At 27.2% G+C, this 72,089-nt stretch overlaps 1 long non-coding RNA gene across 1 annotated transcript; it reads right to left on the reverse strand.

Annotated features, from left to right (window-relative positions):
* Positions 1-1,081: 1,081 nt before the first annotated feature.
* Positions 1,082-34,279, reverse strand: LOC129962066 (uncharacterized). The gene is made up of 4 exons (XR_008783876.1): positions 34,093-34,279; positions 15,345-15,629; positions 5,422-5,487; positions 1,082-1,181 (listed from the first exon to the last, which is right to left on the reverse strand). It is a non-coding gene; the product is annotated as an uncharacterized LOC129962066 (long non-coding RNA).
* Positions 34,280-72,089: the final 37,810 nt, after the last annotated feature.

The following is a 72,089-nucleotide window of genomic DNA, read 5'->3' on the forward strand; positions in this document are numbered from 1 at the left end:
TATCTGCTATGCACTTACAATTCTTCTTATATGTGCTTCACTGAAATGCTTAATTCTTTCTACTGTGATACCCTTATTATCTAACTAATAACCTTTCCTATCGAAAGTTTTTCAATTTTCTTCACTCATATCTTCATGTATAACATATTTAATTTCCTTCATGAAGTTACAATGAATCTTTATTAATAAAATTCATGATTCGGAATTTATATGAAAGAGATTCTAGTTCATAACTAAAATCTTATTTATTTAGAGATGAATATATTCCTGCAATAAAACTGAGTTAAAATCAGAAAATAAATGCTGTTTTTTTTTTTTTTTTTTTTTTTTTTTTTTTTTTTACTGAAATTGTACAAAGTACGCAAGTAGTGCAAATGTATCTATTGATGGAATCATTGGACAACATGTGATATGAAACTTGGATTATCCATTTTTTTTTAATACTTCTAGAAGGATTATAGGAAAAATCAGTTATTTCTTATCGTTGAAATGAGTAAAAACTTTACTTAGTAAGGAATCTTCTCAGTATTTTGAAATATGACATTATTCAAATTATTAAAAACTCAAAATAACTGAAAACTGCATTTAAGATGATTGTACTACTCTGACGAAATGTATACGAAAGATGATGGATGGAATTTTAAATATTGAATATATTATAATACCTTCATTTAATCAGCGAATCAGGAAAGCGAATGGGATTTTTGTTAATTAAAAAAAGATAAAAAGGAATAATTTTAGTCTCTTTTATACATATGGAGAGTATCAATCGCATACGTATCGCATACATAAACAGACACATACATACAAAAGTTATCTACATTATTTTCATTCTTTCTTGATATATTTAATTGTCAACGCAAACCAAGTAAATCATAGGTATATATTATGCGATAAAATAGAAAATGAAGGAATTAAGCTGATAAATACTAAATTGTTTGCAATAAGTCACACAGTTTGGATACAAAAGACAATGAAGTTTGGATACAAAAGACAATGACATGAAGTCGCATGAGTCATTCATTAAATTAATTATTTAATATTTTTAATCATTCAATAGTGTTTAGAAACTCACAAATTATTGTTTTTATGATTATAAACTGTATATGTACACTCCAAAATACTCTTTTTATAGCTTAGGCTGCAGTTGAAAAGAAGACTTGCTTCCCCTTGCTTTCTTACTAAAAATAAATTATTCACATTACAAATTGAGTAATAGAAAACCTTGATTGTTTTTATGTATTTGTATAACATAAATGTTACTTTATGTTATGTATTTATATAACATAACATATGTTAGGTATCTATATACCATAACATATGTTAGGTATTTATATAGGGTGTTCATTAATTATTGTCGGGGTTTCCGTACCTCATAACTTTCGAATAAAAAATATTACTTAAAAACCGATTACGTATTCGTAAATTACAACTCAAAGAATTTCATTAATGATATTAAAGTGTAAAGATTGCACAATTTGCACTTTGTAGGCATTCAGCTGAAGGCGATTATGTATTCGTAAATTAAAACTCAAAGAATTTCATTAATGATATTAAAGTGTAAAGATTGCACAATTTGCACTTTGTAGGCATTCAGCTGAATGCGATTATGTATTCGTAAATTACAACCAAAGAATTTTATAAATTATATTAAAAAGATTAATGAATTTGCACATGGCTGCCCTTCGTGGCTCGTAACACATCGAGATGAAATTCGATTTCCCTCCAAGTGTTCTCCAGCATTTGTGGGGTAACATTTTGGATCGCAGTAACAATTCTGTGCTTCAGTTAATCAAGGTAGGGCACAGGGGTCTTGTACACAATGTTCTTGAGAAACCCCCATAGAAAGAAGTCCAGCAGTGTTATATCTGGTGATCTCGGAGGCCCTGGGATTGGTCCACCTCTTCGCATTGTTGCCACGTAAAATTCTTTGCGTTGTAATTTACGAATACATAATCACCTTCAGCTGAATCCCTACAAAGTGCAAATTGTGCAAGCTTTACACTTCAAAATGATTAATGAAATTCTTTGAGTTGTAATTTACGAATACATAATTGGGTTTTGCGTAATATATTTTATTCGAAAGTTATGAAGTACGGAAACCCCGACAATAATTAATGAACACCCTGTATACCATAACATATGTCATGTATTTATATAACATAAATGTTACTTTAGAAACAAAATGAACTTAGCATCTGATAAAACCATCTTAATAGTCTTCTTTAATATTGATTTATTTTAGATATTCCAATGGTTTTTTTTTTAAATATATTTAATAAAAAATCACTTTCATGCTGAAAAAAATACTATTTATTGCTAAATTTTGAATCAAAAAAAAAAGGTACTATTCAGTAAGAATAAAAGTTTTATGTAAAATAAAATAAAATAAAGATATAAATATAATTATAATAAGTAGTAAATTTTTTAACAAAAATTACTTTCATCATAAATGGATAAGTAGGCGGGAAATGATATTATAAGAGAAAGACGAATTAGTATTCATATATTTTGAGATATTAATTAATCAAACTTGATGTGACAATGGCCTTAATTAGCGGTATTTCAAATAAAATATGATGCTGGAATAACCTCAAAAACTTCAATCCTATAATAACCTCAATCATGCCATTCCTAGGAAAATTTTTTAATAATAAGAAATTTAAAGTAATTCAGTATCCTTTTACATAATTTTTAAAATATGACAAAATAAAACTAAAAGGATAATTCAGTTTAACAAGCAAATTCAATAAAAAAATTTTTTTTCAAAGACACTGAAACTGTTAAATAAATCTTACACATTCTTCTTCCATAAAAATTATGCATTCTGGTCACCTATTTTTACTTTCATATATATCAAAATTTGTACACAATGATACCTTTTTTATGTTTATCATCATTCAGAAATGATCACATTTTTTAAATGAAATTTTATGTGTTCATTCTGTCCAATCAACTGATACAAATTTGTTCAAAATAATGCAAATAACATTCCTTTCATTTGTTGTTCATGAAGTCATTTATCAGCATCCATCTATAACATTACTCCAGAGAATTCCCTTCTCATTTTTCTCCGAAAAGCGAGAATTTATTTTGCCATTCTAACAGCTCGAAGGCTGATAAAATTGATATTAGAGTAATTGTTTGGAGAATGATCAAATCTTGATCATTTCTGCAATCTGCAGACATATCGATCATACGAACTAGATTTAGGTCAAACTATTACATATACGGGGAATCTAACTATAATCCAGCATTTATCTACTTACACAATTGCTGCAATCTTCGGATTTTTTATTCAAACATACGGTTTACATGTTCTATTGTCTTACTTATTTATTGATTTAATATCCTGTTATGAAAATTTAAATATTAAAAGATTAATCTCACTTTTTTGTCTTTTGTCACATATAGATTTTGTGTTTTGCATTTCTATTCTTTTTTATTACTATTTTGTTCCTATAAGAGTGGTTATTTTATTAAAAAAAATATTTTTATATTCAGTTTGCAATCCTTTTATTCTAATAATCACATTTTGAAGCATTAAAGAAAATTTCAGCCTTACAGTAAATATTGCATGCAATAGGTTTTATTAATATTTTTTTTTTATTATTATTATTAGAGCTTCCAAAATAGACAAACAATATAATAAAAGGGTTTATTTCGATTTTTTTGATAATGACATCTGAAAAATTTTTTAGGCTTCCGAAGACTGCAATTTGCTCAAAATTTGTAGTGCCGTGTAATTAATGAATATTCTTGATTTATTTCCAGGAATTCTAAATTAGGATTTGGGATTTTAGAACTTCAATAAACAATAAACCCCTTTTGAATTAAACATCGAATATTTTGAATAATAAATTAAACCACTGACGGCTGAATTCGTTAATCAGACAATAGGATTAGCACTTCGTTGCGACAATAACTAAAATACTTGTCTTAGAATGCATGTAAGAATTTTTCATGCTATTTTAAGTATAAATATTATGCTTTCAACGGTGTTCCTTTTCTGGTCATTGATTTAATGAATGATTTGGTCCATTATATATATATATATATATATATATATATATATATATAATATATATATAATATATATATAATATATATATATATATATATATATATATATATATATATATATATATATATATATATATATATATATATATATATATATATATATATATATATATATATATATATATATATATATATATATATATATATATATATTATATATATATATATATATATATATATTATATATATATATATATATATATATATATATATATATATATATATATATATATATATATATATATATATATATATATATATATATATATATATATATATATATATATATATATATATATATATATATATATATAAATGAGCAAGATAATCTATTAGTATTATAGAAACTGAGGTCCCTTTAAGTAGATTCCTAGCAGAAAGATATTTTCCTCCAACGTATGCCTGACAAGTTGAAAGAAAAAGTTGCTAATTATTAGATTTTTAGCAGCATTTTAGTTAATTAAAAGTTAATCCAAATATTAATTGCTTAAAAGCAAAATTAATTCTATGCTTATTATATATTATCTTTATGGTTTCTAATTGCTATTTCTATTGTTTATTTAACCACTGTAATTTAAATAGTTGTAAAGATAATATACATTTTAAAATAAAATTGTATAATTAAAATTTAATACACCATTAACACATACTTTGTTATAAATTATTAATATATGTTATAGTATATAAAAATGTGTAGCTGATAAAGGTTTTATATGAAATAATTTGAATAATTTTAATTCGTCTAATAATTTGCTGAGTCATTTGATTGGAAAAATTACAGTTCTGAAAATGTAGAAATAATCAAAATGTGTTATATTAACAGAATATAACATACCATTATATTTACGTTTCAAATTAATAATATTTATTCAGAAAATAATAAATTCTTAAAGTTTAGAATTAAAATTCTATATATTTCAAGAAAAAAATGTATAATAAATTGAAAGATGCTTAAAAGCATTAATATAGAAAAAAAGTAATTGCCTGAATTCTTGGATTTTAAGAGAATGATAGAGCTTACACGATAATATCCTCCAAAATTAATGTTTATTATTAATGTTATCCTTTTTTTTTTTGTCATTTAAAGAAATCATTTCATTTGAAGTATAAAGTGAAGTACAATGTAATGTTTGTACAAGATAGTTTTAATATAAAATAAATGCAGTAGATGTTGAAGCTCACAATAACGCATGGTTGTGTTTTGAAATATCTGCTTTAAGTAAGTTCAAATGTTTTAAAATTTGAAAATGATGAAAACTAATTATTTTTCAAAATATTTACATCAATTTATTATTTTTTATCAGAGGATTCCAATTAAATGCATTCTTATAAACTTACATATTCTGAATAAAACACATCATGAAAAGCAAACAAAAGCAAATCCTATCAAATGGCAGCATTTTCCTGAAATAAAAGATAAATTATCATTAGATAGTGCAACAGTTGAAGTGAGATATTTTTAAAGTTACGAATATTTGTTAATGCATCAGCGTTAATATGACTAAAATACTAAGGAAAATATAAAATCATTTGTAAAGTGGAAGTTCAATCAATTTACATTATACAGAAAATCTCCTTATTTACGCTAAATATGGAACAAATTTTGAATTATAAAACATTATTGTATTTAAAACAATGCAAGTATTGTGAAGGAAGTATTTGGAGGTGCTATTTGGAACCTGATTTCTATGACAGCTCTAATTAGTTTAGCTGTTTTCGAACGTTGGTCTAAATGGATTCGTTCGAAGGCGGAAAAGGTACACAATCAACACACCTAATGTATTCAAACATATTTAAATTGCTGACATCTGATTTGCTGAAAGTAATATTATGCAGGTAACATACTAATTAAGTGTATAAAGATGGCTATATGTTGTAATTATTGATTCAGGAGATTCTAAGAAATACAATTCTATGGCATAATAACTGATATCGGTTTTGTTTTAATTCAACAAGTGAAATAAAGGTATTTTAAAACAGAAATAGTTTTCTTTTCAGGGTTTCGATTTAATACGCTTTACAAAACTACTGTTCAATATCATACCATTTCTGCTAATTGATCTAGTTTTGGCAGATTATTAAGAACAATGCTTAAAACGTACAATGAGATAAGTAGTTAAGTTAGTGTGCAGCATATTGTTAGAAATATTGATTAATTTATAAACTAATCAACTCAAAACATTAAGAAATTCTATTCTAAGCATAGCATGAATAAAAGCTCAATATAATTTAATAATAATACATCATTTCATTTCTTGATTACCGAAAAATAATAGTAAAAACGATTTAAACTTTATTTTTTAAATTTATTGCGTAGAATTTTTTTTTTCTCCTGTGCTAAGAACAATAAATAAAAGTGCATTACACTGAAATGTTAGATACCAAAGACCATGGAAAACAGCTGAATAGCTGAAGCAGGTTGTTAAATCAAATTTCAAGTTAAATCGTTTAGACATAAGCTCAAATTTAATCAAATTTCAAATTGTCAAATTTCGGGACAGAATGATGGATAATAATATATATCTAAGTACCGGTATGTATAAGTTGTTAAATCAATAGACAATAACACGGTTTTCAAACCGAGTTATTGAATTTACCTTAAAATGTTTTTTTCATCGCATATCTGTATGAGTTCTAATAGAAATCTTTCCCATGACTTCATAAGTCATTAAAAGTGCAATTGCATAGTTCATTTATTTTCAAAATTTCATCGTTTTGTAATTTCTCTTTTGTATTCGTCTGATAAACTACATCGATTTAGACAAAATTCCTAAATACTTCTTCATGAGCTTTCGACAATGGAAGAAAATCAAGCGGTTATGCGATGAAACAAAAAAAAAGTGATTTCAACTTCAGGGCAATAATGAAATCTATAATATTGAATTAGGCTAAACATATTCTTATAAAATTATAGAAATTCAGGAAAAATGTTCACAGCTATATAATTGTCATCATTAAAATACATTTTTGAAAGCTTTTAAGTTTTCGTTTTTGCGTAGTTATATTTTCGGACGTTATCACAAAGAAATACCATAGTTCGCTTAATTTTTCTTAAATTAAAATTAAAATTTAATTTCAAGATTTTCGTTTCAGAAAGCACATTTCCATCTCCCAAGGAGTATGTGTGCTAAACTGCATGGTTCAGTCTGGCGTGTAGAGTGCCAACTCAAACATTCATTTTTATTGTTCGTTTATATAGAAATTGAAATTTATTTGCTTCTATAATCTTGGGCAAATTTTCGCTTTTCAACTCTAGATTGCATTAAAAGAATTTCCTTGTTTATGTTTCTGTCTGAAACCCAGATATATATATTTTAGCTGCATTTTGAATCGAAGTATAACATGCAGATTATTTAGAAACTTCGTAATTTATTTTGATAAACTTAAATATACTTGTAGTATAATCAAATCTAATTTCAGTTAAGAAAACATATCTTGCATTTTTGCTGCATTATAAAAATAATTTAATTAAATTAATGCATATGTGAATTAATATGTTTATCCAGAAATGTTTCCGTATTTCAAAATGAACGAGACTAAAAACTTAACAGCCGATGCCCTAAATTATAAAAAAATAAGGCATGTAACAATCACTTAAAATGTATTGATTTACATATGCACGTCAGTGAAATTTTATTTCCTACAAATCAGTGCTCATCACATTTAATTGATTAAAAATATTACAAATAAAAATTATGGTACTTCAAGTATTAGTAATGAAAAATTAAAATGAAATAAATACTAAAATATTTTTTGGTTACTTCAAGTTTAATCCAAAGCTTAAAATTATTCAAATAAAAGAATTAGATCTGTCTGTTTTTATGCCATTTTTACATCGCTTTTTTAAAAATAATTTTCATAGTTTAATATGGAATAAATAATAGAAACATTCATGTTGCTTTTTTGCGAAATGCATTTTAACTGTGAGAATTCAAAATTGAAAAGCAATAGACAATACTTAGTTGGTTCATTTAGGCGTTAAATGTTAGTTCAAGAAACATTTAAGACTCCTAAAATTATAATATATGCCAAAAGTTACGCTTAATAACGCTATTTGTAATTTAAAGGTATTCAGATGGACTAGTGTTAAATGAAAATTCAACAATTTAGATATATTAATAAAAATGTCTCATAATAATAAGAAAGATTTATTATATAGTATTGACGAAAATTTTTTTTGAAAAATGTCTCAGTAATAACAACTAATTGTAATCTCGGATAAAAGTGAACATTATGTTTAAATTTCACAAAAATGGATTCATTTATCTTCAGATAACATTCAAATATAATAAATTTAAATACATTTGATTAAGTAATTAGTTTTTAAATACATTCGTAAACATCTAAAAATTTTTATTCGGAATAATTCTAAGATTGATAAATCAAGATTTCAATTATCAATATATATATATATATATATATATATATATATATATATATATATATATATATATATATATATATATATATATATATATATATATATATATATATATTATATGTGTGTGTGTGTGTAAAATCATAATGATTCAGAGGTGATCTTTGAACTTATAAATAAAATAATATTAATTAAAGTAATTAAACTTAAATAAATAAAGTAATTTCATTATTGTTGTTTGACTTAAGGTATTTTTTAGATAAATTAAAAAATGAAATATTATACATTTCGTAGTATATGACTGATTTTTTCCAGCATCTGGGAATGCACGTGTAGTACCTGATATCTAATAATTAAAAATAGAAATGGAAATATATCAGAACACAGCAAAATCCCAAGACTTTTCCTTAGTTTGTTTTCCTCGCTAATGATAGAAATATTTAAAATTCTCAAAATAGAATAATGACTCGTAAGTATAGGTTACAAATGAAGTAAGTACCACTATCATGATTTAAAAAAAATATATAAGTTAAAAAAAATGAGAAGAATTTTTTTGATTTGTGAAACGAAGTAAATATCTTTGACCTAGAAAATTTAGTGAAAATGAAATTATACTGAAACTGATTTTCAGCTTGCTATTAAATTGGCGATTTTGAAATTTATGCGCTTTCCATTTCCATTTTTCAATAATTCAATGTTTCTTTCAAACTTCTATTAAACAATGTAGCACTTATTAACTTCAAATCGTTCATACAAAACTTAAAAATTGTTTGGATTGAATCATATCGATCATATAACCTATAGAAGTATAAGAAGCTAAATCCATGTCTTCATTTAGTCTTTTCTTCAGATACCTACCTGTTTCTACAGTAATTAAAAAAAATACTTGTTATTAATAAAATTTAATTTTTTACTATGAAAACTTACTAGATTACTTGACGGCAATCTTTTCTTACTCTACAGATTTCTGAAATAGTAGAGTACGTTAAATGAGGCCATTTTAATTGATTTCTTATTAACATTTTAAAAAAGCAATGGAGACATAAAAGAAACTTCTCCTTACCTTTTTAGAAAAATTTTAAGAAACGGAAGAAATTCTATTTACAAAACTAGTAATTCTCAATTAATAAAGAGAAAGAACAACATTAAATAATCCTCTTTCATGATTAGAATAAGGCTAACTATGGCTAAAAACAGGTGTTCTTGACAAGCATTTACTTGAAATAATTAAAAGCTGCAAGATGTACAATTTTTCTCCAGAATCTAATTTCTCCAGACGTTAAAAGAAATTAGGAAATTTCGGAGTAATTATTTGACATCCCGCAGCAATTTAAAGTTGATGTCTTTGTGGAAATACAAATTCTAGTGTATCATTATGACTGTTAGCTGCCCTTTGCTGTCTGCATGCTTTGTGCTCAAGCTCATTTCTCTTTTACATGTTGCATTGCATAAGACGATTAAAGACTCCGATTTATTAATTACGTATTTGAATATCTAATGTATATGATAGCTTTAAAAAAATCAAAAATTTATAAATTGAAATTCTTGACATTCATGGGCAAACGAACGTGCATATATTAATTATATTTTGAAAAAAAAATTTGGAGATTGAATCAAGACATGTAAACAGAAATCCTAAAATATAAAATCTTTATGCACTTTATAACTCAATTGTTTACCCCATTCGTTACAGATGTCCCAATCAATGCATTTTTGTATTTTAATACTTTTAATATTGCATATAAAAATATTTAAGCATGTAGTGAATTCGATTAAAATATGTGATGTAAGGGAAATGGATTGAATATGTAATTATATATTAATATCATGATTGTCAATCGGTGTTTGGATACAGTACTAATTTTAGAAATTTGTTATAAAACCAGTATTTAATTATTTTTATATAAATTGTTTTGAGTAATTGTCTTTCTATGGCTGAAAATTTGAAACATTGAAGCAGTATGAAAGTATTAGTGGACTTATTTATGTATCTTTTGTTCCAATTAGCAAAAAATGCCCATTCGTATGATACCATTCAAAATATTGAGTAGCAATGCAAATATTCGTACAGTATTGTTTGCTAATATGAATGTAATCATGCAATTCATATGATTTTTAAATATTTACATTATTTTATCTGCGTTATATACAAAAAAAAAAAACTCACTTTGGATTGATAATTTAAAAACCAAATTTTGGGTTTTTTTAATCATTATTATACAAGGTGGACAATATTAAAACTCCCCTACTCTGAGCTCTCTATACACCGAACTACTCAGTGTAAAGGGTCTAAAATTGTTGAACATACTATTCAAGGCTTGGAGAAACGGATTATGCTAAAAAGTAAATAGTTCCAAAGACACCGACAGATGGTGCTGTACAATAGAAAATATGCTGAAAAGACACAAATAATCACAAAAAAACCGCATGCATTATGGAATATTTTCTTTCTAATTTCTATTGCAAATATGAAAGATAAAAAAGTGAAGAAACTGAGACTGCCATTGTAACTGCAATTTGACTCTGTAAGCACAAAACTTTGCATAAACCCTTGGTTTGCTGCTTTTGCTCTACTCATAATGCTGGGAAAATGTCACTCTTATCAGCGATAGCTTCGAGATTTGCTTGTGAAGTTGTTTTAAGAAAGCAAAGGAAATATTTCAGGTGCATTTCCAGACTTGAGATTTTACGTAGAGAACCAGGAAAATGCTATTGTACCCCAAGTTCCAATGTCTTGATTCAATTAGATTTATGCTAGACGGAGCGGCTCCACACATTGGACTCTGTATACAGAAGTTCCTTTGGCAATATTTTACTAATGATAGAGTAATCAGCTAAACATTTCTTGCAACCTAACCATCTCGTTCTACACACCTTAATCCCTGTCACTTTTCGCTTTGGGGATACTTAAAAATATCTTATTTATCGAGGACATCATGTAACCTTAGCAGATTTGAAAGACAATATCACTCTGCATGTGAGAAGCGTTTCAGTCGACCAATTACGATTCACAATTGAACAAGCTGTCCACAGAGAATGCAGATTTTACATCTGGAAGAAGGGAACCATCTTAAGCAGTTTTCCCTTGCATAGATAATGTCCTTGTGATTGAATGTTTGGTATGTTTGTATAAAATGTGATTTTGTGCATTTTGAGTCTTTTCAGCATATTTTTTTGTTGTACATCGTCATCTATCGGTGTTTCCCGAACTATTTTTTTCGTGTAATCCATCTCCCCATGTCTTTAAAAGTATGTTCACCAATTTTGGAGCTTTTATACTGAGTAATTCGCTGTATAGAGAGCTCAGAGTAGCGGTGTTTCAATTTTCATCACCTTGTATATTCCTACCAGGGCATTGTTCTGATTACAAAGTGCTCATGTTATTTTATCCTGTTGATTATATGTGCGATTTTTTTTTTATCTCAGCTTATTTTAATTTTCATGTCTATTGATATTTTAAATTTTTTTTATAATTATTTTTGTTGAAAATTTATATTTAAACTACCATCTTGCCCATAGATTAAGAATAATTCAGAACCACACGGGAATTGAACTCTAAAGTAAACATTTAACCTGTGGGATCATTACACACCTCTTCAAGAATAAATGAAAATACAAGATGCGAGTGTATCACGAGATGTCACAATGACGAGAGTGTAAGAAAGCGTCCTTTAAGAAATGATAGTAAAGAAGTGAAATTTTTCTGAAGCATTATATAAACTGCTTAGTGCCATAATATTCATTACATAGGGGGCACGTGGGAAGAATTTTTATCTGGTAGAATAATTGATTGTCTGAAATGTGGATGTACTCAGATGGAAGTATCCGAGAAAATTCGAATAATCCAAACTGTCATCTATATTTTTTGGCAACGATTGCAAGATTTTGGAAATGTCAGTAGTCGTTACAGTAATCCCCAAGTTAAAATGCAGAATAACTACCGGTATTTGTCAGTAATTGCCAAAGGAGGCCCATGAAGTACAGCGTCAGACCTGTTCGTCAGCTATCTTCAGCCACAGGTCTGGCAGTTTCAAAGCAACCGTGTACCGACTTATCAGATGGTGTTCGGTTCTCAGGCAACTCACTGTGGTCAGCAGTTAGCCTGGGGTAGAGAATATGCAATATGTAAATCGTTACAGTGCGCTTTTGAAATTTTTTCCGACGAGTCCAGATTTATCCAGATCCAGGTGGTCCATATTTAGTCTAATTTCAAATGGATAATGTGAGGGGCCCGTTAGAACCAAGAGAACATCATTGAATAACCGTTTGGAATGGAATTATTCTGGGATCCAGAACAAATCTGTATGTTCAAATCAGAACTATGTTGCTCCACATTTATCGAGACATAATTCTAAAACAACATGTACATTTGTTTAGTCATGAAATGAATGCATTCAGTCTGAGGATATCTTTTATATGGAATAGCCAGCATTCTACCCTGACTTAAATTTGATAGTAAATGTGCGGGATATATTAGGCCGACGAGTTGCAAGCCATCAACCACCTCCTGCATGTGTACCAGAACTTCAGAGAGCATTGCTTGTTAAGTGAAGTGATCTTCCCCAAACCAGCTCTATAATTTGATACCCAGCATGCACTATATGGTCCGTATTTCGTCGTCTGTCAGATATATAATGTATTAATCACATAGTAACCATGTAAAATTAAGTTTCTGTAAGAGGGATATTTTTTGTAATTATTCTGGGGAGCAAAAATTGGAGTTGTTTTAATGATATAATATAAACACCCTCTTTTTGGTTCTTTATCTTTTATTTAATAAATGTTCTTTATGCATAAGTCACTTTCGTTTGATTTCTGAACATTTATTTGTCGGGTCAGACAGTGCCACTAATTTAAGAGCATGAGATTATTTTTGGCTTGCCTTTTGGTACTCTACTTTTTCCTTCTTTTCAAAACACCAATACGGATCCATCTTTCTTTTGATAATTATAAGTATACTTCTTATACTTTTCAGTTTTTTTTAAAGTCATGAATCACTTTTTTACTTTTATCTTTTATATTTGCCCATCCATACTGATTGGCAGTACTTTTAATTCCAAATGCTATTATAGACAGTGATTACAAATCTGAAATTAAATATATTTTTTTGGAGAGGACAAGTAATCATTTCATTTCAGTAATTTAAAATATGAATCGTTCGACAGGAATATTTAATACTTTCTATGCCATGCTGTTCGGATATATTGATTTCACAGAATTACTTAAAAAGTCCTGAGCTTTGGTATTCCTTACATAACATATTTTTTCTTTATTCATACGTAAATATGGCACAGAAAAATTATTTATTCTGTCATTTTTTGTTATATTCATTTCAAATCAAAATATTATACATAAATAGTGATCTTAAATCACGGTTCTATAAAATTTTAGAGAAAAATTACCAGAATTTCCGAGACGTTTATAATATATGCAAATATTATGGTATTTTAAAATTAAATGATTGTTACTGAAACTTATTAAAGACATTGATTGCCAACGATTATTGCCTCTTCATGAAACAACAAACATTAATATAATCATCAAGCAACCATTTATTAAATGTACCAATTTATTTAAAAATGATTTTTATCATTAAATTATGGATTTATTTCTCGCTATCACTAATGACTAATCACATTGATAAAAAAAACTTTTTTAATAAATTCTCTACTTTGAAACGAATAGAGATATAAAGCCTAGATTTATTATTAAACTTTAACGGAAATATTCTTTTCAGATTTAAAGTGGAAGGAGGAAATTTGTCCCCAACAGCAACTAAACTAATCTAATGTTTGACACTTCAGTCAAAATTAGTAATGATCACGCCTCAAGAATTTATGTGATAGGGAACATTTTAGGCTGTCGATTTTAAGTGATTCTGTCTGCCAAACTCACTAATGACTTTTACCCATGCCCTTCTTCAAGGTCTGCCTTTCCTGAACCCGCTCCTTATTATTTAAGCAAATCAGTGAAAATGGCTCCATTTAAGCATCAAGGATTTTAAGCACACTTTGCTTCCCACCCTACATAAAATGACATGACAGCAAGTGGTTTCAAAAATATTGAAATTTTATATCCATCGTCCATGAATGAGCATAGAACAAATAAAGGGAATTTGAATTTTGAGTTCATGAACTGTAGAATCTAGATGAACAGAATAGCTCGAGAGAATCAAATTAGAAATTTTGAAGATATTTTATACTTTTACACATTGATCTGGAGATTTTATTAAAAGAAAATACTGATATGTATCATCCATTTATGCAAACTACCGAAACATGTTATGCAGCAGTAATCCAATTAAATGAAGAAGTGATTGAACATGGTATTACTTTATAAATGCTAAGGAACTATAATTATTGCTGAACTCCATGGGACGATTCAAGGCCGTAACTGATGTGAATGTTTATCCAAATAAGTATTAACTGTTAAAAGTGAGCATTTTTGAATGTCCTTATTTCTATGCTTCATTTTATTGTTTTATTACTGCTATTGCAATACAAATATTACAAAATAATGTTAGTAAATTTCTGATAAAATTATTTTGAAAATGTTATGTATCTTTATGGTATTTTAGCTAGCAAATTTACTTTCAGGTACCTGAAAAGTAAAAGAAAAAAATGCTTTATTTCCAAAAGACTTCTCCAATTTGGGGCAATATTATATATGTCTGTATTTAAAGTATTGTTAAACGGATAATTAATACTAATTCATATAAAACAATATTCACGTTAAATTTTGGGATTTTTTAAATAAAATTGAAATATTCATGGAAGGAATGACATAAAATAATATTTAGTAAACAGCATATGATGTTAAGCCCGATATATTTGCATTCTCATAGAGTTCATGCGAGCCGAATTCTATAAATTTTTCTGACAACCTTCAGCTCAGACTTTATTTCTATGTGCCATTATCTCCCCTTGGTAGCTTTTCGCACTGATGAGCATTCTGAAAACAATAGTTCGTTCATAGAAAAACATAGCTGTAAAGTACTGTTTGTTTTCTTTTGTGCTAATAGGATTTGGAAAACCTGTATAAAGCTAATAAATATTATTGTCACTTTTTCTTCACTTGTCACTTCTCTTCCTACTAGTTTTTGCCAAATGTAGATTTTCCATTCTTCCCATACGCAATCATAATCTTGAACACTGTGCCTCATCAGACACTAAAAAAATAATAAAAAATAAATACATATATTAAATTTAAATGCACATAAGAATGGATTGTGAAAGAAACAGTAAAATAAAATAAAACATGAGAAATTAAAAATATTAAATTTGATATCTTGTGCATAGAACGTCTTTTGAACTGTTGGAAATTCATAACACTCAATATAAAGCTGATTTGTTACTTTCAGTAATTGTTTAAAACGCAAATAATTAAATTTGGAAAAGAGTCTAATCAATGTTTTAATTTCTGTGTATTGATCTAATATTTCTTTTGTCAACATTAAGTCTCTAATTTTAAATGATGTATTTATTTGAAAATGATGTGATCTTAAAACGATCTTTATAAACATAATTCATATTTTAAAACAAAAATATTTTTAAATTCCATGTTTGATAATTTTTTTTCATGTAAACGTAAATACAATTTTTTGATGAAACTTATTTTTTGAACACCAAAATTTTAAAATTAGTTTAATAACTTTTATTTTATCCCCCGCTAGTAATTCGCATTATAGATTTATGAATATTCCAGAATATAATGGAATCATTTATAGCAATTTTAATAAAATAAAAAATTGATTGAAATAAAATGTCTATACATAAATAAAAATTCATTCCCGATGGCTTGTCTGTTGAAATAAACATTTTCTTGGCACCATCGTAATAATTAGTTCAAATTTATTTTTATTTTTCGAATTGCGGATATTAAATTTTAACATTGGGGAGTAGACATCATTTCATGATGCGTCTTATTCAGGGCGTTCTAATTCTAAATCAAATGAATTTCCTTTAAGCAAATTAAAATAATTATACATGCTTTTTAGAACATTTGGTTTGCAAAATATGCTATGTTTCTGTATTAAGTTTTTCATCAAAATATGATTGAATAAAAATGCTTCATTTTCATTTAGATTCAATCTTCAACTTTGTTAAGAAAAAAATAACTAAACAAAAACGAACTTACTAATTACTAAACAAAATACCAAACAAAATCTAATCTAAATTTTAAACTACGCGACCACTGTTTCAGGGGATCTGAAAGTTTTTAGTTATAAATTTTGTAGTACTAAAATAAACTCTTTAAAAACTTTCACATCACGCAATATTCGATTGGTTAGCTTATATATAATAATGCTTCTTTATTTATTCTTATAACCAAGAATATGCATTAAAAAAGCTAGGAAGTTGATGATATTTTTCTTTAAATAATAACATATCATTTATTATTAAATTATTAATAATTTATCCCTAACATTAGTTATTAATTTTCAACTCAGTTCTTTTAATTGTACAATCTTCCAAACCCTTTTATTTATCCCTTTTCAACGAAACATACATTAAAAAAATGTTTGGTTTATTTCTGCCTTAACAATGAATATGAATTTCCGATCTCAAAGAGAATTCATTTATTAACCGGCTGCTTTCTCTTGGAGATTTACGACTTTTCATAATAATTATGTGCGCTCAAAATGGTCCACTTACATGAATTCACTTTAAAAGGGAGTTAATTAGCCTTTGTTTAAGGGAATCTGCAGGTCTTCTAAAAAAGTAGGTGGTTCGTAATCAACCACGAAGTGTCATTATCATCATTTAAATATTCATCCTTGTATATTCTTGTTCACATAAATTCTAGAGACTTGACCATTACTGCCTGCGACAGAAATGACAATGATTATATTAGTTAGAGGCGGTTGAGGAACGAAGTAGAAGTTTCGAATTTAAGGCTGCAGGGAATATTTTCCGTCAAGTTCTCAAGAAAAATCAGCCCTTGAAGTTCAAATGATTTGAAATGCGATAGGAGTTCAGTAAAAATCTTAAACCTCGATCAATTATTTCAAACATGAAAATTAGTGAATCTGAATTTTCAGCCTGTTGAAGAAGACATCTTTTGATAAATCTTATATATATATATATATATATATATGATTTGATCTATTCAATATGTATTATGCCCAAATGCTTGTTTCTCAATAAAAATTATTTCTTTCTTCAGAAAAAAGTTGCTAATGTTTATCAGCTTAACCAAAACGTAATCCAAGAAGATTAAAACAAGACATATGATTACCCTTTACTGTTATTTTCATTATGGTGTTTAAAATTCTTTTATTGAGAAGTCTTTTACTATTAACACTTTCGCTGCCACGACTCACACCCAATATTCGGGTCCTCTATCTAGTTAGATGACCCCTTCTTTGCTATCTCTTGACTGTAGTAGAGAAGGGTTCATCTAATAACATAGATGGTTTGTACAATTACATATTATCTGTAACGCACTGGTGCGTCATGCGGCAGTCAATGTGTTAATACATAGAATATCTGATTATTAAGAAAATACCAGTACAAATATGTCTTATATTGATGTTAGTTATTTTATAAATTAGTTATTTTATATAATGCATAGCTGATTTGAAAAAAAAAGGAAAAAATCAAAATGAAAAATTACAAAAAAAAAAAAATATTTTTCATTAATTATTATTTTCTGTATTTGAAATCAAAATCATAGTGAACCAGCCCGAGTGGTATCTCCGAAATTTTCTTTAATACTCTGGAATAAATTTTTATTTCCCACCCTCATTATAATTCATGGACGTTGGGTAAGAACTCGAATATTTTGCACAGCATTTAAAAATTATAATTACGAAATTAGATATTTTGCGTGAATAGCATTTTTACTTCATCTGTCCTGGAAATGCGCAAGTTGGAAGCCTTTTTGTCTAGAAATTGACACAAAAATTTGACATAGACTTACAATTGTAGCCCGCAGGATAACATACCAATTCCCGTTGATTTAAATCACTGTATTTCTGATTATTATATTTACTTGCATGCGAAATTACCGACCAATAGGCAGTCAGCTGCTTACCAGATTTGCTTTTAAAATTCACAAAATTCTACATCTTCTATATTAAACATTGTTTATAAATTTATATTTGCTTAGCTCTTTTGTGATTTGTAGTCATTGTTTTCCCATGTACTAGATCAGCCAGACAGACAGATGTCTCGTCAATGGTTTTCGTTTAAAATTCGATAGAAGCCAAAAATTTTGATCATAAGACAATATATAAAATTTCATTTATCTTTTTCAATGTATATTTGAATTGTCATCTTCTCAGACAAGCAGACTGACAAGGAAACACGATGCTAACAATATGTTTTTCTGACTAAGGGATTTCTGAAACGTTGAGATTTGTTAAAAACTGGAGTTTTATTTAGGATTACAGTACTTCTTATAACAGAAAGCAAACATATCTTAATTGAATTTTTGTATACATTAATCCTAAATTAATTTTTGAGCCTTAAAATAGAATTCTGCATAATTATAAGGATTTGAATTTAACTTACTTAAAGTTTAAATAATGGTTTCATATTACTTATCCATGAATTGTACTTTTCTTTTAAAGAGAAGACAAAAATCTATAAATCTTTAGAAATATAACTAAATTTTCTTAGGAAGTTAGCATTTCATTAGCTGATCATCAATTTAGCTTGATTTAAAACCTCTTAATAAAACATTAAATATTATGTTACGGATTTTTTTTTATAAAGTGCAGCAATATTAAAGTTGTAAAGAAGAAGATTTTTCAGGGAAACATGAAATATATAAAATCCTATTTCCATTTAAATACTTTCTGTAATTTCAAATAAAAAGGTTTTTGTTTGTTTGTTTGCTCTTGTACATTAAGAGATCGCGAATTTCAATATATATGTGTTGAATTTTAATAAAAATATAAATCCAAATCATGAGTTGAATTTTCGCTGAAATATAAATTTTAATATCAATTTAAAGTTCGCTTATGTATCTAAGAACATTATTCCAATTGCTTATGATTTTAAAATACAAATACGTTTTGCACAAAACAGGGTTAGAGGATAACATTTATTTCAAAAGGATATGCGTAGGTGGATGATCTAGATTATCTTTGTGCAATCACAAAAATTGGTGGCGTCCCTGTCATGATTAGTGCATCAATCTCGTTATTTTTGGCTGGATTTATCATCATCCGAGCTCAGATCTATGAATAGAATTTAGCCAACAGCTGTAGCCTATGGTACAAACATTGTTTTTATCTAGAGAAATAATTTATAAGACGATAATTTTGCCATCCATGCAGCTAAGTCTGTTAATGTTTAATTTAACTTTTTCATTACTGAATGGCCTTAAATATGAATTAAAAGATACGACAGAAACCCGAGACTTTTATTTGCCATATCGATATTTCCTCTCTATTTCGTTTAATACAATTGATCCAAATCCTTGAAGCGTGCCTAATTTCTTAGAAACGCTTGTACAGATGGTTTTAAGGGACGAGGAAGGGGAGGGAGTCTCAGTCCTCTCAAAGAATTTCAAGCATACATATGCTTGATATCAGTTAAGCTTGGATATGTTTCGTATACTTTCTGCTTTCTGCTTACATAAGCTCCCATTACGATTTTTTTAGACGGTACGAGAATTTTTATCATCTTTCAAAGGAAAAATCGGGTGTTTCAGTACTCTGAGACATTTTAATAGATTGATCTGAGGAATGCAAGGATTAGAAATAGCATAAAAGCAAAATCAAACAACTTGCTTTGCCATCTTCGTTCTTTGACCTGAAAATTATAAAATTATTGAGGTCTCTTTTGAAGAAAATAATTAGCAAATGCTATCCTCTATCATCTCTAAGAAATATTTTGCCATTTTCTTAGAGAAATTGCTTAATTTTCCTCTGAACATTCATTAGGAATTGCATGATTCCATTCTTAGTCAATTCCAGCTTATTATACATGTAAAAGTTAATCTTACACTTTATTATTGATATTCTTTCTATTCGAATGCGATATTTTCATTAATTTATCCACCTATATATATATATATATATTTATCCACCTATATATATATATATATATATATATATATATATATATATATATATATATATATATATATATATATATATATATATATATATATATATATATATATATATATATATATATATATATATAGGTGGATAAATTAATGAAAATATCGCAAATGGCAAAGCAAGTTGTTAAAGGATTATAAATCCTTTTTAATGAGAAATGATTAAAATATGCAGCCTCTAGAATCAACGAATCAATATTGGGAACCAACGAAGTTTCGGAATATTTGAGAAAAATGCATATAATCTGCTTTACTTTCAAGGATCAGTGAATAGATAATGATAACATTTGATATTATTTATTAATTAGCATTTGATTTCATGACTTTATTTGCCATCTGATTTAATCTCTTGTTGCAATAAGGGTAAAGATGTCAAATTCTTAATTTTAACTCTGCTTACTGAATAAATGTATGATCATGCCAAACATTAGCATATTCAGAAATGTATTATCTAATGTATGTTAACTATGCCTTAACTAAAACAAGAGAGAATAATGCCCCAAAGAAATAAAATTATATTCATGATTTTATTTATCATTCTAAGTTCTGCTTTATAGAGTCCTAAATAGTGAAAGCATGGTCTTATAATAAAATTTTGATTATATTTTTATGGAATATATAGTTCGAATATTTATTGCTTACTTGATTCAAATATTTACTAATTTGTTATTTAAGTTTAATAATTTCAGTAGCGTTTCCTTTAATCTCATGCAATGAATCGATTGATTCTTTGATTTTTCTCATAGATTACAATTTTTAGTGACACTGTCTTAATATTAACTTTGAAATATCAAGGATATTTTGAAAGTTGTGATCCCATATATTTAAATCCATAATGTTTAACCCTTAACTGGGGAGGTGAAATTTTAGGATTTAACTGGGTAGGTGCGGTCTACGAGACCGCATTTCATTAGACTCAAATTAAATTTTCTAATAAATATATTAGTATGAAAAACTGCCAATATATTTTGCAGATATTTTTCTTGATATATATATATATGTTTTAGAAAATCTTTTCAAAATATATTGTCATTGAAAAAAGTAAATCCGTTGGAGCATACATTTTCTTCTCAAATTACATGTTATTATAAATAATATTCTTCAAAATGCATATTTCTTTTTACTTTTTAAATCATATTTATTTTTACAGTATATGAAGGTATATAGAAGAAAATATAATGTAAAATTCAACAATTAATACGAAAAATTAAAAAAATGACAATTGGTAAAATTGGCCCTTTTTTTATTGGCTTTTGTGACTTTCATAGCACGGTTTTCTAGGACATTTTAAACATACAGGTTAAGAACTAGTATAAAATTCAACCTATAAATTCTGTATATATATCTATTGGTATATTAATATATTTTATAATTTTTTTTTCAAAAAACATCATCACTAGAAAAATTGATTATGTTTGAACATACATATCAAAATCAGTTCAATGCGAACGTTTATCGAAAAACTCTTCTGTACAATTTTCCTTATCACTAAAATCACTTTCTGCTTCATTTAAAAGTGTTTGGAGCTTTGCTTCATGATATGATCAGTAAACTGGATGATATTTCGGGTCCCAAATTTTAGCGCCATCTGCTAAGCCTTGTTTATCACTGGGACAGTAACAGGGAGATGCGGTCTTATAGACCGCTCTCGAAGAAATAACTGAATTATTTAAAAAAGCATCCGCTGATATTGGTTGAAAAAGTGCACGTGTATTGAAGGTCACAAAACAGGAAGCTACAGGGTCAATCCATTCAATTGAGCAAAACATAGAATAGGGGTGATAGAAAATCCATCGCTAGCGGTCTCACAGACCGTACGTTTCCAGTTAAGGGTTAAAGTCCTTAAAAATATTCTGGCACTATAGAATGTACTTTTTATGGATTTTAGTTTCAGTATCACTATCAACTCTAATTGAAAGAATTAACGCTCCTTGTAAATTTCACAATTAATGCATTGTTTGATAACATATTAAAATAAGTTTTATATATTCATAGTTATTTTATTGACCTAATAGTTATTACAGGTTACAGCATGCATAACAGAAAAAGAAAAATTGTTCTTACTAAAAACCTTACTAAACTGAACTTATTAAAAACTTCCTAAAACATTTAATTCTTTATTAAATTTATGTTCGGTAATAAATTTGATGACTAATTGAGCACTTTATAAAATAGTTTTAGAAAAAAGAAGGATGAAAAGAAGTATAGGATATTATTCTATATTCATTAATGTAGAATGATAATATGAAGGAATAATAAATAATAATAATCAAAGAATAATAATAATATCATTGAATATTGAATTATGTGATTATGCAGAAAACATAAATATTTCTATCATTTTATAAAAAAGTCATTACATCACTGTATATATATATATATATATATATATATATATATATATATACATATATGTATGCGTGTGCATTGCGATGGAGCTCTATAGGGCAGACCATTTGAACAAATTTGATGAAAATTGATAGTTCAAGGCTATATTTCTAAAATTTTAATTGACTAATAAATGAAATTAATTTTGTTTTCCCAAGATGATTAGAAAAAAATGCAACAAATAGTTTATTCTTAGAAATATTTAAAAGTTATAAAATGTCTATTTTAATGATATAAATTTAATCAACTTGCAATTTTTTCTTGAATTTTACAATTTAAAAAAAAATATTTTGTTTACTTAATTTTTAATAATAGATTTCAGTGTTGCAGCGAAATTCAAATATTTTTCATTGTTTCATCAAATAGTTAATTGCCTAGTTCCCTTGTTGCCTATTGTTGAAAGCTAAGGAAGAATGATTCTGCTGATAGTCAAGGAATTTGACCATTACATTGTTTAATGTGCACCATGAATCGAATCTATGTTTATCAAAATGGCATGTCCCTAAAGTATATGTTACAATCTGATGCTTAAAAATGATATTTAGGAGAATTATGGACATTAACATGGTTTAACTGATGATAAGCACAATGGGCATTTTCGCTAAATATGAATAGATAACAAAAATTAAAAACATTAATTTCATGAAAATATCAAAGTTAAAGTTTGATCCATGATATTAATTGTAGTTTTGTACCTATCTTTACACATCGCACATATTGTTTCTCATTTAATAATAGGGTAACATAAAATTACCAGTATTTTGGATTATTATTTAGACATTCTAGATATTTTGAAATACTATAAATGTATTTCAGTAAAAATAGAATTTAAAATATATAATTTTGCGAATATAATTTTTTTCTATGCTAACGCAATTGCAAACAATTTTTGAAAATTATCTAAAAGATGAAATTTTTCTGATTTTTTTATGTTTAATAAAGATTTTTTTTCTAAAATGGTAAGTTATAACCTTAATGTAATTATTTTAATGATTCTAATTTCAAAAATATTAGTTAAAACTAGTAAGCTAGAAATATAATGTAAATTAAATTGTTTAAGTAATTACAGTGATGGTGAAATGGATAAGAAAGATGAGGTTAGAAATATAATATAAATCTCATGATCAAAACGGAATGAGCAGCTAGTTCAAGCTGCAGTTTTCATTTTACTCTTTCACTGCATCCCACAAAAGATTTAAATGTGCAAAGAAAAAAAAAAGTGGGTAAGTTTTTTCCTAATAATATTGAAAATTAACATTAATATAAAATCAACGCAAAATGATAAACTAGAAAAATAATATAGAAATTAAATGAAAGATTGACCATTATCCATATTAAGACACTTGCATATTAAATACATTAAAAATAAATCTGCTGTATTATTCATTGTATTTATAGATCATATATCTTAGTAATAAAAGCATTCACGAATGTGTATATTTTTTTACGTAATTAACAAAGTCTAAAAAAGTAATACAAAAACTATAATTCTACCATCTGCATAAAATTGTATTAAATGAAATAAAAATTGTTATTAATAAAGTGATCACCAAAATTTCGCATTTAAGAGAACTGCGATATTTTTAATCATACAGTATATTCATAATTAAGTATGCATATATACATTTATGAACATTAAAGTATGTGCACAATATTTTTCTGCTAGGATATAATTTTATTTTTTCATTTGATTACTGCAATTCATAGCACATATTTATCACGTTCCAATACATTATTTTCGTTCCACCACCCATGAAATTATATCTAGTTATTATTTTTGTTGATTTACCTCTTTAGCAGCATAAATATATTTCGTATTTCTAGCAGCGATATAGCAGAGGAAATTAGTATAGAGCTAATTCTTCGCAGAGTGTTGAAATCTTCATCATAGTCCTAGTCTACACACATGTCTATCACATGTAGTAGAAGTAGGGTATTCTATTATGTATACCATGAATCCAGGACTAATACAACATTTATCTTCATCGGCATTATCTGTAGTTTCTTGGCCGACAGTGGAATGCTTTTTTTCTATTGTCTTAGGTACCTATTGGACTAATTTTTATTTATGGTGAATCTGTGACGAGAAAAGGTGGTCACTTGCTAAATTGGATTGCTCCTAGACGTGAAAACCTTACTATTTCTCGTTAAAGATACATTTTGGTAGGTATTAGCAAGAAAAAAACAATAAAATATATATATTCATCCATGAATATATATATTATTTAAATATTGATTTACCTGGTATTTCCGCTAATTTTATATGGATCAATTTAAATGCTAATGCTTTAAATAGTTCCCAAACACCATGTATGTGAATTTCACAATATATTTCTATTTCTATGTATAATGTTTCTTTTTTGTAAAAATAGCAATAATATACTACAGGGTTACAATAACAGTTTTCTAAGATTTTTGACATTTTGATTCCTCTGTGTTTTGCTTTATTCAATTTTTGTTTATTGGTCTTTATTAGCTAAATTTTATTTCTTTTTTAAGAATATCCTTGCACTAATTTTTTCATATATCCATATTTAATTAAAAGCCTGATTTCCATTCATGGTCTTTTCTTTTATTATTATTATAAATTAAGTAAATTATTCAGTAAATATAAAGAATTGTGTAACTATAAAAATTGTTTGTATTTTTCCAAATGCAAGTTTTTTTTTCATGTCAAGCATCTACAGAAAAACTATTGAAACTAGAAATACTAAATTTGGCAAAACATAGTTTAATATTTAGCTTTTTGAAAAAAATTAAGTTTAAAAAAATAGTACAATTTCAACTACTCATTATTTAAAAGAAAACTATGACTTTAAATAAAAAATTCGAATAATCTATAGCTTATAATAATTAGAGATGCAACTAAGAAAAAAAAATATACTCACTTTTTTCAGCTTTTCAGTATCAATATTTCCTATCCAAGCTTCACACATTTTCTTGTGATTTATTTCCAAAAAAGTTAACATTTCTACTAAACTATAAAGCATGTGAATGTTAAAATCGTTTTAAATAAATATATAAGTATTTTTAAATTTTAATTTCCTACTTAGTGTTAGTAAATAATTTAAACAGAAATGTTGAAATGGACTTTCATTTTTACAGGAGGATATCAGATGAATCGATAATTGTTTTAGCCCTTAATGCATTAAAACTTTCGGCATAAATGAGAAAGAAAATTTTAGTATATAAAAAAAAGGAAAAAAATTCAAAAATATAAGCATTTAACTTGTTTGGATTTTGTTTGTAACGAAAAGATTTTATTTTGTATTGCAAAAGGAATTAAAATATATATATATTCCATTTATATGCCTTTTCCTGATATGATAATTTTATTATATGTCCATCCTACTAAAAATATTAATCTTAAATCAAGCAGAGCTTAAAGGCCTGAAAATATATTTTCAAAATATTTATTTTGTCCAGAATGTTATTGTTAAATGTAATACAAAGCAAAAATATATTTTCTGTGGTAAAGACTTTTGTATAATACTTTTATCTCAATAATTTCAATTATGAAATACCAAATATGCAAAGAATAATTATTCAAAAAAAATATTTAAACTCAATTTTCTTTTATTTTGTGTAAAAATATTTTTAAATAGAAGAATCAAAGTTCCAAATTAAGAATCTCCCTATGCATAAACAATCTATATTAGGTTTTTAATGTTGAAAATTATAATTACTAACAATTTTGTGTGTTTTAGAAAATAAGATTTTGGATATAAATATATGTACATTATTGAATAATGTAATGAAACATACAAATTATGTCTTAGTGCATTAAAATAGTCAATAAGCAAATGTATTTCCTTTGACTTCCTAAAACAAAAACAGGTAGAACTAACTTTAATCAGAAAATTAAAATCTATTAATTTCAAAAAATAAAATTTAATCCCTTAGTTTGCCATACATCCAAACTTATCCTGAATAGTAAGGAACTATTATATTCGAAACAATAAAGCTCCTGCGGATATTTTCAGGTGATAAAATATATCCTTGTCCTGTGACATTGCGAAGTAATTCACCCATTTTCGGTCGGAGGTCTTAATGGACTTGTACAAGCGAGAAAAAGAAACACCATCAACATTGTTAATGTGTTCAACCATACTGAAAACGATGCTTGGTAGGACACCTAATTTGTTACGGAAGTGGTAATATCACGCAGGGAGTGCAGAAAGCAAGTAGATAGAGAGACCCCATGTCGCGAGCTGTGCTGAAAGAGTACAAGAGCAATGCGATCCGTAACCGCTATCAGTAAATGGTTTCATTTATATTTTACTTCGCCGAGTCAAATAAAGATATTTTAATTTAGAATAAGTTTTATCTTCTGACTGAAAGGATTTTATAAAACTCTTTTCAGAATTACAGAATTATTATTTATGAGATATGATTTTATCTGATCATATTGACCATTTCCTAGTTTTGAGTGAAAGAAGCAGAATTTGTGTACAGGGTTTTGAGATAAACTCAGCAACAAAAGCTTTGGAAAAATGAAACTTAGAAAGTAAAATTATGAATAATTTTAGATTTTTGATAAAAAAAAATATCCAATTACTGAAATGGAAAATACAAATTTTGATGAAAACATATATTTTATTTCAGTATATAAGTTCATATTTTAAGTTCATTTTTATAATTTTTTATCGTCATTCAGCCGGAAAAGGATTATTCTTAATAATTATTAAATATTTCACTGTATCTACTATAATTTGTTTAGCTTTTATTACATCATTTTATTTTAATTATAATTATATTTTAATATTTTATTACTTTAAATTATTTATGCATTACAATATTGAAATTTTCTATTTTTATTATAATTTTATTACTTTATAAGCGGATCTGAGATTATTGAGGGGAATTTCGTTACTTACATCATTTAATGTTAAATATTAACTTATAATAAAATTTGTTTGAGTTATGGATATACGGGAATATTAAATGCTCGTTATTTCTTACAACGCTTTCATCTTTTGTCAAACATTTGAATAGAATAATATTGCACATATAGTGCTTATCACTTTAAACTTCCACAATAACTTTCAGACAATAGTCTTTTTAACACACTTTTTAAACTATCTTATCTCTATTTTCTTAATGCGGGTGGACTAGGATTATTGTTTATGCATTCATTTCACCTCAATTATATATATATATATATATTGTCTTTAAATTCTAATGCGACACATTACTGTCCAAGTTCAAGATAAAATCTTACAACTTTTGAATACTGAAGATGTTTTGTAACACACATATGAAACTGAAAAACTACAATATCTTTATATATTCTAATTAAAATTAATATAAAATATTTTGCTCAAATTACACATTTTAATATTAGTAACATTTTTGTTTTTGAATTCGAACTCTTACAAGTTTGTTACATTTTCTTCTACAGATTATAAAATATGTAATTTAATCAAAATGACAGCAGGAAACGTGCCATAGTTACAAAGACAATCTTAATACTGCGAGAAACATTTCAAACTGTTATTAATTTTAAGAAGAAAGCAAGATGACTGTTGAAACTGTGTTAAGTATCTGCATTATTAATAGCTTTCAGTTGAAGAGACAAGAATTCATAAATATATTTAATGTTATTTCTTCTTACTGATTACAATTATTTAGGATATCATCAAGAATTATCGATAGTTATAGTAACAATGAAAACAATTGAAATATAGGAATTCTAAATGCATATGATAAATTAGTGGAAATATATTAATAAGAAAACCAGAAAATTAATATATATATATATATATATATATATATATATATATATATATATATATGCTAAATTATTTCATGTTGATTATGTAAGTTAAATTATCTAAAATTTCATTAAGTCAATTAAGTCATCCAAAATCTCTTTGAAGTATGTTTTAGAAAACAATTGTCTAAATTTTCATAAAAGTTTTACTATCAAGGTCATTTCCAAAAAACATGATGTGTTACAGACTTTTAGATATATTACTAAAGAATAGGGAATATAACAATTCAATGTATATATATATATATATATATATATATATATATATATATATATATATATATATATATATATATATATATATAGTGTATCAAAGAATTTGTAGTATGACTGAGTCAGATGTGATATTTGTAGTATGCGAGTTTGAAAAAAAGATACAAAAATTTACTCGTGCAGATATCTTTATATTTGAAATGTACTGAAGATGAGCCTCTACAGCTTCAGTACATTTTATACAACAGTCTTAAGAGTGACTTGAATTACTGTACTTACAAATTTATTTAAAAGAGATCGCATGATCGAAATATCATCAAAATTATACCCTTTATTATTTCATTCTATGGTGTAGGAATTAAGTACTATCAGATAAAAATATTGCTAAATGAAAACTCTGGATTATTCAATATGCAGTCATTATTTATCTAACATTTTCAGAAAAGAAGTGGGTTGTAACTCGATGCATCTTTATGCAAAGTATATGAAAAGTTTTCATTCCAATTTTCTGGTCATCAAACGTTTCAAAACTTTCAAATAATATTCACCAACGAATATATCTCCATGTGAAATACATTATTTTTGCATAAAACTTTAACAATATATGGATGTGATAAGAATTGTTTTGATATAAAATCTTTCTTCCTTTTTGGCTTGGGGTTATTATTTGTTTCTATTTTAGTTTATTGTAACCTTTTCTTTAGATCACATTGAAAATATCATATTTATCTCATTTATTATCAATTTTAAGAAGTTTGGACCATTTTCAGTGACAGAAACACATCTCTTTAAACATTCTTCTCTTTGGGTTTTATGCATTGATTATTTTGCTCAAACCATTCTTTAAATATATAGAATAAATTACCAGAAGCTTGAGTACATAGAAGAATTACCACAGCTTGAGTACAATTATTAATCTTGTGTATAAAAAAAAAAATGTCTCGGATTCTCCGAGCTATCATTTGCATGATAAATTGATAATGTTTATAAATTCGTTTTATTAGCCAAATAATTCATGTAATTTGAAAAGTATAGAGAGTTATATAATTATATTATTAAGAATGTCATGAAAATTATTGAAAAAATAATTTTAAATACCAAAAATACTTATAGTTGAAAAAGTTTATATAAATGAAAAGTATACACAGTTGGAAAAAGTTTATGACTGGATAAAATTTAATTTCTTCTTTTAAAAATGCATTCTGTTAAATAATGTTCCATTTGAATAACCTGTATATCCATTTAAAATTAACTGTTTGAATAAATAGAATATATAAATATCTTAAGTAAATAGAACTTTATAAGTTTATCCAGGAACATAAATCGATTATTTAAAATTCGCAAGTATGCTTTTTCTTAAGTATGCTTATCATATTCTTAAGTGAATGTCGTATTTATTTTTTGTAAAATTCAACTTATTAAAATTATCTATTTGTCTTAAAGTTTTTCTATTTTCTAAATTCACTTGGAATATTTGAGTAGTAATTTAACCATTTGCCCAATCAATTCAATCTCAGTAACTTCGATATAAGAAATAAATTAATTTTTAAAATTATGTTTTGATATTGAGCATGAATTTTTAAAACAAACACCATTTCAAACTATACTTTGCATACAGTGTTCCATTTAAATTAACAAATATAACTTATTTCTGTTAAATAACAGCTCATGTTTAAATCATTTTAAAATTTGAATTTGAATTTATTATACACATGCTAAACTTTACAAATTTCATTAGTTTCTATTAAGTTGTTTCTGATTTTATATGCGGTTATTAAAATAAAATATCGATTTAATGAGCGAATTTAATGATTTATTCTTTATCCAGAAGTAGAGAAATCAAAAGATATATTTGTTAAATTTTGATATTCCGGTTTGAAATATTTTTATTTTAATCTTGCAAATACAAAATACAAGTTGCAAAATACAAAAGTTGTTGTTATCATTCACCACATTCTCAAGTAGATAATTTAAGGTAAATATATGGTATATTTCTTTTTGACTGAGGGAACTCAGAAGATACGAGGTATTCAAATATTAATAGTTTTTTTTTTTTTTTTTTTTTTTTTTTTACAATTTCCGATTATTTTTATAACAATATAATTAATTAATTTATTATAAATTTATTATAATTTTAAACCAATTGGGACTTAAAGACAATAAATTCAATCAAACTTTACGAAAAAATATTTATTGAAGTAATTATTGTAAATAAATATTTTCGCTTTACAAAACCATCTACCATATAATAAAGTTTGACACATTTGCTGAAACGCATTAATGATCATGCTCCAAGAATCATACAATGCAAACGTTATTATTTCAGGCGACGGACTTTAAAGATTTTGGTATTCTTCCCATTTTCTGAAGAGTATGTCTTACCCAATACAGAATTCAACCTCAATCCATTCCTCAATTCAAGACAGTTCGTGTAAATGGGAGCATCTGAGCTTGCAGGAGTATTAACAAAGATGGCAAAATGCATCACAAAATAATCGTTCCGAAAATGGTTTGAAAGACGTATTTTCGCATCCATTGTTAGTGAATAAATAAATTTGTAGAAGCAACAATCGAGATTAGATTCTGACTTTATTCCCAAATATGAATAAAGGCGATCAGAATTATCTTTTCAAGAAAACTGACGGATAATTTAATAAAGCAAGCTACTTCATAAACAGCACAAGCTATACTAAATATTTCAAAATAATCGTTTCCATTATCCTGTTGATAATGGTTTATATAAAAGTCTTATACGAGCAAGGACTTTCGCATTATTTTCTAGGAATTATAACAATACCACACATATTACTGAAATATCTAAGCCCTAAAAGATATCCCAATATTCATATATTTGTAATGATGTATCTCATTATCATTGATGTATCTCATTATCTTGAGTAATAAAGATTGCAATAATATTTCACGATTTTTTTTTTCGTCAGAGTAGTATTTTCATAAAGATTTTGATTTTGGAATCAAGTCAACAATACAGTTGGTCTTCAACATGAAATTTAATACTTATTTTTTTTGAGCTTCATATACATTAATTGTCAAATTTTATTTCAATTGAATTAAATCCAGAGCACATTCATGAAAATTACTTCTTACTTTTTTTTAAATGCACTTTCCTGTTAACAAAAAAAAAGCCTATAATTATTCAAGCTGCGTAATTTCTAATAATTAAAAATATATTTCAGCGAATTTACATAAAGTTCTTTTAAAAAGTTATTAACGACCTTAAGATATTTCGTTGATTTCCGATATTTCGTGAAAAACAATTTATTCAAATTCAAGCCTAAACACAAAACAAACAAAAAATAGTTTTATAGCAGAACTAAGTTTACATTAGCATCAAAAAGCACTTTTTAAATAAACATTGTGAAGAATAAAGTGTATAATCTGAAAATTTAGTATTATTCAAAATATTTTTCCAAAACATAGTTTGTTACTTTGCATGAAAGCAAAGTTTCTACCTTTATATATTTCTGTCCTGATTTACTTTATATGTTTTTGCATGTTTCCTTATTTTACATGCTTCTGTCCTTTTGAGGAAGGCATTTCAGATATGGGAATACCAAAGTTCCAGTGTGGATGCTGGTTTTCGCTTTACTCATAAGTGCATCAAAGCTGTGAAATCAAGTTATATCTATCTCCATGAAGTGACGTAATTTTGAAGTTTATTTTTCTGAAATCGATGATGTGGTGAGTTCAGTTATAGTTTTAGTTTTTGTAAATTACTCCGCATATTTAGTGTGGGAGTAACATTGACAAGTTTTGCAAGTTATTCATCTAATGTTTAATACTATTTGTAATGTAAAAAAAATAACTATTTCTTCCATGATTATGAAAACCTTGTCACTATAAAAAGTAAACTGTTAGAACAAAACGCTTAGGTTATTTATTTTATTCATTACCATAAATGAGCTACAGTCATCTTTCTTGCACTTCCAATTTGAAATGAAATGTTACTGCCTTAAGGGTTAATTGGAAACGAAGGATGGAATACTATTAACCCTCAATGCCCTGGTAAACTCCTTCCTCAGAAGGTATGACCTAATTTTTAAAGGAAATATGATTAATAATTTATGCTTATCTTCAAATTAAAATTATTTTTGGCATCTTTTACTCATCTGATGAATACAATTAATCTAAGTAATTGTATTCATCTAATGAATAATACAATTAATACAATTCTTGACAAATCTTCCATGACATTGGAAAAAATTCCCACGGACGAAGATCAATAAATTAATAACTAATAATTATTAGAATTCAAATAAAAAAGACAAGGAAACTTCAGTAGGCCGAGAAATCTAGGTAATTCTCTGTGCTGTATTCAACAATATTTTTTTCTGAAAGAATTTTACATCAAAATTGTTCATCACTTCACTTTTCACTTGATATATTATCACTGCAACAAGTACTCATCTCCATTCCTCTACTATGCTTGTAGAAGTTAGTAAATATAACTACAAACTATTACAATCAATGTCACCCCATGTCATCGTTTTTCCCGCGTAAACCTTGAGAAAATTTCATGCACCTTTGTAGGTATCGAACACTACGTTGAGGTATACCATGTTTTATTAGAATTCAGTTAATAGTTAATCATTTTTATCACCAGATTTCTTTCAAGTTTTATTCAGATTTTCAGTTTGTTCAAATTTCTTTGTTTCGTCTCTAAACATAATTTGTCGAATTCGGAAACTGATGCTGAGTAAATGGAAATACACGAAGGAGATCTGGTGCATCCAAGGGTAACAACAAAAAACGAGAATAATTGTATGTTTATAAATTCCATGTAAGCGGAACAAGAAATGCTATTTATCTTTAATTTGAGATTTTCTAGTTACAAACAAAAAGGAGTTCAAAAACGCTATAATATATCATTCCTCAATATAATTCATATAGATGTTTTATTTTCATTTCATTCGGCTAAAACTTTTAGACAGAGGTGAAAGTAGGAAAATTGTCATAACATTTGGAATATCTCAGAGGGACATCGAAAACAACTGATGCAAATCAAGATCTAGTTTGCAGTGGATAGCAGTCGTGTTTGCGTTAAATTAGGGCAGTCAACTAAATATTTAGAATTTAGAACATAGGAAAAAGAATGAGTGAAATTATAGATTTGAGTATCATTCGCATTTCAACATGGAAAAAATTTCAACAAGAAACTTACCTCTCACTGGAACCACGGGTGACATCTTCCTTTTATTGAATGAGAACGTTCGATGTCCCAGAACGTTTCTTTTAGATGTTTCAATTTTATAACAGTGTGTCGAGTGTATAAAATGTACAGCATGATCACCTGGCATGAATCCAACAGAGCTTGAATCTTCCCTAAGGAGGGATGGGTGGTTTCTGTGCCAAAGCAACCTCTGCCATTTCTAAAGAAAAAGGCTTATCCTGTGCAGATGTGGAAAAGATTGCTTCTGAATTTATTTGATTCTCTTGCCAATTCCTACCCATTCCATGCTCAGCCATTTCATCACTGATGTAAAAATATCTGACCTATTCATAAAGCATGAAATTGAAAAGTTTTTTCGTATCTTTTCCATGATTACTATAAATAATTTAAAAGGTGTCTAAAAGAATTTTAAGCTATTAATATAATTGAAATTATTTTAAATCAAATTTTTATAGCAGCTACTAGTGTCAAAGCTATATAAGAAACCGCGTCTATTTTTTTTTTTAATTTTGAACGCATGCATTTAATTTTTATGCGTATGTGCATGTTTACTCATGGAACTCATTAAAACTAATTTATTCATCATTAACTCAGAAACTCATTAAAATTCTGTATCAGATTTTACATATTTTCTACTTAAAATGTTCTTGTATAGAAAATATGCATACTTTTATGTAGGAAATCAAGACCTTAGTAATTTTATCATTCCTAAATAATATAAAATCTTTCCAATAATGATGCACGTTTAATTATACTTTTTGTATAATTGAAAGCGCATTTGTAAATTATTCTTTTAGTAGGTTGATAGAAAAATGCTTATTTATTTCTATTAATATAAAAGTTAGGGATAAACTGTCTACGAAATACCTAAATCTGCAATGCTAAGTGTGATATAAATAGAACGTTCTGCCAAGTTAAAATTTTGATAAATTGTGTTTCTACATTCTCAGAGTCCAGGTATTTCTGAACAATATAAAAATAGTTTTTTTCATTGTTTATCTTTTCATGTTTATTAGCCTTCCTGATATTTACTTAGCCTAACGCTACTATATTTTAAATTTATGAATACTACATTTAGAACTCTAAATACATTCCCTAGAATTCCTTTTTGCATTCATTTAGAATTCTAAATTACATTCTCTATATTCGAGTTGTATTCCTCAATGTTGCAAAAATTGTTTTATGTTTTTAGTGCTAATTTTATTACAATATCGATTTCTATATATGTTTATTCCATCAGACTCAGAATAAATATTTCTTTTGTGTAAAATAATTTTTTCTTTATGTGTATGTGTGTTGTAATTTGTAAGTTGGCAATTATTTTTTTTTTTTTTGTTTAAATAATTTCATTCATTTATGTAATATGTATATTGTCTAGTTGTATGAAATAAACATTTGTCAACTTTTCAAATATTTCACTTATTTTGCATTTTAAAATGTAATGATTTTTTAAAATGTATTGATTGTACGGTTACTTGATATTAGCTTATTTATGAATTCCATTTTTTTCTATTGAATTCAAAGGGTTTGAAATAAAATTTAATTTTCAGTTTTCTGGAACAAATTTTAGTTCCTGGTTCCTTGCAGAATGAAGAGAGGTCCTATGTTTACGGATAAAGTATATATTAACTCGATATTTCTTTAATCGTCATGACTCAAAATGAAGCATACAAACTCTAACAATTCTCAAATAGTTCAACTGGACTTTTCAACTTCAAATACTTTCAACAATTGATTTTGTTATACAGTTCAAAATGTGAAGTTTTCTTTTTTCTTTTTTTTTTTTCCAAATAAGTTAACCAGATGTATGAAACGACTTTGATTTCTATAGAGGGAGATTTTAAAAGGTTAGAAAATTAAATTTTTATTCACGTCACAGAAAAAAAATGTCAATGAAGAACTTATTTTTCTTACTTTCAGCAAGAAAGACACAGATTTTCATTATTATATCCATAAAATTTGCTGAGATATTAAAAGGTAAATTTCATGAATTACAAAATTTTTCCATTCCTTTTACTGATCTTTTAATGATGTTTGTAGTAACTTTCAGGGATAAAATACGCATCTCAAAAGAGTATTAAAAAGCAGAATCGTAAAATATTAATGCATTTATTGAGTTTCCTTATATTTAAAAAAGTCCAATATTGTGGAAATTGAAATGCTAATAAATGTGTTCAAAATGTTCACATTGGCAGTTATTCAAAGTTTCATTCGTTTAAGAATAGTTGCGCCTGCGTCATGGCATAGGGGTGGCGCATCTTCACTGTGATCTGGACGTCCTGGGTTCGAGTGCTTGTTCGGTCATGTTTGTTCTTCATCTGCTCTATCTGCGAGGAGTGTTAATGTGTCCTCCTATAAAAAGTTGTGCAAGCGAATGTGATCTGTGAGTAACTAAGACGTACTCTTGGCGCTACTAAAACAAGTGTCGCTCCCCTGGCTTAAAATCGCTGACTTCGTAAGCGAGCTTGTCCATGGCAATTTCCATTATAAACAGCAACAACAATAAGAATATTTGCACTTATGTGATGAGTCCAGCATTTATGATTTAACGATAGACTTTTCGAATTTGTCATTATAAATGTACAGAGCGTATTTTGCCAAAGCCAATCCATCCCTTAGTTCAGACGCAATGACACTCAGAATTAATGGAAGGTATAGGTCATTATTCAATATAATGGTGTACCAAACGGAACAACTACCAGTCAAAAAGATGATATGCAAGTAGTGTCGAGAATGGATTTTTACTGTTTCAAAAGTGATAGATTTACAGATCAGTGCTTCTATTTCGATTAAAGTAACATTCATGTGTTCGAACTGCATTTCTCTGAAAAAACAGATTTGATAATACATTGGATGGGATCTAATTGCAAATTTCTAGACGTTGATCATGTAGTTGTCAAAGAAACTGTCTTATTCTGTTCATAGACTCCACAAATACTGTATGGATACAAGTATTAAGTCGACATGTATTGTCGATTTTAGAATGATGAGTTATGGACTGATTATCCGTACAACAGCAAGGGCGTATTTGAAAAATACGAATATCAATTTAGCATCACTTTTACAATGACTCACCTTCCTTTTTATTCTCCTTCAAGATAAAAATGCAGCCGTTTGAAATCACTAAACCGCTTTATAGGATGAAATCTAAAATAGATGCCGGAAATTCGAAAACGGCATTTGTACTCTCCTGCATTTTAGCCAGCATTAGGAATCCACGCATTATAAATCGTCAGCATACCAAACATTATTTGTTACTGAAATGTGTCATTCTATTAAAAAGCACATAACTTCTAGCAGAGTTTTTTTTTAGTCAACATCCCATATTTATTTCATATACCTTAAATATCTAGTTTCTCTACTCTTTATATATAGTAGAGATTGGAGGCAATTGGAGATATGTGTGGTGAACACATTTTTTTATGTCTTAACTTAATGATGTACTACTTGGCAAATGGAAATTATTCCTTCTTATTCCTTCATACGGAAATTATTTCTTATTGATTAAATTCGCATTTCTGAAATAAATGATTTCATCTAAATTTGTGATTAGTATCTCTAAATTTAAAACGCTTAAATAACGTCTGTACAGTGTACAAATAGAAATGCGACACTTTGTGTGTAAATGGATATAAATAAAACATTTTTTTAATTGACAATTTTACACTGTGATGGTAAATAATCTTTTTAAAACTCTATTGTCATCCTTCACAGAAAGAAAATAGCTTTCATAAAAGTGATAATCTTATTTAAGAAAACTTAGTATTTGGAAGTCTAAATCTACGAACCATATTTAGCGAAATTGTCTATATTGTTTCGCTAAATATTTGTCTAAGTACAATATTTAGCGAAAAAATATATTTTCTCACTTTTTTGAACAGCCCGTAAATGATCAATAAACTTGGACTTCTATTTAAGCAAACACAATTAAATTGGAATAATGAATGCTTTTTAAATGCCACATTTATGTTCAATACTTTTAAGTTAAACATAAATCATGGAAGCAGATTCAGAAATTCCTTGTGTTCATGCTTTCATTCTATAATACAATTTCTACTCGAAGTATCTTAAATATCTGCTTATTCCAAGGGGAGAAAACTAATATAATACAAAACTAATATATTAAATTGAGGGGCAATATAAAAATGCAAAAGATAAAAATCTAAATTTTAGGATCTGCATGTTCTTAACTTATGATTAAGTACCTTGAAATAAATAACTATTAAATCTGCATAGTTATTCAAATTTCCAGGAATACTCTTTTTTTTTTCTCCCGGTGTCTCAGAATTAATCCTAATGACATTCAGAATCATAATTATCGTTTCAACCAAGGAGATAAAGCCGATTATAATATTTTTGCACTCTCTTTAAAATGATTATTAATGACCCAAAGTTGAAAAATTTATACTTATCAAGTACATGTTATGCAGCAACACAAACTAAAAATTTTTGAAGAAAGTATTCATTTATTTAGTTAAACTAATTTAGTTTATTTTGTATGTTCCATATTTATAAGAATGGCATATTCTAAATTATCTTTTCACTCACTTTTCCAAATGTATATTTGTAATATAAAATTATGTGAAAATGTTTGTTTCTAATGACAGTAAAATTTTTTAGTAATTTTGGACATTTAATGGGACTCAGTGCCAAAAAGACCTTTTGTCTACAATTTCCAAAGACTCTGATTTGTTTTATTGTTGTCAAATGTAAACTGTATACATATTTAAGAATTCAAAATGTTTTTTCTACTCAGAAAATTGAGAAAAATGTTTTTAAATTTCAGTATAGTAATATTACAACTACAGCAACTGGCATTCAATATGTTATTTTCTTAAACTACAGCTAATGATTTTTTAAACAAGAAATTAAAGATTTTATAATATTTTATTGTGTTCATAGCCAATTATTACTGTAAATTAATTTAGCTATAATCTTCAAAAATTGAAAAAATAATAATTTGTATATTTGAATGCTTTATAGACATTATATTTAAGGAATTATTCTTAATTTCTTTTCCTCAAATATTTATCAATACTTAATAATAATTGTGAACGGTTTAAATAAAATATAATTTGGAAAAGAACCTGTTTGAAACAAACAATGTTTCTGATAAAAACGAAATTAATTAAAATGGGTTAAGAAACAGCTGTATAAACTTTTATAATTGCTATTTTTGACATAAAACAAAACTATATTGTAAAAAAAAGTTCTAATTTTCGCTTTGTTAAAAATAAAATGTTTCAGTAATACAAATACAGTCATTAATTTTCGGTTCACCAATGAATTTGATAACTAAAAGACAAAAACGTTATCCTAAATTGTTTTATTAGAGAAATCTGATTTATCAACTTTACACCTCTTATAATTCTTTATTAAACAATGTGCCTTTCTGTTAATTCGTGGCATTTTCAAATCTATCAAAATTACAGAAAGAGTAAAATTATATTTCAATTTTGAAAAATCTGATCTTTTTTTCAAAAACGATCCAGAATTGATGGGTAGATTATTAACACAGAAGGAGTAGTGAATTCATCAAATATATAAATAAACATTGACAAAAATATAACGTTTTTAGAAAAGTTACTTACTTTGCTTCATTGTAAAAAGATTTGGTGATTTTCCAGTAAAATATAAAATAAAATATTAGAAGAGGGTATCGTTCTTGATATCCTGCCCTTATAATGGCTGTTTAATACTTTGTGAGAAAGCTGTAAGTATAAAATTCAAAAAGCGGAATTTTTATCGACTTGAGAGTACCAAATATATATATATATATATATATATAAAATAATTAAAAAAGCAGGGTTGTTTTAACATCGTTTCTTAAATATTGAAGCAAAAATAAAGAATTTGCATATTGTTAAGAAATGTGATGCAATGAAAAGTCAGAAATTATTAGATGGTCTGTCTCTAAGTGTTAAATTAAATAATAAATATATTTAAAATTTCAATTTACTTGTAATTTTCCAATCAAATATCAATCTTGTGCATATTTGTATCTATATTTGCAAAGAATAATTAAACCAAATTAAGAATTTAAGAACACTTTTCTTAAAATTAGAATATCATTAATGTGAAGTATGATATTTCCATTTCGAATTAATCATGCCATGAATTTGAATATTTATTTTTAGAAATCTAGATTATTAATGGATAAATTAATAATAAAAATTACAAGTCTGTGAACGGCATTGCAATGTCAGCGTCTTGGAATGAATGTTCCGGATAATGCTTAATATTTTATAGGTATTCATAAAATCGCAATATCTGAAAAAATAATAAAAATTAAAATAATAATTATAAGAATGGTTAGAATAATAAGAATTTTTTACGGCGGATAAAAGAGTTTTAGATTAAAAAATATCTTAATGTCAAAACAACAATCGTAGAATCTTCCGGAACCACTGAATGTATTAAAGAAAGACAATGAAATCACAGTGTATATATAATGAGAGACAAAAAAAATCCAAGAATTTAATATAGAAAAAAAACTAAGACACATTACAAAAATTATTTATGTTTTAATTTACTTTGAGATTTCCTAGCTACTATTCGCATTTTTTTTTTGTGTGTGTGTGTGTGTGTATTAATGTGTGTGTGTGTGTGTGTGTGTATTAATGTGTGTGTGTGTGTGTGTGTGTATTAATGTGTGTGTGTATTAATGTGTGTGTGTGTGTGTATTAATGTGTGTGTGTGTGTGTGTATTAATGTGTGTGTGTGTGTGTGTATTAATGTGTGTGTGTGTGTGTGTGTATTAATGTGTGTGTGTGTGTGTATTAATGTGTGTGTCTTGGTGTATTATAGGAAAGATCGTTTGATCTATAGATAGGAAACTTGATACATATATGCTTTGGAAAGTGGTAATTCCCAACTTGATGTTTGGGAGAAAGATCTACAAACCCTTTTAAATGTAACTGAAATTAGAATATCAATTCCTTAAAAATTAAGTGAAATTTTGACTTTTTATTGAGGTATAATTTGAAAATATTATCGAGCAAAAATAGATTTTTTAATCATCTTAAAATTTGAAAAAATATATTTGTTTTCAATCATACCAATTTTTAACATACAAATTCTGATTTATAATAAATTATTAAAAAAGTATTTTAAACATTTTTCTAACATTTTTTTTTCATACAAAAAAAAAAAAAATCAAACGAGCTCACTGAATTCCCACGAGAAAAATTAGTTTCTATCAACGAGTTGCCACCACGTTGGAAAACATTCAGATGGAATGAATAAGATAAATATTACTCCAAACGTAACCTAGAAACTGTAATTTTCAGGATGTATTAGTAAGAAATAATATAAACATGAAAAATAATATTTTTTTTTTCATAAAGTAACAGCAAGAAAAAGATTTCCATGTACTTTTAAAATATTTATATTATTCATTCAATAATTCTGCAGTATTTAAGGCACACAATTTTTTATATGCATACCGGATGTGCATCCTCATGGTGTTCCAAACCCTAATTTCTATGCCCTGATTATTAGGCAAATAGATTTATAAGTCAAAAAAGGTGTAAATTAAGCAAAAATATTTTGCATTGTATGCAGTTTTCATCTTCTTTCTGAAATATAATTTCTTTTTAATATTTCTCAGTTTATATTCAACGTCTGACATATAATAATATTCTGAATCAATTATAATCCTTGAATGTTATTTAATGTTAATAATTAATGTTATAGTATTAATATTATTTAATGTTAATAATTAATGTTATAGTATTAATATTATTTAATGTTAATAATTAATGTTATAGTATTAATATTATTTAATGTTAATAATATTAATAATTGTTGTTGTTGTTGCTAATCTCCATGGCCAGACTTAGTCAGACCAAATCCAAAAATCCGCTGACAAGAAGAAAGTCAAAAACGAGGAAGGGAGAAGAATAAATTTCTCCCCAATGAAATCCTAAACAGTCCAGAATATGTTCAGCAGAGGCCTGATGCTGGCAGCATTTCGGGCAAAGAGGGTAAAATTTTTCACCCTGAGAAAAGAAAAGACATTTAAGGTGGCCACTGGCAAGGCGCCACAGGCAAGTGATATTAATAATTAATATTATTTAATGTTAATATTAATATATGTTATTTAATGTCAATGTAAATAATTATTTTCCTCGAATGTTATGAAATGTTTTATCTTTGTTGGTAATTTGTAACAAAATTCGTATCATGAAAACTTTATAGTTTCGACACATTTCATAATTGGTTATGTAGGAAAATATAATAAAAATGTAATAAAATAATATGTAAAATATTTACACAAACTTAATTTACATTAAACACTAAGTAAACACCTGATTATCTTATGGCCTATTTCTTTAAAAAAAATGTGCAATTTACTTGTATTTGTGTTCACAAGACTTATGTTTAAATTTTTGAGTGACTTTAATTATTAATATATTTTGTGTATTTTCTGTGCAGGGAATCTATATGTGGCATAAATTATAATTATTTGTTGGGTACGTTTTTAACAACTATCGCGTGGTGTTAAATTGAGTCTCTTCGGCAATCAAAATTTAAAAATATATATATATATATATATTCCTTTTTCGAAACTTTAAGTAAAATAAATGAAAGAAACGGTAAAAGAAGCATATTTCTCGAAATAGGATTAACTTACAAACGTGATATCCAAAAACAACTTCCAAATTTACACAGGCATTTTCTGGAATTTTTGGTGCGCAATTTTCAAGAGCCAAAAATGTAATATTTGTGATGAATGGTTGAACGTTCTGCTCTCTCTTCTCAAGACAGCTATTCAGTTCAGCTTTTGGGGGTTCATCCATCACCTTTCGCATTCTTCGCTCTTTTATCCTTCCCAAAAATTAGGATCATAGATCTATAGCAGAAATCGAAAACCATCCAATACTTTTGCGTGCTACACTAAGATTGAACCAAGTGCAAAGTATCCAAGTATCCAAGAGTTGGATATTGATAAATTTGTTTACAAAGTATTTAAGCAATCTCTTTATAGATGTATTATATATCTAACAGAGAAACGATTGTATTATGTAAAGTTTATTAGTTCAGGTTGTTCAATTAGATAATTTCATACATAAACATATTAAATGCAATTAATTGTTTACTTGGTTGATATATCCATATTATTCATGTATGTGGCATTTTACATTTATTTTTTCATGCCACAGGTTTTGCCAAGGAAAACTGTTGGCTGATTCTTTTGCGAATCTAATACTTTATTTTATGTATAAGTATTATTAGTTATTATATCCTTGCAAAAATAAATACACAAATACTGCTCTTCTATATAGGTTAAATATGGAAATTTATATGAGTGTTTTCGTTTTTTTTTCTTCTCATTTATAAAGATAATGATCAATCATCTGCTTCAATTTTGATCTCGTTTATTTTGCCTCCTTTTTAAATCTAATTTTATTTTGAATTATTTTATATTCAATATTTTGCATTTGCTTTGTATTGAAAAAGTATATACTATGTGTCTAATATACATAAAATAAAAGGAAAAATCAGAATAAAAATAAATTGGAAAATTAAACAAAGTGAAAAAGCCTGAAGTAAGCCGAAATGAAGAAGAAAAATGCCAAAGGATAAGCACATACGAGAAAATGTTATAAATTATATATATATATATATATATATATATATATATATATATATATATACAAATTCCGAAAAATGCTGCGTCAGGGAATACTTCATACTTATTTTTTTAATTCTAAAAAAATAATTAATTTCACATTATATTTCACAAACTGTGATAGTCCACTTTGCTAATATATTCAATTAGTATTAAGTTTTAATAATAATAATAATAATAAAAAACCTACTTATCTCAAATTTTATTAATGCCATACATTGCTTCATGAATGCCTAAAATGGTAGGTTGTCTCTCGGGCGAATAGTCTAGTTGCTGATATCAGAATACATGTTTTGCTGATATATAAACTTATACGGGAACTGTCATGCCTTTAATACTATATGTATGCAAGGAAATAGGTATTCTGATAAGAATAATAGTAATTATTTGGATATAGCGAATACACGAAAAGTACAACTTCTAGAAATACTTAAAAATGAATCTAAATTCAAATGTGAAATTAGCAAAATATTATTCTTACTAACTTTAGTCGCTTCATTCAGAAACTGTGCAAGCAAAAGATAGAGAGCAAATAAAGCGTTTTTTTAAGTACAATAGGATTTACAGGAGTATTAAAATTAATCTATTTTAAAAATGCTTATTTCGTAATATTACCAACTTTCAAAATAAATTCTTGCTTAAATAAGTAAAATCTCCAGATTGCGGATTGGTTCCAACTAGATCCATAATTTACGAATCAAAATACCGGATTCATACCCAAAAAGCAATCCAATTTCGTCAGAGAATACATTATCTCATTTCTGATTCATCATAAATAAAAATAACTGAAATAGGTACCCAAGACAATAGAAAATAGTTGTTTCAAAGCACCGAACAAGGAAAAAAAAGGAAGCGAAAACAGATGTCTACTCAGATAAATGCCGCATTACTCCTGGATTCATCGTATACATAATGCAACACCCTTACATCTTCTTCTCGTGATAGACATGTCTACAGATTACAGCCATAATCAAGATTCCAACAGTCTCTAAACAATTAGTTCTGTAGCCATTTCCTTCACTGCAGAGCTGCTAGAAATGGAGAAATAAGCTCCTGCTATTACGGAAGAGGCCGAAAAGAGAATTGCTAGGAATAATTTCATGGATGGACAGAGATAAGTAACATCTTGAGCAGAATATGTGGCAGATGTGATATGTAATTTATCTTGATAATAAAATGAACTGCCGGGAATCTAGCGAGCAAATGAAATACTGCATTAAGTAGAAAATATTGAAATGTCAAGAAATGCAAGACATTTTATGTATTAATTGGAATAAAAAGTAGAATAGAAAAACCATCATTTTTTCAGAAATGCGTTTGGATATTTTCTTCAAACAATAATATACTATAGTAATGAGCTGGTTCACAGAGATTGATGGTCACTAAAAGTTTTGATTAAATATTTTATTTGACTCGGTCTTAAGCTTCTTTAGCAAATATTTTTTAATCTTCAGATTCTGATTTTCATATAAGTCATATTAATATAGGGAACTGTACGATATTTTGTTCACTGTACTATATGTCTTTCTAGATTTTGCATAAACTCCATAAAATTTTAATTTTAATTTGAACGGAACTAATCAAACACAAACTTTATTGGCCGAAACCCAAGGGATTTTTAAACATTTGAATACAGAATACAGAAACATACAACTTTTCAGTATTAAGTGCCGTACAGAATATTATTTCTCTTATGTATGCAATAATTCAAAGAACTATTCAATAATAATTTCTCTAATTCATATTAGAACTTCTTTTTTACTTTTACTTTCAAAAGTATTTGAATTAATGAAATAAAAATAAATTCAGCCAATAAATGTATGAATGAAAAAATTATGAATTCTAAGTTTTATACAGTCCTTGGATTCTCGGATCTTCAGTGACAGATTAAAATTTTTTAGGATGAATGAAAGTTAAGGCTTTTACAGTTGTCTCATGAATGCATCATCTATTCTGAAAGAAATACTGATAATAATTTAATGCCTAAATAGGCAGCATATTATTTATATAATTACGCGCAATAAAATGCATGATAATACAAATTTGAGTGGATATATGAATGCTAACGAAATTTTCAATTATAAAATTTGTAAAGGTATTAATTTGATAAAATAATAAAAAACGGATAGCTATTAAAATGTATTTTAAAGAATTTATTAATATGTTAAAAATATTCTTAGATCAAAATGCATTTTATAAATGTAGAACAATATCAAAACCTTACTGTCGTCAAAATATGTAAGGCAGTTTAAGATGTAGAGAGTGGCTGAAACCATACAATAGCTTTATAGAAAAATAAAATATAAAAAGAAATCAACAAAACTACTGTGGTGATTTTAAAAAATTATTTGCAAATAACAATATGGGTTACATCTTTTGATGTATGAAATTAATATATCAAAATCTGTATTGCAGAATCAAGAGCAAATATGCATAGAACAAACAACATTCGTTTATTAACACATGGGATTTTTAGAATTGGTTTTTTAAATTTATTTTGATTGATTTGCAGAAAAAATAGTTGCCCTGAATTAGATTGCGAATATAATATACATGCCACATACCGCATTTCACTCATCCATGTGATCTTTACACTTGGGAAATCATCTTCAAAAACAGACTAACTTGTCTAATTAAAACGATAAATTTTTACGGGGAAAGGAATTAAAGTCTGGTCATTTTAAAGGGAGTGTATGGCGGATTTAAACTAGTAAATAAATGAAAGCATTCGAAATAGTTTAATAAATTTACAGGACATAAATTTGTAAAAATCTGTTAACGAACGATAAATATTTTTAAGAATTTGATTTTTTTTTCTTTTTTAAGGAAATATGAAATAAAGAATTGATCGATAAAAATGTGTCTGCTCTCTGATTCCTTCATGTTTCGTATAAAAGAAAAAAAAATATTATGACAATGCCACAAGAAGGCAAATGCATGTAGGACAACTACCTTTAGCCTTACGAGAAGGTAACATCTTATTTATCTGCTCATAACTTAAGTTATTGGCAAATAACATTAATATTTATTTATTTATTGTTATTTCTAGTAACAGGAAAAAACATGTAACAATGATTTCATAAAAAAAAGCTTAAATAGTTTTAATTAAAGATATTCTTTCTAAAGAACCCTTCAGTGCATCTGAAAACAAATATTGTTTATCGCTACATCCAGCGCTTCCAACTATTTTTATGTCCTTTTTACTCAGCGGGCGGCAGGAATTGACGAGTTCATTATTGGAGACTGCTAAAAACAAATTGCATCATTTCTACTTTCTGTCGTATGCCGATATCACGCAGAAGCAACATCAAGGACGCCTAAAGGGTGCTATAAGTCATCATAGTTTCTTCTGTGATGTCACTCGCAACATACATCACACATAACAACCCAGTGGAATTCAGACATCGTTATGTCTCTGCTCTTTTGTTTGGTCTGCATCGCATTTTCTGTATATTGATAAATAAATAATTACGTATAAATATTAAAAGTGTTTAATATGTCTCCAGTTCTGCTTAAAACTAGATTCTTTATTTTAAATTTTTTTTAAAGCATTCGAGTTAAAAATCTTTTTTATTTATTTATTTATTTAGAGTTGTATCGAAATTGTCATATTCTGACATATTCTGTCATATTTTGTTAAACACTTTATGAGGATGAATATATATTTATAAATTAACACACACATTTAGAAGAAATTCAAGAAAATTTCTCCATTGCATTAATATTTTCTTGTTTGCTTTTCTTTTTCAGCATGGAGAATGATGACTTTCAATTACCAAGCTAAAGAGACATCGACAAATTATTATTACGTTTCATTGTACATTTATACAAAATTGTCGTCTAAAGAAATTGTACTCCTCACAGATATACTAGTCTATGAAATCTTTAAGGGATTATCTGCATAGATAAACATGTACTAAATCTAACAATAATAGCTACTGGTGCCAAATTTTAAATGAATGTTTTGTGGCACAAATTCAAACAAAAATAATTTTTTATAACTTTCAAAATTTAAAAAAAAAAAATCAGATTTCATCATGTATTTCATATCATTTTCTAAATTTCATCAAAAATGTCAAGTTTCTAAAATACAGTTGCAAACCTTTATTCTCATGAAGAAGAATAAAATATTTCTTCTCCTAATGTTTTTAGTGTTGATAGGTCTTTAAAGATTTCCTCTTGCATTTCATCTATCTTTATAGTTTGAAATAGATTTTTGTATAGTTAATAAAAATGTATGCCTGCATCTTAAGTAAAATAGTTGATAAATTTTAACATAATCGAATGGGCAGGTATTTCTATGACTAACACCCATGAATTAATCAAATGAAACGTAGCATTCATTCAAGTACATGAAAATGTAAAAAAGTGGTAAAAAGGTTAAACAAAAGCAAAAATCATATTTTTCTAGAAATTTTGTACAGTAATTTTTCAATTATTATTATTAAACAAGTCTTTATATTTTTCCACATAATAATTTTTAAGATTACCTCAGTTATTTGCAATGCATTGTATTGCAATACAGATGGATCTATACAGATACAGATACAAGGAAAAGATCTCTGGAGGGGCACATCATTTCTCCTTTCATTTAATTCAATGTAATACAATAAATTTCAGCATCTTTGATTTTAAATAGAGCTGCTTATATTTAGCAATCATCGACGTCGAAGCTAATAGATATTAAAGAAAGAAAGTAGAATATCGTTTATCTTTAACAAAATGTTCCGAGAAAATATTTTATATGAAATTTCACGGTGGTTGCAGCTGAATGTTTTTAAAATAAAGAGACTTTCAGGCGGAAGAAAGAATTTGTTGCAATTTATTCAACTAAAATACTGTACGCATGTGAATTAAAATTTGCAGTTATTTGTTTAAATTATTTTGTTGGATTTTAAGTAAAAGTTTTTATTTTAAAATGAGACCACTGTATAGATAGAAAAATCTAATTATAGTAGTGAATTCAGTGTATTAAACATTCGAAAGAATATCTTTAGATAATAGATCTGACATAAATAATACTTTTATATATCACTATGTGTCTTAATACTGTGTGAATCGTACAGAATATGCCTTAAACATAATATCTAATAATGTGTGCTATTTTTCGATAGCTACCATAACTATATGACTACTAATCCCTATAGTTTTTTTAATGTGTAGCCAAATTGTAATTTTTAGCCAATTTACAATATTATAAAATTAGTAGCCAAATTGTATTAAATTTTCACGAGGACATTAATGTAAGTCATGTGTTATAGCAAAGTGAATAGTGAAGTATTCTTGAACATTTCTAGAACAATGCACTTACAAAGATGCTCTTAGTAAATAAATGCATTGCTATGGTCCTGGTAAAAGCAGACACTCCATGAACGGAAAGACATAGTCATCATACAATTGGAAAATTAAAGTTTGCAGCTTTTATATGAGATTTGATTTGAATGAATAAATCGCCTTCAACTAGAGAAATAGGTTCGTAATACATCAAATGTCGTCCTCTAAGTATCACTGATGTTTGGATTAAATTTGGATAATACACCTTTCTTGGTTTCACGCACTCTCGGTAACGTAAGAAATGTACAACAGCAATACTGATAGAGATATAATTTAGTCTATCATATTGCACATCACTAACATCTATCTACATTGCAGTGTAAATATGGTTTAGCTCATTGAGATTTGTACTGGTTTTGAGTTTCCAAAACGCTATCAGTTATAAGGCTGAAAAACCCTATATGTTATTTGGAATTCGATCTACAAGGTAAAATATTGAACCAGTAATATCAATCTGTCTTTGCATTTTAAATAATTTGATATTTTTAGTTATCTAATATTTTGTCTATTCTTTTCAGATGGAAGATAGGTTCTTCAAATATATCAACATGCATCAATCACAATACATGTGGTTGCAATAGATGTAGTAAGATCCAGATACCTCAATTAATTAAGACTTCTGGTAATATCTTCGACAAAACATTCAGAAATCTTTCCTTAATCATTGATCCTAGTGTATGGCCCATTTCGAAATACAAAAATAGGTTATGTGTATTTATCTGAAGGGTTTGCGCTCCTTACAGCATTCTTCGATGGGTTTCACCAATTTTATATTAATGTGGCATGTTCATTGCAAACAAATTTTCATAGATTATAATGTAGATATCAGTTTTTGCAACTTTGACTAGCAATGTTTTGACCGCTTCGCTTGCTTATTGTTTTAAGTTGTGGCGCTGCGTTGCGTGTAGCTTCAATTTCATTCGTATTTATTAAATATCTTTTTTATTTAATTGTGTTTCTTTTTAAATGTTTCAAGACAATTTTATATTTGTGCTTATTCTTTTATTTAGATGTGCTTTTCTAGAATTCCTCCATAATGAAATGGCGCGTGGGCCTCGCACAATCTAGGAATAGATTAGTGCATAAGACTCTATTTAATAAACATCATAGTTTTAAAGCATAGAATAATTATTTGACATTTTCGCTACTTATTTTTGACAATATTTGGTTAAGATTGCATCTAAGGAATTATTGTTCAGCATTGTATATAGAAATTTAAAATAATTTATCTAAACATGTATACGGTCATTTACTTCCAGAACTGAACAGTTCACAGCAGTCAAAAGGCTAAGAATCATGTACAGATTACATTTATTTTGAGATAGAATATCTAAAATAAAAATATTTTACCTATTAAAAATAATTTGAGATTTCGGGTAAATCAAACGTCTAAATTTTATTATAGTTGTTTTTTTAGAAAACACTCTTCTTAATATTTCTGTTCTAATCGCAATTTTAAAAGTACCAATTGATCATCAAAATGAAGTTTAACATAAGCTATGTTTAACATAAGCTTTATTTTTTATGAATTCTCTATTTCTATTATTTTTGGAAAAAAATATAAAGAAGTCATTTTTTTCCATAATTTTAGGTATTAACTTATTTTATTTTCTAATGGATACTATAATATGCAGATTAAATAAAAATTATAGAAGAATTGCAATATATTATTATAAATACAATAGCATAAGAATTAACTAGTATTATAAACATAATTTCTCAGAAATAATAAGTTTAAGAGAATACTTAAGCGAACTCTCCCTCTTATAATACACAAATTATGAAACAAAAAATTAAAACTAAGTAACCAGACTTTATGATTTAAATATGGGATTCCTGTTTTCAAAAGCAGGTGTTCAAGACAGCCATTTCTCTAAAGCAATTAGAGGTTCTATGAACTACAATATTCATTCTCAGATACCTGTATGGTAACGTTAAAAGATGTAAATTTTCGAAATCATCATTACATATCTTACAGCGATTTAATATAATCCGAAAGGCGAGGATTTCTAAAGTACGTGTATTGTTAATTATTCTAGATTTTTGCAACGTTTTATTTCAGTTTACTTACTTTTTTAAGTATTGCTTGAAATTCTTGCATTTGATATTTTATAAACTTGAATTTATTTATTTTGATGATAAGTAAAATTTAAACTGACAGCTGACATAAGAAATAAGGAAATTATTTGTCCAATATATATCATAAATGTCAGAATTAAAGTATAGCTTGATGTTTAAGCGACGAAATGGTATAAATTGCATTAAATATATCGACATCAAAAAATGAAATTTTTTCGTTAGGGTCAAATGTTTCTTCAATGAGATAAAAAAAAATAAAGTAAAAGGCATAGTTTCGTCTTTAAAACATGCTATTGTAAATGTACAGTTATAGTTACACTACATCCTGTTATAAATGTACAGTTATAGTTACACTACATCTTGTTGCAAATGCACAGTTATAGGATAGTTTTCCGTTTAGGGGCTACTCTGGTTTTGGTAGTTTGCTGAATTTTACTTGTCTTTTTTATTTATGCAATATTTTGAATATAAACGTAAACAATATTTTGAAACTAAATGCAATTACAAATCTTTTCTTGTGTATAAATCTATATAATACACTAATTTGTTTCTCAAATTTTGATATATTTCTTTGATTATATATGATTAGTTAAAATATTTTTGACCTTTATTATGCATAGAGTGAATAACAATCGTATTTTATATAAAAATGTTCTGTCAGACTTACTATTTAATCGTTCCTGAGACCATATAATTCTGTGATTATTTAGATATCAATGATTATAAAATTAAATTAAAATAATACCCCTCTCTCAGGATTTTAAGAAAAACTAAATGTCTAATTTGGTGTCATACTAATAGAGAATTTAGCAAAAAACTACATTTTGAATCATAATTTTTTGCGATGATTATATAGTGTGTGTGTATATATATATATATATATATGGTGATAGTAGGCATCAAGAGGATAAAGAATCACCATGCAACATGGGGTCCCAAACGACGTTTAGGGGGTGAAAATCTCAAAAATATAGGGAGTCGGAAAATTGTTAGAAACAGTAAAAAATTAATAAAAAAAATAACAAATGGTGTTTCAAATATGAATTTTTTTAAAGAGAAAACACATTTTTAAAGGCTATTTTTTATGAAAGTAACATGCCGATTTGATAAACCAGGGGGTCGTAAATTTTTGAAAACGAAAAAGTAGTTTACAACCCTTATCTTCAAAAATATCAAAACTTTAAGAAAAAAGAGCTTGAAAATATAAGGAATTTTATATTCTTTAATTTGATATAAGTCTGTAGTGTGAAAACTGAGGAGGTTTTAAAATATTCAAGAAAAACTAAAATGTTGGCCGGTAAACATCGCTGCAACATCGGCACCAATGTTTACAGAATGTATTGCAAAATTCTACCGAAAAATTCTGAGGACTGATAGTATGCAAAATGGCGATAAGAATTTCCAAAGAAATAAATATAAAGCCGCAAACGATGGTGAAAATTTATTTGGTGGAATACAGGTACAGCATACATTTACAGACATTTTAATATAAGAAAGGAGACGATGGGAAACTTTTTTAAAAAATTACCTAATGGTATGGCCGCGAAGTTCATTACACAACCGACACTGATGTGTAAATGACCGCCAGATACACTGAAACATACCAAGTGTGCATGCGGTTTCTGTAGCAGTGACGACGATCCGTGTTACGAGATATTCCTCTTTATTCAAAGGTGTCTGATAAACAAGAGATTTCATGTGATCGAGAAGAAGAAATCCAAGGGATTGAGGTCAAGAAAATGTGGAGGCCAATCGACAGGTCTGAGATAAAATCTGAGAATAAAAGTCTTGCAGGAAAGAATGCATCTTCCTGTATGGCACCAAGCATTCAGAATGCCGAATACCCAATTCAGCTGTAACTGATCGTGTGCTTGTCGATGGTGTATCGGCAAAGCGCTGCAAAACTCTGTTTTCTGTTTCAGGTGTGCGCACACTGCGTTCTTACCCTGCATTTGGCCTCGTTATTTTGAAGGATCCTGTCTCCAGCAACCGTCGATCAATATTTGCCAAGGTGCTGTGGTATTTACAACGCCTACTTGGATATTGCTCTTCGTATATTCTTTGTGCTAGGCGTCCATTACCATTCGCTCGACCGTAAATTAAATGCATATCCGCATATTTGTCATTCGTGAAATCTGACATGTTGTTTACAAAAGAAACATATCGACTATGAATTCTGCACTGCTCTTTAATGAATTCAAGTTGCTTTTATACTCGCGAACCATCAATTCTGCAATGCTCGCTGCTTTTATATTCCTCGATCGCATGGAAAATTTAGATACGAGAAAGATTCTTCTTCTCGACTACCTTGTTCCAAATCCTTGCATCGTCCCTTCGATGTCTGTTTTTGCGATTTTCACAGAATAAACGTCTCCTGCGGCCCTATGTTTTATGATAATTTTTCATCTCCTTAATGCCTACTATCACTTCTCTAAATTCACCTTTCGAATTTGTCAACACTCTCTGTAAATGTCGGTGCTGATGTTGCAGCGATGTTTCCCAGCAACCATTTTAGTTTTTCTTGAATATATTAAAACCTCCTCAGTTTTCACACTACAGACTTGTATCAAATTAAAGAGTATAAAATTCTTTATATTTTCAAGCTTTTATTTTTCTTAAATATCTGTTTCTTTTAATATTTTTGAAGTTAAGGGTTCTAAACTACTTTTTCGTTTTCAATAATTTACAACCCCCTGGTTCCTCAAATCGGCATGTTACTTACATGAAAAAGAGCCTTTAAGAATGTGCTTTCATTTAAAAAAAATCATATTTGAAACAACATTTGTTAATTTTTTACAGTTTCCAACAGTTCTCCGACTACGTATATTTTTGGGATTTTCACCCCCTAAACGTCATTTGGGACCACATGTTGTATGGTGATTCTTTATCTTCTTGATGCCTACTATCAGCCCTCTGAGTTTGTCGGTCGAATTCGGCAACACCCTGTATATATATATATATATATATATATATATATATATATATATATATATATATATATATATATATATATATATATATATATATATATATATATATATATATATATATATATATATTTCTCCCAATTCTGTCGCAAACTCAAGGTTTTCATATTTCATTTCATTTTTAATAACAATTTTCATTAACAATACGGGTTTTTTTCACACAGTTTAAATTGTTGAGCTATTAATTTATAAAATACATTTGCAAGTTTTTTTTAAAGAAATAATATATTTTTTCGCTGTAATTATAACAATATTTCTATAGATATCACTGAAATTCCAAATCTCTCTATCTCCCTCTCTTACTTGCTCGATAAATATGAATATGATTTGAAAACATTGTGAAATTTTCTTAACTTCAAAAAATGAAGTGATAAATAATTATAAGATTATCAATATCTAAAAACTATTAAGTCCAAATTCGAATACTTTGCAGTTTTACAGTTAGTGATAAAAACAATTATCTGTCTAAATATACATGTATATAACGCTTATATGCAAGAAAAAATAGACCGAATTTGTTAATCGTCATTTACCAACATCCCCGCACATTCCATTGTTTGCATGCTCTTTTCGGCGGAAACATAATTTTTTAAATTTTATTGCCAGGAGTTGGAAAATACGAAAAAAAGAATTTAACCCGTAACTGGTGATATCAATTTCCATGACTCCATAGTTATTTTTCTGCTTTGTCTTTTGCAAACAGCATTTGAATTTATTTTGGAAACACAGTACTTTCTGGAAATTATGTAGTTACCAAAAATAGTAATATTAAAAATGTTAAATATTGTAATATTAAACGATGGAAGATGTTATATAAGAAACCTGAACATTCTTTTAATAAGTATTTACTTTCGGCTAAATATTACGAAATCACACTAATGTTGATAAATGTTAGAATTTAACAAAAAAAAAACAAAAAAAAAGAAGAATACAATATTTTAAATTATTTCTTAAGATTCTTTTAATTATTTTCTGCATTTTCAAATTAAAAGCAGTTTCAGAGACATGGAGTCAATAACTCCATAAACGACAACAAAAACTTCGAAAATATGAGACTCCGAAACTTTGAAACTCGGTTATACGCAGATGCTCATACATAAACATTTGCGAACATACTGCTGATAGAAAAACTTGTAGGTACTGAGAAGATGATTGTATTCAAGGATAAAATGAAAATAATTTATTTACAATGAAATAAAAAAAATAAAAAACTGTCAGTTGCATTTCCTGCCGCAGTTAAAATTATGATAATACTTGCTTATATTGATATTAAGTCAAAAGCAGAACTGTGGTTTAAATGTGTTATATATAATCGATGCAGATTGACGGATATGTTTGCATAAACATAGCTGATTAAGAATTGCTGTAATTTTTTTCCTTTATTTTTAGAAAATAATAATAATAAATAAATAAATAAAATTGTATTTTAAATTTTGGAGTGATTTATTAATTCTGAATACATCTGACTGAAGTTATCGATGCTTATTTATTGTCTGTCCTTCTGCTTGACATTCGTGGATAGGATATCGAATTTTAAGTGATGACGGTTTTTTTTTTTCATAGCATAGTTCTAACCTTAAAATTTGCTAATTTAATCTTAATTAGCAATTAATTTTCTAATTGCTTAATTAATTTGCTAATTTAATTGCTAAATGAGGTAATCATCATAACGTTAAGTTCTAATTTCAGATTTTTAAACTCTTTTTTAGTTAGAAAGCATTTATAATTGAAACAATTTTTTTTGTCAATCAGTGCAAAAAGATATAGTCAAGTCATTTTCATTTTTTCATAAATATTGAAAATTAATAATAATCGTCTAATAATTTTATAATTTTAATTTTTAAAATCAGTTTTTTTCAATAAAGATTTAAAAACAAATTTTATTAAGATTTGTAGACTTAACATTTCACCATAGCTGCCGCTAATATTTAACTATATAGCTAGGAAATAATATCATATTTTTTATAGTTTCTCGGTTTCTAAACACTGCTGTCTTTTCTAGCATATAATGTGAACCACAAAAAGCTGTACTATTGTTTATTCTGTTACATCCCATTTCTTTCAGAATGTAATAATATGTTATTTCTTATATATAAATGAAATCTATAATAAATGTGATAGCTAAATTAAGAAATATATCAAATGCACATCACTCTAATAAATATACTTCCTCTCATATTACACACTGGGGCATTTTTTTTTCTTTAAAGTTTGCATTTTACGAGATCATAGATAAACAATCAGAAGATGCATGCGCGCAAGTCATGTGAAATAATATAAGTTTGAATTCAAACAGCAAAATCTAAAATTTATGTTATTTTCTTTAAAAATGAAAAGAGTAAGGAAAGAAAGAGAGAAGAGTTATTGGAATTACATACAATTAACATACTTTAATAGGTTCTGGAATACAGAAAACCTTTTCCAGATCACTTAGTATTAATATAGCCGAAGTTCTGTTTTGAATACATTACAAATTAGAGCACCCATCAGGACAATACTGAGTGTCAGTACTCAAACTGGTAATTTACCATGTAAAAGTCAAATGCAAATCCGTCCTTAATATAAATTTTAAATGCCATTACCATTCAAAGAGTTCGAATTTCACAAGTAAATTCGTCTATTTCAAACTGGTTGATACTATGAAAGGAGTTCTAAACCTACTTATACAGCTGCTTAAAAAATATTAATTATATTAGCTTGAAAGTTATATAGAATGATACAGTAGAAGTTGTTTAGTTCTGTTTAAAGCTGTTTAATAGTTTTTATTGATAATATTTAATATTAGTGTCGATCAGAGTTAATCTGTCTTCATCACTCAAATGTACTCCTATGATTTTACAAGACTGATGTTTCTAATTCATTGCCTGTTAAAGCCTTTGTATGACTTATCTGAGGTTGCTTTTAAAAATCGCTGATATGCTACAGAAAATAGAATGCCTTTCTTGGTCACTATAAGGCTATCTTTTAAATCACAAATTTGACAGTTATACAGTTCACTTGACTCCAAAAATAAAATGCCTGCTTATAATGCTATTTTTTAAACATCAGATTTCACAGCTAGACCGCTGACTTGCCCCGGAAAATTAAACACCTCTTACCTTAGTCAATATAATGCTATTTTTTTATGAAGATATTTGACTGCTAGATCTTTCGTTTGCCTCTCAAAATAAAATACCAGCCTTGAACACTATACTGCTTTTTTTTACTATCAGATTTGACAGCTAGACCGTTCATTTGCCCCAGGAAATAAAATGTCTGCCTTGTTTACTGTGATGTTTTTTTTTCCCCTATCAGATTTGACAGTTATAACATTCACTTGTTTAAATTGTCTTTCACATATATAAAATTCGTGCATTTTTAATTGTTTTTATTAATTTCCTAGTTTAAAGATTTGCATTTCGTTGTTGAACCTGCCATAGAAGTGATGTAATTGCGCAATTCATTTATAAATAAATTTACCCAAACAAAAGCAATAGAGAATAAGTATCTAATCCACAATTTAAATAAAGCAATTATGTAAAATTCTGTAGAATTTCTTTATTAACAAAGGTAGAATTCGTAATAATTGGCAAAGGAATTATTCCTATATCTCTCTACGTTAATAATAATGAATGGAATCATTGGAAACACTATTATCTCTGAAATGATGTTGTATAAATATAATAATCTTTGCTTTTAGCTTTTCATAAAAAAGCAGGAATCCAACTCTGATGTAACATTTAGTAAACAACTGTTTCGGAATACATCCATGAACAATTTCAAGATACATTTTTTTTTACCCTTTTAAATTGCAGATTTTAAGATTTCGTTTCTGAATGATTTATTTGAAATTAAAATTTAATTAGAAAATCTTTAAATTTCATATCGTTACAGTCAAGCATGCAATCAAACATTATGATAAATATTTCTAATATTTGCAAATTAGAAGCAGGATTTTAAAGTTGGGTTGTTTATTAATTTAATCTATGACACCTTCGTCAAAAGCAGTAATGATCACGCCTGAAGAAGTTATGTGAACAGAATTACTTCACTCGGTGGATTTTAAATGCTTCCGGAGGCCATCGTTACCCGAAATTCCCCCCTTCCCACCTACATCAGCTTCTCAACCGAGTTCATGTAAAAGGGTCCACTTAAGCGTATAAGATTACGATAAAAGATCGGGCATCCCACCAGAAGGCGATCGGTTAGTAAGCATTGTAAACCGGATTAAGACTTAATATCCATCTTTAATGAATAATTAAATTTTGGGAAGAAACAAATAAAAGAATTCTGAATTAAATCTCTGTTGAAATTAGATGAATGGAATAGTCTCAGTGAATAAAATTAGATAGTTTGAAGCGAGTGAATGAATATAAAATAAAAAATAATAATTAAAAAATTCTGAAATTTATAAAATAAAATATTTTAAAATCAGATTCGCTTTGTTTTATATTTATTAGGTTGTGTTAATGGAATAGAAATAAAATGAAATTAACAATACCACAACAAACAAATAAATGTTGTAAAATGCGAAAACTTTTAGAGGACAGGGGTTATCTCCACACACACGAAGCACGGAGGTGGAAATTCAGATTGAGTCCTAAGGGAATTACTGGCCATGGCACAACTAGTTGGGATTGAATCAAAACAGTACTTCCAATTTATCGATAGCATCTACTGGATGCAAAGTTTTCGAATCTTTATCTAATTCGATGCAGTCGCCCAAGAGCTAATATCTAGTATGATATGCTAAAAAGATGACTCTAATTATTATATCTTTGAAGAAGATGTAGTTTTTTTCTTTATCCCAGCATATATATATGTATATATGTGTGTGTGTGTAAAACCAAAAAAGAAACAGGAAAAACTTTATAGTATTTAGAGAGCGCAAATATGCAGCTACTACTAAAACACAGATGAATTGATACAAAAGTATTAGAATCAAGTTAATAGGAAAAACAAAAAATCAAATAAAAATTAAACCAAAAAAATTATAAAAAAATATAAAAAAAGAATCCGGCCTGAAGACTTTTTCAAGGGTCACCCTCAGGCAGGGATTCAAAGAAAGGGATTTTTTCTGTGAGGACATACAGACATTGTCTAATAATGATTCCTCGTGACCCGAAAATCCCCTGAAATTATGCTCAAGAGATATAACATTTTAACAGAAAGGAAATACAAAACAACAAATTAGAAGAAAATAACCACAACAAAGTAAAAATACAATAACAAAAATAACAATAAAAACAAAAAACAGCACTGAAATTAAAATTAAAAACGATAAGGCCAGCACATACCATCAACAGTCAAGGAAACATTAAACTATCGATTGTGATTCCCTGTTTTTAAAAAACTAAAGGTAAATTATGTAAACAGATGTAGGCTCCCAGCGCCATCTATTGAGTGATCCAATATGCAAGGAAAGTTCTATTTTTATTTAAGCCAAAGGATTAATCCCAAACCATACCTGGTTTAATTAAAAAATTGACATTACAGTAATTTCTAGGAAATTCATTTTTAATTAAATTTTTAAGGAGGTGGTTTGATGCTTCAATATAAGAATTTTTATTATTGCAAACCATTTCGATCCTTTTAACTTGTGAGAAAATTATATTTTTGAAAATTTTAGAGTTTAGATTGGAATGGTAGTTACATAGTTTTGTTATTTTAAAGTTGAAATCATCTCTTTTATCGTATATACCAACTATTGTTTTATCATTAGCAATTTCGATTTTTAAATCCAGAAAGGTAGCCTCAAGTTGATTTTTATTTGTATCTTTTAGAATTAAATCTTTTGGATAGCAATTAGTAATAATATTAGTATTGTCGAAGTTAATCAAAAGTAGGTCATCAATATATCTCCACCCGTTTATTAAATTATATTTAATTATTTTTTCTCATAGTAATGCAGGAAAATATTAGCTAAAGCACTTGAGAAAGCTGTTCCCATTGGAATGCCCTTGACTTGTTAATAAAAATTAATACCATTAAACACTAATTTTCAGTAATATTAAAATTACGTAACTCAAGCCAGTTATTTTTAGGAATGATATTTTCATTTAAATATTCGTCATATATAAAAGTGCAGACTTTTATTAATTTTTCATGAGGTAGATTAGTGTATAAATTTTCGAAATCAAAAGTATTAAGTTTATTAATGTTGTTATCTTTAAGAAAATCCAATACTTCTTTGTTACTAGAAATAATAAAGTTGTTTTCATTTTTTATTTTGTCCAGGATAATTTTTAAGTATTTAAAGAAATGTTTACCCGTATAGTAATTATAACTGCCAGTGCTACAGGTTACGAGTCTGAATTTTAATGGATTTTTATGAAATTTAACTGTTGGGAATAAATAAGGATAGTTAAGAGAGCAAGTCTTAGTTTTGGTTTTTTTGCGAAAGCTAGCATTCTTTTATCTAATTTTTTTTTCCCGGTGTTCTTTAACATATAAGTTGCATTAGAGTTATATTCATTAATTAAATGTTCTTTATAATAATATTTACACATTAAACAGAAATTATTTGCTGATTTATCTGTTATTGTAATAACGAATTTTTTTAAAAAAAATTTTTATTTCGTTTTTTAATGTTTCACTAAAATAAATCCCACGTTCTTTAGATCTGTCAAAATCAGTATTCATTTTTATTTTTATTTCCTTTAAAATTCTCACTTTCCATTCCCCGAAACCTTCCGCAGGCCAATAGTATTTTCCAGATAATTTGGTAATAAAAACATCCAAATCATTACCAAAAGAAATCAAAATTTTGTTATGGTTTATTTTTTCTCTTAATCTAAATTTTGTTCCTCTTCCCATCAAATCTCTCTTCAGGCCGGATTCTTTTTTCATATTTTTTTATATTTTTTTATAATTTTTTTGGTTTAATTTTTATTTGATTTTTTGTTTTTCCTATTAACTTGATTCTAATACTTTTGTATATATATATATATATATATATATATATATATATATATATATATATATATATTTGAAGGTGGTTGTTGCAATTGTACAAGCTGATGTGCATTTTTGATAAGTATATGTTTCTTTTTCTTCTGGTTACGAGATGCTAACCCCTTTTTAATAGATATTCTTGTTATCTTTTAATCGTCATTTTGTGGATCTCTTTCATGATAGATAGATAGATTGAATTTATTAATTTAGGCAAATTTTATCTCAAGACAATTCTTTCGTTGTTGGAGTGTAGAAACACATCGTATAAATTTAATCACAAAGGAAATGGCAACTTGTTTATTTAGCTGGTAACATCTTAACTAAGTACAAGTATTGCTTCTCGGAGACGTTCTCCAGTGATCACAAAATGCCACCGAATATTATTATTATATCTTTACTACATCGTATGATATTCAAAATTTGGTAATTGAGGGAAGTGAGTTTTAAGAATAGTATGTGTTTTTATATGCCGCTTTCAGTAGTGTTAAATGGATGAATTTTATTTGTCATTTAATTTTATTAATGTATAAAATAAATTAAAAATTTGATTGACCAAAAATTTCTCGGGATAAACATATTTTTATTTCACTTATTAATAAAAAAAAGCGTTCATTAATTGTTAAGAAAACATCAGTAAAATCTTTCTTATGCGTCAGTATTTGAGAGCAAAACTTCGGACATTTGCAGCATAAAAATAGTTATAACATAAAAAAAATGTTGTTATCACATATGAAATTGACTATAAATCATTATAGGAGATATATGCTTGAAAGCAAAACTGTATTTCATATTTTATTCAATAAAACATCACTGCATATTTGAATAACTTTTTTTAAAATTATTCGTAATATTTAAATTTGAAATATATTTTCATATAAAATATTAAGAAACGCAAAACTCCCTTTGAATTCTATTTTAATTTTAAGTATTAGATTTTTTCAGCGTGGTTCGGCATTAAAATATTTTCGCATTTAATATGACTAATATGCTAAGTCATTTTTCTGAAAAATACGATACATAAAACCTTTTACAAAGCATATATGATGAAATAAAAGATAAATAAAGAAAAATGGTTTTAGAGTATTTCGAGGACTTAATTTTTCCCAGAAAAGAAACACCTATAAATCTTCTGATTTCAAAAAGATATGCGATACATTTTGTTAAAAATAAAAACGTCATAACTAAACATTGTATAGAAATGAAATTCAAACTACAAAAATGTAAACTTTTTAGATTTAAGATGATGCAATTTTTTTGGAATGATATCCTCTGGGTTTTATTTATTTATTTATTTATTGTAGAAGAAAGGGCAATAAGCTGGTTAGTTTCTCAAAACCTGAAGCCTCAACTGTTCTCGAATATTTGTTTCATTTGCTGCAGAGGGCAGTGGTATTGCTCCCGTTTGAATGATTGACAAATGTTTTGTTTTAAACATTCATTTTAATAAAAAAACAACTGATAAATGGATATATATTAAATTCTAAAAGACATTGAAAAAGAAATGGTAGAATAATTCAAAGTTAAAATTAATCTTGATATATTTAATTTTTAAAGGATTATAATAATAACAATGGTAAAAGACATAGAGCAGAAATGAAAGTGATATCACTGAAATCATTTTCATTAATGAATTAAAAAGGAATTCTTCTGGTATAAATATGTCTGACACTCTTGTGGAAGAAAATGCAAAATTTTATCTAACTTTCAATTAATTGAATATTTAATGAATTGTTGAGCTTCTAAAAGTTTACATAATTTTTCTCTTAAATAATAAGTATTCGAAATTTCTATGAATTCTGAATGTTTAGATGGAGTGGAATATACATACATACCTAGCCACAGAGACTTATATTTATAATAAGAATTTAAGGAGAAAATCAACCACATCAAAATATTCAATCCAACAGGCTTTTAAATTAAATAAGAAAAAAAAATGTGTGAAAGAATTTCTAAACTGCATCCTATGGCAATAACGAAAATGTGTAATTTATAAGTATGTATTGTAAATTATTGTGTAAACCATTTATTCTGAATTTGAGTAGTTAAATACTGATGACATATCTAGGATTTGAAACAAGAATTAGCATAATATGTACAGTGCTGTGACCGGGGAACTCTGTCTTTATATAAGGTGCTTGTTGATGCTTGATTCCTTTGGAAAATGGAGTGTTCATTGGTCAGAAATATCCGATCATTGATGACATATTTAAGGAGCACGTGTTTTTATACGAAGTAAAAATTGACGCAGCATGTACAATAATTGGATTAGAGGGCTTCTGTTTTTTTATGTGTTTTTTTTTCATGCAGAATATTCTATGAGGACTAAATTTTTCCATTTCTTTCTATAATGGAGGACAATGGAGGAACATATGAATATTGATGGTATATCTAAAGGACAAAAACTTTTGTAGTAGGCTAGAATTGGGGAATCAAACGTGTGCTTGGAGTTGTGTTGAATCCTTAATTTTCACTATTACTAATGTGTAGATTTAGATTTGTGTGACTTATAAATCAAAATAATAAGGTTTGCCTCAGAATTTCATATTGTTAACAATGACTTTTTCTCACTTTTCCATTCTACGACAAAATATACAAATATTAAAATAATTTCAATCCATTCTCTTTAGTTTTAATCATGCATTTAAAGTGATATTATTCTTTTATTGCAGCATACTAAATACTTTTCCAAAGATTTTTTCTGGAATTTCATGAAGTCAAATAAGTAGTTCAGAAGGTAACGCTTAATTCCTTATAATATAAAGTGCGTCTCAAAAGTATATGGGCATGCGATTTTTTGAAGTAACGGTTGAAAAAATAAAGCAATGATCACGAAAAAAATAATTATCATATGGAATCATAAAATACGTATATTACAATACAGAAATATTATACTTGTATCACAGATTGTGTGTAAAAAATAAAATTCAAAATATGATGTCCCAAAAATATATGGACAATGAAAAAAAAATCTTTTATTTCTTCTGTACCAAAATATTTGCATACTCGGAGGTCTATACATCTGACGTAACAACTTCGTAGTATAAAATCGCAGCTCGTTCTTCAATTCTCGAGTAGTTGAAAAATGCCTCGCAACGTTCAATTCTCTACTGCTGATATAGTTAAAATTTGGCGTTTAAAAGCTCAAAATGTTAAAATTTCTGTTATAGCTAAACAAATGAAGCTTAGCAAATCTGCAATTTAAAAAAAATTGTCTAGAGAGAAACTTAGCAAATCTGCAATTTAAAAAAAATTGTCTAGAGATGCAAATTTTACTGTAAAAAAGCGTCCAGGAAGACCAAGAAAAACATCCTAGCAACAACATAGATAGATTTTGCACGCAGTTTCAACCCAGAAGTCTATTCGTGAAATTACGAGGACTTTAGCGTTTCCAATTTCAAGATCTACTGTTCATCGTCGCATACAGTCAAGCAAATTTCATAGATACCGCAGAATACATCGGACACCTATGCTGAAATTGCACCACAGAAAAGCACGCGTCCTTTGGGCTAAAAAGTACATGCATTTGGAAGGATGAATGGTTAAATGTTTTCTTCAGTGTTGAAACAAAATTTAATTTAGATGGCCCTGATGGCTGGGCCTACTACTGGCATGATTTACGACGAGAGCCTCGTAAGTTCTTAGTCGATAACAAGGAGGGGGTTCCTAGGAGGGAAAAACTGGAAATTCAAATAGGAAAATGCATCGATTCACACCTCGTACTCAACAACAGCTTGGTTTACTCAGAATCAAGTGACTGTTACAGACTGGCCAGCTATTAGCACATACCTGAATCCCACGGAAAACCTTTGGGGAGTACTTGCATGGGATGTGTATACTCATGGTCGTCAGTTCTCGACTATTCCTGAAATTAAAGCAACAAGTAGAGCATTGTTGGTTTTCTTTAGAGCCACACTTTCTTCAAAATTTAGTTCGAAGTATGCCTGATAGGATTTTCAATATATTTAAAAGAAATGGCTCCAGAATTTGAATTTAAATACAAAATATTTGACAAGTCCATATACTTTTGGGACAGCCAATTTTTATTATTAATTTTTTACATATATTCTATAAAAACTATACTGTATTTCTTTGTTGTTATAAACTTATATTATGATTACAGATGCTTATTATTTTTTTCATGATAATTGCTTCATTTTTTGAACTGTTACTTCAAAAAAGCGCCTGTCCATATACTTTTGAGACGCACTTTAGCAGTTGATATGTAAATTTCTAAAATACAAATAGATTATTGAATTCTTCTAATGTGAAGTTTTAATAAAGAATCATAATACATAAGCTTATTCCATATGTTTAATCAAATATTAAACACAATGAATTATTTAATATTCATCGATAAAATGATACAGCGTAACATGCTGAAGACTATTAGCTTTTACTTGAAACTTCTCCAAACAGGATTCTGAAAGTAATAAAGCATACAGTTTTATGAAAAATGAAATATGTAAATCGTTTTAATAGGCAATAGTTAAAATTAAAACCACTGTTCTTATGTAGAAATCTTGAACATAACATTTTCTAGGTATACATCTTTTTAAACATTAATTTTCTGAAGCTCAGTAACCTGTAAATTATAAAAATTTCGTAGCTTCCCCTTAAAATCTCCTAATTGTGCATAATTATTAATAATCAATAACAAAATTAGCCATCATTCTATTACAAATAGTATTATATCAAAGGAATTTTTCTCCATCCATAGTATCTCCATTAAGCGTTTTAAATGCTTGAAAAATTTATTTTCTTTCATTTTTTCCATAATATATATATATATATATATATATATATATATACATATATATTCCTTATTACACCTACACACGCAAATGATAGGAACGAAGTTCCGTTGCTGCTTAGATTTGCTGACACAATGCATCAAATTCGGCATGTTTCAAATTAACAAATAATTTAAAACAGAAATTCATATATAAATTTATTTCCATTATTGGAAATAGTCGTCAAGCATAAACAAATGTTTGCAATTATGAAACCAAATAAGTCTTTTTTAAAATTCTAGATTATTAAATTTAATATTTGATCAATTTTGATAATAACATATCTATCGAATTTCGAAAAATGTACAAAGTGCCTGAAAAATATTAAATTTACCATTGACGTTTTCTTTTTTACATTATATTATCAAATAAATCTAAATATTTATTAAAATTGAAGCTTTTTTTTTAACAAAAACTTAAAACTGGTTTTGGCATTTGTTTTTCGTGACCAAAGATATATTTAGTATCATTCTCCACGAAAAAAAAAAAAAGTTAAGTTTGACGTGGGCGTTTTTATAGCCTTGTTATATAACAATTTAATCAATATTACTTAAGATCATATTAATTTGCACCCATAAAATTAAAATAAGATTTTATTAAATAATTCAGTATCCATAGTAAGCATTTTATGAAAACAAATCAAGAAAAATCAAATTTTATAATCTTGAAATAAAGTTATTTAAAGCACATTGAGTAACGTATATAATAAAGAGAAAATAAATTATATGTTTTAAAATGCTTTAATTTGACTTGTCAAAGTAGGGTATAATTGAAACCAATTGCTGATACTTATTACAATCAAATTTCTCCCAATTTGATGTGATTTTATCGACGAAATTTCAGCACCTTTATCCACATATTAGATAATAGAATATCTTTTGAGTATGGAAATACATTAGAAACACTGATAATATTTCTTTCCGCGCTCGTACAAGTTCATTAAGGTCGCTCTCCTAAAATGGTGAAACTAATTCAAAATGTCACAAAACGGAACGTCCATCTTATTAGTTCCCAATATTCTCAATATATTCATTATTAATAATTCAACATTTGTTTAACTGGCGAAACTGCATTTATGGAATCTGGCAGATTTTTTTTTCGATGAAAATTAGATCTATTTGCGCTATAACTTTGAGATGCCTAACTAGATTTTGGCAATAGAAAAGACGATAAAATTATATTTATCGTGTCAACTTAATCATGGGGTTCGTTTAATTTATGTTATATTGTTCATAGATAAACACCTAAAATAGCTGTAATTGCTTAGATTGTAAAGATAATTATACAGGCTGATTATTATGAATAACTTATTAGAGAAATCATGTTATTTGTGTAGCTTATTTTGAGAAGCAAGCGCTATTGATTTCCATGAACAAGTAAGTAAGAAATTGTATTTTCTGGTACGTGAATGGATTTGGATTTATCTTTTGCTTTTTGATGGTAATTACTCAATATTTTATTATAATTTCCAACAAAAGTGGGTGTAGATTTATTCTATTTTATCAATTGCTAGCATAATGAAATCTCTGAAATGCTTAATGATTTGCGTACTGAATTTGTAATTATAGACAAGTATCACATTATAAAATTCTCATGACTGCAACAGTTATCTGTAATTCTAATTGTTGGAAATATTTAAACAAAATTACAATCAGATTTAAAAACTGTTATTTTTTTTTAACGTTTTTCATGTTTTTTTTTATTTTATATTGCTTAAAGTTGAAACTTACTCTCGTATTTATCTTTACTCGGCATTTTATTAACTTTTTTATCTCATTATTCTTGTGTATAAGGGGGGCTTCATAAAATATCAAGCCCAATTCATTTCAAATCTTGAATTTAGGCAAAGAGCTAACTGAAAGTCAACTGATTAAAAAAACAATAATTTTAAGCATCCATCGTAATTAAGAGAGCCTAAATTTTATTTATCCAGGAATAAGTTTCTATAATGTGAATAGAAACATAATCGCATTCATCGTCCTATTCAGCCTATAAATGAACTCTGAAATTTTATAATGAAAAAGGATTGATTCTGCCGAATATATAAGTACTAAGGAACTACTATTAGAAACTTACAATTAAAAATTTGCCAGTTTATAGGACCGTGTGAAATGAATCTAAATAATTTTTTAAGAAATTATTCTTTAATTTGAAATGTTTCTGATTTTGAAGGTTAATTATAGCAATAGGATTTTAGAAAAATAAGAACACATTTCGTATGTATATGAGGAGACTCTACTCTAATCTCTGACCAATAACTAATTTCTAAATTGTTAGAGACATGTATATCAGCTTTAAAGTAACTGTGCTTTGAGTGAATCACTGAATGTAATACTGCTCAGAATTATGATATATATATTTATACATTTTCTGGTACAAATTAATCATATAAATTAAAATATTGTTGAAACATCAATGGTTTAAACAATAACACTTTGACTATTCTGTATCAATATTGACAGAATTATAAAAGATAGAGTAAATAATCTAAATTTCGTGAATTATTAATGTTAAATTTATTGACTGCATAAAAATATAATATAAATATAACATTTTATGTTAACTTAAAATTTTTTCGGTTAGAACTAAATGTTTTACTTCACAATTTAGAGAATTATAATAATAAATGCACTGTACGTACACAAAATTTCCTGGAAATTTCAGAATTCAAGTGCATTTCAAAATGCTTTATTAAAAAAAAAATTCAAATGACATAATGAGTTGCAAAGAATAGTGTTCCCATTTTCACAATCATCTAAAATCTACGTAATTTAAATAATATGTATAAAACCATCGCTTTCAGAAGAATTCCAGTTAAGCAAATGCTTACGTCATCTGGTCCGAGATTCAGTGTAAATAAAAATTATATCAATAAGTACGCAAGACAATAGTAAGAGTAATCTGAATCGTTATACAAGAAATATGAGTGCATGATATGTATATATAAATAAATGCTGTAATAATGCTGGATTAATGATATACATAATACAATACCAGGCATTTCCTTCGCATGATAGAACGCCTAAAGATTAAGGCCATAATCAAGGTCCCAGGAATCTCTAAACAATTAGGTCCGTGTCCATTTCCTTTGTCGTGGAACAGTCAGTAATAGAGAAATAATCCCTTTCTGTTACAACGGAAAAAAGAATTAAAAGGAATAATTTTATGAATGGATAAAGACAAGTATCAATGGCATGGCGTTACTAATGCTTTATATTTACATATTGTTTATTTAAAGAGTAGAGGGGGTCAGCTCCTATCAAGGTTCACTCGATAATTTCTAAACCGTTCTTTTTATTTATATCGATATATACATATAGTTACAAATCTAAATATTTTTTTATATATTGGGAAGAATTCTATTTTATGCTGCTTCAATCACTAAATGTATTTCTGAAAATGTTATGAATTTTAACAGTATATTGTTTGTAAAATATTTATTGGGAAACCCTAAGAGTGGGCACCCTATATATTCTGTATAGGAACCATTAAATGCAATTTCAATTTTTTTATAGAGAAATGTTGGTCATATACAAAAATAACTGGACAACTTATGGATGTAATCCATATAAACATATTTCGAATAGCGTTCTTCAACATCTCGTAGATAATTAATTAAATATTTTTCAAATATGTTTGGAAGATAAATTTGAAAAGTGGTTGAAATATTTTTGTTTAGCAAATAATGTACCCTTTCGAGTTCTGAGTTTAATTGTTTTTTGACATAAAACAGCTGAAATACCCAGCTACCAGTTTTAGTGTCTTTATTTGAAACAACGTAATCAAAAGAGTAGTGTGAAGGGAATTTGAAAAACTAACTCACTCGATTAATAAAAATCAACTAGGCATGTTCAATACATTTTTTTAACTGTACGAGATACAAATATTTGTGTCTTCAAGTATTTCTAAAAAAGACTTTTCTTGACATTTGCTATTAAGGTTGACTGCCAATTGAGGCTAATTAAGGAATGGAGAAAGAAAACATATCACTTCTTATTTTGGCCATTGAAAATTTTGTTGCTTATTTCAATATGAGAGGGGTTTTCGAAAATGAGAATTCTAAATTAAAAATTCAAATTAGAACTCTAATAGCCATAATTTCTTCTCCAGGTAGGCTGAAATTAACATTTGAATCTTTTTGACTTACTCAACATAGAAGATTTTAAAAAAAACTCTGGCATCCCAATTTTGTAATCCCAAACAGTGACAGAATAACGTGTCGTCATTTTTCCATTTTGTCGAAAATGATACTTAAAAATATTTTGGGAACTATGAAATTTTAGTAGCTGTCTGTTTAACACAGAAAGGATGTATTCAAACTTACTTAACGTGATATTTTACCAACTTTTCATAAATGAGTTTTTCCAAAATTTCCCCGACTCTATAAAAGAGTTTTCTTTGATTCGAAATCTGAAGGAAAACGTATCTTCTTAACTTTAAATACAGCAATAACAAACAACAAACTCTGTGCTTGAAATATTCTTAAAAATAATTATGGTGTAATATGCAGCTACTTGTTACAATTTATCATGTTTTTAAATATAATTATTTCTATTCAAATAGATAAATTTTTTTTCTGCCCTTTGGATGGAGCAAATAGAATTTAACTGAAATTTTGGTTTGACACTGAATAAACTTAACGCCATTGTATCTTGAAGAATATCGTATTCCAAATATTGCCATTTTGTGAAAAAACTGCTTTTGGATTTATTTTACGGTTATGTACATTTATAATCTTGTAAACTTATTGAAAAATTAGAAAATAGCAAATGTGTCTAGTATGTATTTCCAAGTGTATTTTAAGTGTAAATATAATTTTTCATTCAATTTCGATCTTAAAAATAATGTCAGTGTTGTACAAATAATCTGAGGAAGTTCAATGAAAAATAAATGCTTTGGAAAGTTGTAATGAAAGTGTATTTTACAGAAATTTGAATATTCATCAGAGTTCCATAATAGATTAAGGTGTAAAATTTTAAGTGTTCAAGCTCTATATTTTATGATTGAAAATTTTAATCCATTGATGGGCATTTTATAATCATTAATGTCCTATCTCCATTGTTACTCACACATCATTTGCTAAGATCAATATATTTTAATAGTATTAGATGAAAGATCAATTTTTCATAACATAAGGATTTGCCTGAACGCATCTATTATCGCTCATATCATAATTGTTTTGTTCTCCAAGGACAGCAAATGTTTATCTTATAGTTAAGATAAACATTTGCTGTCCTTGAGAATAAAGAATGTAAAGAATGATATTTTATCATTCTTTATTGTCTTTCCACGTTATTAAGTCTTTCTTTCAACTAAGACAACTTAATTTAAACATTATTTACATTTTCTTAAAATTCTATTTTGTTTTGTTACGTGGTGTTTAACAAAGCTTTAAATTTGAAATTTTCATAGAGTGCAGACTTGCTAATCGCGTTGCGACAAAACGATGAAATCATGGTTTATTGAAGAAATTTGTTAATTTTGTTCTGGAAGATTATATGGTATCATATTTATATCTATGGATTAAAGTGTAAGATGGTCACAGCTATTAAAGTGATTACTAGTTAACTCGTCTAAGATTATAAACTTAGTCGACAGATCGTTATCTCATAAACCTTTCTAACATATTTTCTGAAGATTTGAAAGAAAGAGATTAAAATGTGTATAGAAGAAATTATGGAGACGTATTTTTCCCCCTTCACACAATATACAAATTTATATTGAGGTCCTCTAAAATTTAAACTCATGATTTTGATAAATATTTATAATTCAGATCTCTTTGCTAAAGAAATCTATTTTTGTAACTTTTAATATTCTATTTTCTACATATTCTATTTTTTTGTATATTCTATTCTATAATATCCTAGAAATCTATTTTTATTGCTTTGGGACTACTTTAAATACACCGATAAAATTTCTGATATGGCTCTTACATTGAGGCAACAGCAAATGTGAGTTCAATTTTTAAGTCAGATGGTAAATGTCCATATTTTCATCTATGTGTATGAATTGCAAGAATTCTTAAACATAACAAGGTCAATGAAATTTTGCATAAAATATGTGATACAAATATGAAATTTTGCATAAAGTTTAATGGCATGATACTTAAAATCAAATACCATACATCTCAGATGATTTACACTACTTTAAGTGATAACGTATTTTAGACCCTTTTGTAGTACGAGTAAGTAATCCAATTTGATCAAAATAAAAAATAAATAAATCAGTAAT

This window comes from Argiope bruennichi, chromosome 2 (assembly GCF_947563725.1).
Source record: "Argiope bruennichi chromosome 2, qqArgBrue1.1, whole genome shotgun sequence".
Classification (NCBI taxonomy): Eukaryota; Metazoa; Arthropoda; class Arachnida; order Araneae; family Araneidae; genus Argiope; species Argiope bruennichi.